The sequence below is a fragment of the Arachis hypogaea genome, chromosome 19 (genome assembly GCF_003086295.3).
Source record: "Arachis hypogaea cultivar Tifrunner chromosome 19, arahy.Tifrunner.gnm2.J5K5, whole genome shotgun sequence".
NCBI lineage: Eukaryota > Viridiplantae > Streptophyta > Magnoliopsida > Fabales > Fabaceae > Arachis > Arachis hypogaea.
The window spans coordinates 19,478,721-19,550,809 of record NC_092054.1 but is presented as its reverse complement, the minus strand read 5'-3'; the positions used below and the strand labels follow the sequence as shown (position 1 = coordinate 19,550,809).

The following is a 72,089-nucleotide window of genomic DNA, read 5'->3' as shown; positions in this document are numbered from 1 at the left end:
AATCACATATATGATCACATAATATATCTCAACCATTCAACAACATCAACAAATCAATGCCTATCTTAGGGCTTCTAGCCTAAGTTTTCACACCACATTACATTTTAGATACAGGAACCCGAGACCATACCTTAGCCGATTTCTCCCGCTCAACCAGAGCACTTCCAAATTACTTTTCCACAAGCTCTCAAGGTCTCAACACCTCCAAGAACATATTTTTGGCACACCAAAGCCCTTTTCCAAGCTTTTCAAAATCTCAATCAAGCTCCAATATTCACATACACACTACCTAAGCCGCAATTATCATATCCAACACAACAACTCAATACCTAAACATCATAGAACCACAAATTACACTAGGGTTGAGAGTTTTATCACACCCAAGGTTCAAGGAGACAATATTAATCTTCTCCTTCAAGAGAGTTGGGTCCTATAACATCAAAGACCCCAAAATCTCAACACTTTTCTCTATAAAATTCGAAATTAAGGGATGAAGAACTGAACCAAAACCATGGCTTACCTCAAGAATAAAGTAGTGGATTTTGTAGAGCTCTTCACGATGAACGCGTGGCCGCAAACGGTGCGGCAATCGGAACTCTAGATCAAAAGTTATGGTGGTTTGAAGATCAACCAAGGGTTAGAACTTGAGAGAGTGTTCTTCCCCCATTTGCTTCCATTTTCAGCGTATATGAGTATCAAGTGAGGAGAGAGAGTGCTGAAAATAAGGGTTTTAGGTTTAGTTATGTTGGGCCAAGGGCCCACTATGGGTCCGGTTGGCCCGGTTTGCCCCGTTCGGTCCAATCTCGGTCCGATTTCTATAAAATTGGTATCGAAATTCTTGTTTTAATCTCTTCTATCATATTAAGCCATAAAAATCACATTTTTGGCTTTCTACAGTAAATTCTCATTTATGGGCTAATTAGCCATTAATTAACCGTCTTTTACACCCCTCACATTCGCAGCCCCGCGATGGCAAAGCGCGCTCACCTCTCCTCTCTTAGGTTTGCGGCAGATAGCGGTGAAGTTCTCTTGTTCTCTGCCGGTGTCCTAGCGTCTATTCGTTTGTTGCCTTGTTCCGGCATGTCCAAGCTTCTACTTTAGCTTCAACGATCAAACACCAGCATGAGTCCTTCAACGAGCAGATCCTCCATCAGCATCAGCGTTAGCAACTCAACATCTTCCTCTAGCATCGACGCGTTTTTTTAGATCCCCTACATCAGCTCCAACATCCTTTAGCTGCTTCAATTTTGTTCAGATCTAGCATTCTTCAACTTTGGTGTCCCTTAACATTTGTTAAATTTTTGTTTGAATTTCTATTGGTCTTTTAAAATATGCTATCAAAGATTTCAAGCATGTATAAAACATGGTTTGATATAAACTTGTGATTGTGAATTATGATCTTTCTTTCGTTGCAATATGCTGTGATTTTGTAAAAGATATTCTAATACTGTTTATATTTGAAGGTGAATATGTTCTCTCATGCTGTGATTTGGTCATTCTGATATTTATATTTGTAATTTAAAAAAAGAAGGCAGGGCGGCCTGCCGATCTGCCAGTCTGCCCTTTGGCAGGATAGGGTAGCAAGTTTAACCCATATAACTTTGGCGAGGCAGGCTAGGCTAGGATGACTCGCTTTGCCACCCTAGTTTTCCCTATTAGAACCAAAAACCAAACCGACAGTTTTTTTATTTTTTTGATTTTCGGTTTATTTGGTTCAATTGGTCGATTTTGTTCGGTTTTGATCGATTTTGAACAACCCTACCCCCAATATTCACCTTTCTCCATCCATCATCATTATCATCACCACTTCCCAACCTATGTCTACCGCCACTACCACCACAATATTCACCCGAGCCACCTTCCTCACTCATTGTCTATCTCGATCTCTCTATCTTTTAATTTCTGTTTTTCCTCTATCACTTGATCTGTCTCTCCAATCTCATCAACAATGGTAGTAGCAATAACAACTCTAATAATCCACGTGATGGCAGCACAAGATGGTGCAGTGGTAGGAACATGGGAGAACAGGAGTAAAAATGATGAGTAGAAATGGTGGCAGAGGCAAGGTAGACCGACAGATCCTCTTTGTGCTTCTCCACTTCGCGACGATGGAAGACGGTGGTGAGTCTCCTTGCTTTGTCATTTCTTTTTCTTGCTCCTTCACGCTCTTTGACTTTTGCCTCTCTCTCTCTCTCTCTCTCTCTCTCCTCTTAATGGCGGTGACAGTAGTGGTTCTCCTCACCGTCATCTCCCTCACACTCTCCATCTTGTCTTCTTGTCATTCTTCTCTCTCCCCCTCTCTCTTTCTCTCTATTTGTTCTCTCTCTCTCTCGCATGTCTTTCAGTCGGTAGCAACAGTGGTTCTCCTCAGATTAGTTACGTCAATGCCCATTTATGATGGGCGGTTCAATATTCTCAAGAAAGAGTACATTTAATAAGAATTTGAAAAAGCTACATCATGAACGTATATAAATAGAGGTTTAAGCCTCTGACAGTAACACACAATCAATAAAAACATCATTCTCTCTCTTTATTCTCTACTAATAGTTTCTCTCTCTCTTTCTTTTGTTACTACTTATAAATATATGAATAATTTTTATTGAGCTAATTATATTAATACTAGAGTCTTCTATTTACACATCTTTATTTTATATTTAGTATATCTTTTATTTATTTTACAACACGTTATCAGCACGAGACTCTGATCAAATTTTAGGAAGACTCAGGTAACAATTTTTCATTATGTCGAAACTATCTCATCTTGAATTTAATGCCCTTGATATATCTAGAAACAACCATTTATCATGGATACTAGATGCTGAGATCCATCTTGATTCAATGGATCTTGGAGATACCATTAAGGCTAAAAATAATGCATCCCAGAAGGATAAAGCCAAAGCCATGATTTTCCTTCGTCGTCATCTTGACGAAGGATTGAAAAATAAATATCTCACATTAAAAGATCCAGTAGATCTATGGAAAGACCTTGAAAAAAGGTACAATCATCAAAAGATGGTGGTACTTCCTCAATCCTGATATGAATGGACGCACTTGCGTCTACAGGATTTTAAATCCATAAATGAATATAATTCAGCAATGTTTCGAATCACCTCACGAATAAAGTTATGTGGGAAAAAGATAACTGATAATGATATGTTAGAGAAAATTTTTTCGACCTTCCATGCCTCGAATGTGCTCCTGTAGCAGCAGTATCGAGAAAAAGGTTTTAAAAAATATTATGAGCTAATTTCTTGCCTTCTAGTTGCTGAACGCAACAATGAGTTGCTCTTAAAGAATCACAAAGCGCGACCAACTGGCGCCGTCCCATTTTCTAAAGTAAATGTGGCAAATCATTACCCCAAAAAAGGTAAATGGCAAGGTTTTGGTAATAAGAAAAATTATGGAAGGAAAAGGAATTATGTTCACAAGAGAGAATCTCACCAGAAGTGGGATAAAGAAATTAAGAAATATTGGGCAAAATAAATCAACAGAGGATAAGTGTTTCCATTGTGGTGGAAAGGGCCATTAGTCGCGTACCTGTCATACCCCAAGGCACCTAGTCGATCTTTATCAAGCATCATTGAAAAAGGATGACAAAGAAAAGGAAACAAATTTTGTTTCAAATGATGCTGAAAATTCCACCACTCATTATGATGTATCTGATTTCTTTGAGGATCCTGAAGAAAATATTGGTCATTTGATTAATGATGGAATAGTTTAATATGTGGGATTGTTAAGTATTCATGTAAATAAATAATGTAAGAAACTTGTTGTTAAGTTTTATTTTCTATGCATTTAAGTTTCAAATATGATGTATATAAGTAATGAAATATTAATGTTTATGTTTAAGAATTTTGAAATCATTAAATGTGTCAAGTTTTAATAATAATAATAATAATAATAATAATAATAATAATAATAATAATAATAATAATAATAATAATAATAATAATAATAATAATAATAATAATAATAATAATAATTAAATTTTAGTATATGACATTATGTACAGTGTTTTTTAGAAAAATAATTTCAATTAAGAATTCAATTTGACTGTGCATGTATTACTACTCATTTTGTTATTATTTATCTTTGAAGAAAATGGCAAGGATATATAATGAAGATGTATGCCTTGCGGATAGTTCAAGTTCGCACACCATTCTCAAAAGTAATATATATTTTACCCATCTTGTGCCAAAAGAAGAATATATGAATACTATTATTGGCTCAGGCAATGTGATAGAAGGCTCCGGAAGAGCTATAATTTTGTTTCCTGGAGGAACAAAATTCATAATAAATAATGCACTATTATCTACCAAGTCCCTAAGGAACTTGTTGAGTTTCAAAGATATTCGCCAAAATGGATATCATATTGAGACTATGAATGAGAAAAATCATGAGTACTTATGTATCACAACTCATGATTCAAATAAGAAGGTTATACTAGAAAAGTTACTCTCACTTTCATCTGGGTTATATTATACCAAAATTAGTGTAATTGAATCACACATCATTGTAAACCAGAAGTTTACAAGCCCAAATGAATTCATAACTTGGCACGACCGATTGGGTCATTCGAGAACAACCATGATGTGGAGAATTATTGAAAACTCCCATGGACATTCACTAAAGAACCATAAGATTCTTACATCTAGTGAATTTTGTTGTGCTGCATGTTCTCAGGGAAAGTTAATTTTAAGGCCATCACCAGTAAAGATTAGATTTGAGTCCCCTAAATTCCTAGAAAGGATTCAAAGTGATATATGTGGACCTATTCATCCACCGTATGGATCTTTTAGATATTTTATGGTCTTAATAGACGCATCTTTGAAATGGTCACATGTATGCTTATTGTCTTCTCGCAACCTGGCATTTGCGAGATTACTGGCTCAAATTATTCGATTAAAAACACATTTTCCAGAAAATCCAATCAAAGCAATTCGTCTTGGTAATGCTGGTAAATTTACTTCCCAAGTATTTTATGCTTATTGTACGGCTAATGGAATAAGTGTTGAACATCCAGTAGCTCATGTTCACACACAAAATGGGTTAGCAGAATCACTTATTAAATGCCTCCAATTAATTGTTAGACCCTGACTTATAAGAGAAAATCTTCCAACTTCGGTTTGGGGGCATGCTATTTTACATGCCACAACACTTATTCGTTTGAGGCCAACGAGTTACCATCAATTCTCTCCTATGCAATTAGCTTTTGGCCAGTAGCCAAATGTTTCTCATTTAAGAATATTCGAGTGTGCGATATATGTTTCCTTTGCACCACCTAATCGCACCAAAATGGGATCCCAAAGAAAATTGGGGATATATGTTGGATATAATTCTCCCTCTATAGTAAGGTATCTTGAGATACAAACTGGGAATGTATTTAAAGTCCGATTTGCGGATTGTCATTTTGATGAATCAAAATTTCTAACATTAGGGGGAGAGAATAAGCTTCCTGAAAAGGAACTTAATTAGAATACATCATCCTTGATGCATTTGGATCCTCAATCAGGGCAATGTGAACTAGAAGTTCAAAAGATTATACATTTGCAAAGAATAGCAAATGAATTACCTGATGCATTTTCTGATACAAAGAGGATAACCAAATCTTATATACCAGCGAAAAATGCCCCAATTCGAATTGATGTCCCAGTCGGACAAATTGCCACTGAAACAAATTCACGCCAGAAGTGTGGCAGGCCTGTCGGTTCCAAAGACAAAAATTCTCGAAAAAGAAAAGAGGTAAATATTATTCCTGTTAAAAAGACATAGTAAAGATACATGCAGTTGTCCAAAATTCTGATATAGTTTTAACGCCAGAAGACGTTCAGGTACCTGAAAATTGTGAAAATGACGAGATCTCGATAAATTATGTCTTTACAGGAGAGAAATAAGACCGAAATAAGACAATTGTCAATGAAATATTTGCATATAATGTGGCATTAAATATCATGTATGAAAGTAAGGATCTTGAGCCAAGATCAGTCGAAGAATGTCGACAAAGAAATGATTGGCCAAAATGGGAAGAAGCCATGAAGGCTGAGCTAGACTCACTTGCAAAACGTGAAGTTTTTGGACCTATAGTCTGTACACCAAAAGATGTAAAACCTGTTGGATACTGATGGATATTTGTGAGAAAACGAAATAAGAAAAATGAAGTTGTACGCTACAAAGCTTGACTTGTAGCACAAGATTTTTCACAAAGGCCTGGTATAGATTATGAAAAAATATATTCCCCTATAGTGGATGCGATAACATTGCGTTATTTGGTCAGTTTATCCGCATATTATAAACTACAACTGCATTTTAATAGATGTGGTAACAACCTATTTATACGGCTTATTAGATCGTAATATCTATATGAAAGTCCTTGAAGGACTAATGATATCTAAACCATCCAATGAATATTCGCAAGGGGTATATTCAGTCAAATTGCAAAGATCTTTATATGGTTTAAAGCAATCTGGACAAATGTGGTATAATCGTCTTACGGAGTATCTAGCCAAAAATGGATTTAAGAATGATGATATCTGTCCATGTATTTTCATAAAGAAATCTGCATTTGGGTTCATTATAATTGCTGTGTACGTTGATGATTTAAATATCATTAGAATTCTTGAAGAGATTCCAAGAATTATAAAAAACTCTAAAAGAAGAGTTTGAGAATAAAGATCTTGGAAAGACTAAACTTTGTCTCAGCCTGCAGATCGAACATACAAAAAATGAGATCTTTATTCATCAAACAATGTACACAGAAAAGATCTTGAAGAGATTTTATATGGATAAGTCACATCCATTAAGTACCCCAATGATCGTAAGGTCTTTGGATGTGGAAAAAGATCAATTCCGTTCTAAGGAAGAAAATGAAGATATCCTTGGTCCTGAAGTACCATATCTTAGTGCCATTGGAGCACTAATGTATCTTGCAAATAATACAAGACTCGATATATCATTTGCTGTGAATTTACTAGCAAGATACAGTTCCTCTCCAACCAAAAGACATTGGAATGGAATCAAACAAATCTTTCGATATCTTCATGGAACGGTTGATATGGGATTGATTTATCCATATGAATCCAAGTCACAATTAGTTGGTCATGCAGATACTAGATACTTGTATGATCCACATAAAGGGAGATCTCAAACAGGATAGCTGTTCACATATGGTGGTACAGCTATATCATGGAGGTCCACAAAACAGACGATTGCAGCAATATCCTCTAATCATGCTGAAATACTAGCGATACATGAAGCTAGTCGAGAGTATTTTTGGCTGAGGAGTTTGATCCAATATATTCTGTCATCATGTAGACTGATTGATCAGAAGATAGCTCCAACTGTCCTATTTGAAGATAATACATCATGTATTGCTCAACTTAAAGGCGGATATATCAAAGGTGATAGAACAAAGTATATTTCTCCCAAATTCTTCTTCACTCATGATCTTCAAAATCAAGGGACAATTGATGTCCAACAGATCCGCTCAAGTGACAATCTGGCAGATTTATTTACAAAGTCACTCCCAAAATCCTCCTTTGTAAGATTGGTACATGAGATTGGGATGCACTGATTTCGAGACATCAAATGATGTCGACAAGAGGGGGAGACTGTACTCTTTTTTCTTGGTCAGTTTTTTTTCCCATTGGATTTTTCTTGACAAGGTTTTTAATGAGGCAGTCTCCATCACCAAGGATTTTATACTCTTTTTCCTTCACTAAAGTTTTTCCTATTGGGTTTTCTTTAGTAAGGTTTTAACGAGGTATAATCCTAAATAGACATTCAAGGGGGAGTGTTGTGATAAGATTAGTTACGTGGATGCCCATTTATGATGGGCGGTTCAGTATTCTAAGGGAGAGTACATTTAATAGGAATTTGAAAAAGCTACATCATGAACGTATATAAATAGAGGCTTAAGACTCTGACAGTAACACACAATCAATAAAAACACCCTTCTCTCTCTTTATTATCTACTAATAGTTTCTCTTTCTCTTTCTTTTGTTACTACGTATAAATATATGAATAATTTTTATTGAACTAATTATGTTAATACTAGAGTCTTCTATTTACACATCTTTATTTTATATTTAGTATATCTTTTATTTATTTTACAACATTTTCAAAACTACTTTTAATAACTTAACTCGTTGAAATGAAAATATATTTTTCTAATAAATAACTAATTATCGAAATAAATATTCTCCACGTACAAGTTATTTTTCGATACAAGTCCATACAAGTCTCTTTAACTTAATTCATCTCACACGCTACTATCTAACCAACTTTTCAATCAACGCATGAATATATAACTACTTTTTTTGAAAGGATTTCGTTTCCGTTTTTAAATTTTCTCAACATTTTTTATCTACGTTCTTTTTTATCTTTGCGTTCTCTGTGTTTCTCTTCGTTTGGTCTCTGCATTCTCTTTTTTTTTGTTTTTCGCAATTTTTTCTGCGTTTTTTAAATCAAGCTCTGAAATCAGTTTTGAACAGTTATCTCGTTGTTGAAGATAATGAACGATTCAAGTTCAGATTATCAATTAAACCAGAGTGAAGTGGATTATTGTTTTGAATCCAATCAAGTGGCTGAGGTGTGGTTCGATTCTAGTTTAATGTTTTCGTTAGTAGTTTATAATTCTGTAGGTAAATAATGTTTTTGTTGTGAAAATTGTTGTTCACCGTTGATGGTTTGAATTGAATGTAATGTAGGAGTTCTGCATTAAAGAAAATATTTTTGTGTATTTGCAGTAAATTTCGGTGTAAAACTAAGATATTTATGTGTATTATTTAAGAATTTTTGGTGTATGTATACTGATAAGTTCTGCAAAATTCAAAACTATTCTTCTCCCTCATTCTCATCTTCTGCTGCTTCTTTTTCTTCTTTTTTATCGTCATCGTCATGATCTTCTTTTTTTTCTTATTCATCTTTTTCTATTTGTTTTTCATTCTCAAGTTTCTTCTTGTTTTACTCTCTTAACAAGAATAAAAAAAATCAAACAAAGAAGAAGAAGAAACACATAATGCTACAAAATTACTTGAAAGAGGATGAACTTACATTCATTCAACTAAAAAAAAGAAAGAAATAAGAAAAAAAAGAAGGAATAAAATGCAGTATTAAAGGAAATATTTTTGTGTATTTGCAGCTAATTTCGGTATTAAACTAAGATATTTATGTGTATTATTTAAGAATTTTCGGTGTTTTTGTACTGATAAGTTCTGCATAATTCAAAACTTTTCCTCTTCCTCCTCCTCATCTTCTGTGGCTTCTCTTCTTCTTTTTTTTTATCATCATCACCATCTTCTTCTTTTTTTCTTCATATTTTTCTTCTTGTTTTACTTTCTTAACAAGAATAAAAACAAAAAAAATTAAACAAAAAAGAAGAAGAAACACATAATACTGCAAAATTACTTGGAAGATGATGAACTTATATTCATTAAACTAAAAGAAAGAAAGAAATAAGGAAAGAAGAAGAAGAAGAAAAATGCAGTATTAAAGGAAACATTTTTGTGTATTTGCAGCCAATTTCGGTGTAAAACTAAGATATTTATGTGTATTGTTTAAGAATTTTTAGTGTTTTTGTACTGATAAGTTTTACATAAGTTAAAACTCTTTATCTTCCTCCTCCTAATCTTCTGCTACTTCTTCTTCTTTTTCATCACCATCACCATCTTCTTCTTCTTCTTTTTTTATTCGACTTTTCCTTCTTATTTTACCTTCTCAAGTTTCTTCTTATTTTACTCTCTTACACTGTTGTAGTGGCGATTGTGCACTTCTACTATGTAGAGTTCCATCAAGCCAACCTCGTGATGCAATAGTTAGGGGACAACAACATTTTCTAGAGCCACCAGTGAACATTTACTGTTTGTTACGTTTAAAGATCAAACTAGATGACAAATGGTGGCCAACAGAACTTTAACTTTGGTACAATGCATGGAGAGCCCACTTTGAGCATTCTCGTCAGGCATATGACATGATAGGTTCTGCATTGATCAAGGTTCGCTTTCCATTTTTGTACTTGAAGTTAGTCATAAAGTTGGATGCCATATGACGAATACAATAGGCATGATGTGTGGTAGTAGAAAGCCTCCCACTCCCCTCTATCTCTATTACCTCGTGGATTGCTCCAACTCTGCCAGAAATTGCAAGAATGCTTTGCTTTGGGGTAGCATGCTGTTGATTCCTTAAAAAGAATGACTAAGATTCGGTTGTCTTGGACTCAACCAACACAAATGCAACTGAAAGGATGTTTGAGTTCTTATTTTGTACAATTGCAATTAGTAAAACCCTTCTATATTTTTTATACAGATATGTGCCATTGATATATAAGATGCTTGTAATGCCTGAATGGATAAATGCAAGGAGGAAATGTCTAGAGCATTTTATCAAATTGTATCAGATCAAAGTCTTGGAAATGACCTTTCGATAATATGAAACAAATTGGAGACCAGGCATTGTACTCGACAAACAATTCTCTATCACATTAAGCAACTTTTGAAATTGGTTATATGACTTTTTCCAATTTCTATAAATTAGAGTAATTACTTTTTGTTTTGCCATCCACACCTGCATATACGATACCTTAAACTTATACATTTTCTCCATGGCTCTTTGTGACACCCTTGTCGGAACCGAAGGATTACCTTATATCATAGAAAAGATAACCTTGCAGATAAGGTTGCTATCGAGTCAGCATGATATTGAGACATCTTTGTTGTGAAACATATATGTTGTGCCTCATGCTTATGAAAGCCCCCTTATCTAAGGTTCTAGTAATATGAAATTCGAATGCTCCATTGACATCATGCTGCATAATTTTTGCAGGTACTTTACCTGATCAGATTTGATTACCTAATACTCTACGCTGCTTTGAATGTTATTGTTCTTGATGGCTAGATACACAAACTCTTTATTATAGAATCTATACCTAACTCGCAACTCCATGCTCTCATTTGTATTGTAGTTTTTAGGTCCCTAGAACCAAAAAGCATCGGGTCAACCTATATAGTATTAAGTTCCAATGAAGAAGAGTGACTGTAATTTTCGGACGACTAAGAAGGAGAGGTAGTGGTGGTAGGATAGACCGTAATTGTGAAATTCCAGAAAGTTGGGTTTCTAGAACGGACTTTGTCTCGTTGTCGCTATCACTATCTGAATCACTTTGGACCCATTTCTTGTCCGTCTCAGAGTCTTGTAAAAACCCAACTCCAACTGACAATCATGAGTTTTAATAATGAGTCTTGTAAAAACCCAACTCCAACTCCCGTTCTCTCTAATATTTATAGGTCAATCTTTCTAATCGGTATTGCTACCAGTTAATGTGTGCAAAATTTGAGCCCATTTATTTCAGGTGGAAACTCAGGTGCAGTCGACTTCACGTAAAGTTGATATCTGAGGGCCGTTAGATGATTTGACTGATTTGACTAAATTTTCATCTAACGGTTCTGAGGTATCAACTTCACGTGAAGTCGACTTCACCTGAGTTTTCACCTTTATTTCTTTCACGTTTTCGTATGCAATGCATGCAAAAATGCAACATTACATTCTGTCTCATTTCTCACAGGCTTGGAATGCAAAAACTGTATATATAATTATAATTAACTTCATTTTCGTAGCCTCTATGAGCAAAAATGAAAATGCACATGGTGCTTCATTTTGGCTGACATAACCACCGCGAACCATGCAAATATAATTTTCTGTAGTTTCTAACTGCGAAACTGTTTCGAAATTTACCATTTCATAATTCTTCTTATTCTTGCTTTAATTGGTAAATAATATAATTATTTCCATATCCTATACGGGATAATACAAAAAATTATATAAACAATTTTATTAAAAAAATTAAATAAAATATATATAATAATTATTATTATAAATATTTTACAAAATTATAATTAAAATCAAATTCTTAGGATTTTTAATATTAAAATATTAAAAATAATTAGTCTTAATCAATTTGAGTTTGTTGAGTGGCCATCTCACTCATCCGCTTAAATAATTATTAGGAGTTAGAATCTTGCCTTGTGTGTGTAGCAATCCATTGGCGAGCAATATACCCTTAATAAATGGAGCATCAATACGTGGTTAGACCTGGGAGGAGTACCTGAATACGGGAGCACCCAACCCGTCCATACCCAGTTGGAGAGAGTAATAACTTGACACGAGTCGGGGTAGATTTTGCTCGGGAGAGAGCATGGTCGGGTTTAAGGTGTACCTGTCCTGGATATATACATATAAACACTTTTTAGGAATTAGGATTTGTCTCACATAGTCACATCACATATTTAGTGATTCACAGCTTCAATCCATACTATATAGTCATGCCAGAGAAACCCAGCCATCCTCACCCAGATTCTTCTTCTTTGCGGCTTCTTCACAAAAAATCTCATAATTTAAGTTAATATTAATGATAAAAAAAATAATTTTAAATAGCCCCAATTTATATTTTACAACATAATTAAAGCACAATTCATAATTTTTTATTTTGTGATTAATAACCAACATTTTTGAAATTTTTCGGTTAAATCTTCTGTATTTTATGCTTAACAAATTTTCTCTATAAAACACAAATTTGTGATGAATTATTACAATCATAATTAATTAAGAAAATCAAGAAAAAATTATAAAAATATCAAATAAAAGATAAAAAGTAGAGTAAAAATTTATTTTGAAACAAAAAATTTGTCAATTGTGCTAAAAATTCTAAAAATTTGTATCTTATCATATAATCAATTTTGTTACTCACTTCAACTTCATTATTCTTTTGTATCCAAAAAAGTATATAATGTCACATTTATTTCAAAAAAAAATAAATTTTTTTAAATACACAGTATAATGTATAATTTAAAAAATATAAGATAAAAAATATCTAGAATTTTATAATAGTATTTAAAATTTTCAATGACGATAATACAAAGAGTTTAAATCTACCAAATGAATTTTAGATCTCAATTCAATAGTTATCCTTTGTACATCTTATTTAAAATTGAATTTTAAAATTTAATTTATATTTTTTTTCTAATATATATTATTTTTGACAAAAAATAGAAAAAAAATTAATAAACCAAAAAACTATTCTATCAAAGAATTATTACAAGAAGATTTATAATTAGAGAAGAAAATAATAAAAGTATTAATAATAATAAAGAATAAGAAATAAAGATCATATTAAAGAATGCTAGAAAAGAAATAATAAAATTCATATTAATAATAATAATAATAATAATAATAATAATAATAATAATAATAATAATAATAATAATAATAATAATAATAATAATGCTAAAGAATGATGTTGCTGTTTTAGGCTTTTAGCCTCCGTCTTTGGCAATTGTTTTTTTTTTTGTTTTTTTTTTAAATTATCAAGTCATAGAAAAAAGAATAATTCAAGAAAACGAAAACTACAAGATCAATAGTAACTATACAAATCAAAATACATATGAGAAAAATTGATAGAATTAATATGAGTATATTTCATCATTAAATAAATAAAGTGAACGCAAAATAAAATTACACATAAAGAGAAAAAAAAAACAAAAAAAAAAGAGTTAAAATATCCAAAGTGATAAAAAATTATTTTTATAATTTTATTCTGTCATGTTTATATATATATATATATATATATATATATATATATATATATATATATATATATATATATATATATATATATATATATAAAAGACTATAAAACAATGAATTTCTAACTAAATTAATTTGTATTTATTATATTCAATTAATTAATATACATAATATTAAATTGTGTGATATTTAAATATCTAATCAAATCAATTAGTTGATATAATTAATCTATCATAATGAATTGTATTTAATAAATTAAAAAAAATAAATTAGGAAATACTCTTAGAAGCATGTCACGTCCGTTTTATCATTAAATGTAAAAATTCTATTTTTATATACGGGCGCGCTACACATCCATGTAACTATGTAACCAAATTGGCCCAAGCCCAAATAGAGTCAGGCACATTAATGACGAGTGAAAACATGCGCCCGAAAACCCTTCGTTACTTCGCGCTCATTATGAAAAAACGTTACTTCTTCCTCAACATGATACCGCTACACGAAACCGTTCATTCTCTTCGAATCTCTCTCAAAATCACTCAAACTTCAGTCACGATCTCTGCAAAAACTACTACTGGAGAAGAATCGCGAGAAGATTTGGCAAGAAACAAACAGAAACGAACGAAAACAGTAACAGAGATTTGCCTTCCTCCTCCTCCTCCTCATTCTCCTCCTTCTTTTTCGCGTTCCTTCTTCTTCACGTGTTTTCTCCTTATGTTCATTCTTTTGTTGTTATTGCTGCTGTTTTTTTTTTTTGTCTTTTAATCTTTCTCTCCTTAGTGAATAGTGAAGAAGCAGTAGAAGGTGAAGAGGAAGAGTTTTGAATCGTGCAGAACAGAAATGAACCAAAATGGCCAACTCTACTGAACCAAACATCATTCATGTGCTGAATAAAATGTCATAAACATTTAATCATCAAGAAAAATATTTCTACATGCATAAGGACTCAATTGAATACACTAATAGAAGTGTCTTTATAAATATATTTTTTGGATGTGTCTCTTTATATATGTGTTTAAAATATAATAACTAATCATTGTTGGCCATAAATTGGCAGATAATATGTTGGTACCATATACTTTTCCATTTTTTAATTATCCTTTTGTGTTATTTTTTCATTATATAAAAACAATTTATATATGATATAACTATTGTGATATTTAAAAAAAAAAAAAACAAACTTTATCAATATATATATTTAAAAAAAAATCATAGAATTTTTTTAGTAATTTTATTTTTGACTTAAGAGTTATATAATAGAATCATATATAAGAATATCACTACAATATTTTTATATTATTATTGTGTGTTTAGTTAAAAAGTTGTTACATATTCTTTAATTGAAATGAGTTTTTTAAGAAGTTTTAAAAAATTAAAAACAAATCATAAATTATTAATTATCTCAAAGATGTCGCTACCTTCACAGAATACAAGATATAATTCTCAAAATAAAATGATAGTCAAAATAAGTTATTATGAAAAATAAGTTAAAAATTTTTCTTTAACCTACGAAGTACGGACACTTCTATAATTTGCTGTGTCCACGTATCGGACACAGCACTCATCGACATTCGTTCGACACGTGTGATTTTTGTGTCCAACCATGTCTTAATAAAAAATAAAAATTTTTTTACCGAACACGCTTGGACGCACCTAAATATCATCACATGTCAACGTATCCAACCTTATTCTTAACATATATTTCTGAATTAGGTTTAGCAATAGTATATATTATTCATTATTAAAACAAAAAACATTTTAAATACTTTATATAATTAAAAAAAGACATTACAAATAATTAAAAACTTAATTTATATTTTAATATCAATAAAATACCAAATTATTATTATAATTTATCTAAAAAATACTTTATATTTTATATATATGTCCTGTTTCCGTGTCTTATAAGAATTTTAAATTTGTATGACCGTATATCCAGTGTTGTATCGTGTTCCGTGTCCGTATCAGTATATGTGCATATATTATAGCTTTCAAAAATATAAGTTTAGAAGAAAAATTAGTATTAAAAAAATATTAAAAATAAATAATGTGATTATTAAAATATAACAATATAAGTTACTATTTCTATAAAAAAATATATAAATTAATTTAAAAAAATATAAAAACTTGAAAATATATATATATATATATATATATATATATGATATTAAATTATTTAAATAAAAATATTAGTGAGAGAAATAATTAAAATTTAAATCCATTACATTACTAAAAATAATTACGTATAAAGTCACAAGTATGCACACATATATATATAAAAGAGTTAATAGTCAATTTCGTCCCTGAAAGTCACTGCGCCATGCCGCCATCCGATGTAGGAGAAAACCGGAACCCAAGCAAAATGGCGCAAAATCCACGAACATGAACCCGTTTAGGACGCTCGCGTCCTTCGCAGTTCGCAAAAGTAAATAATATGCTATGAGTCGATAATTTAAGTCAATTTCTCTCCCGAATTTCTTCGGATACAAGTTTTTCTCCCTCCCTCTTTTAGATTTTAGGGCTTCGTTATCTTCTCGATCCGCAAGCAAAATTCGGTTCTCCCAAGCAGGACGATCATGGGGGTTTCCTTCAAAGTTTCAAAGACTGGCACTAGGTTTCGCTCCAAGCCCCTTCCCGCTCATCCCGAACCTTCCAGCGATGGCACCTCCCAGAATTCAATGTCAATTTCCCGCGAGCCACAGGTGCGCCAATGTCGTTTCACTTCATTCTCCAATTTCACTTTCGATTCGAGATATTTTCTTGGTGGAGCTTACCGTTGAAGCTTGCTGAAGCTTGAACCAGTTTTACTTTATAACTGAAATCTCTCTTCACTTCAATTGTATTCCAAACAATAGAGCGAAAATTTCCGTCACATTTTATTTCATTCTACCAGACATAAAAACCGAAGGTGTCTCTTCCCCCTATTGAAAACGTTTCACTGATTTTTATTTTCTACCTTGCTTTGTATCTTGAGAGAGCTAAATTGGTAGACGTGGAAATCATGTTGGTTCCGTTGATATTTGTGGTAGTATTTCAGGTTTTAAAACATGTGGAAGTTAGAAAAGAAATTGTATTGGTCTAGAAGGCAAATCAAAGTGTTAAAAATAAAGGAAAGTGTTAAAAATAAAGGAACTCTAATACACTGAGCTGTTTGAATGTAATTTCAATTTTGGGGACGGGTTATAAGATGAAAAATGATGTAGGTTTTCTGCATTAGAATTATCATATTGGATGGGTTGGTTGTAATTTTTCTTCAGCAAGAACATGACATCCTCGAGGTTTTTCTTATTTTGCAATTGGCCAGCATGTTATCTGAATTTCATATAGATATTTGTTGAATCTCTTTCTTATTGCAATGTATCATTTTTGTACAGAGTGATCTCTCCGTGGCTGGCAAAAACTGGGGTCAGATGTCCACTTTGTCCATTCCATCTGAACCTCTTTCATTAGCAGGTAAGTCTTGAAATCAAATTGGCCGCCTAACTTGTGTATGAATACTGAATGCTGTGGGGCTTTCATGTTTTCACAGATGCGGAAGCTTCTTTCACATTGAACCTGTTCCCAGATGGTTATTCTATTGGAAAACCCTTCGAGGTTTGTGTAAGCAACAGTCAATATTTTGTTAATGTTGAAGGAATATCCTGAAATAAAGAAAGTATTATAGCATGACTTGTATGTTTCTGAAGTAGTGATTGGTGAATTTTCAGAATGAGATAGCAAACCATGCTAAGTATCAAGATTTCCCCAAGTTGTTACATCCATATGATAGGTCATCTGAAAGCCTTTTCTTGGTAAGTCTTGCAAATCTATGATATTCTAGTTCATTCAGTTTCGGCAGTACTGTTTAAAGAATTGCAATTGAGCATGGCATTGAACAATGTATAATACGCAATGCTATCTGTACATCTGAAAGTTTCATACTAAGCTTTTGATTTACTTAATTCCAAAAGCATTGCATTTTTGGGATTTCAACCTTAGATCAATTTCATTTGACTAGGTTTGTTGGGTTTGGTATGGGAGAAGGGGAGAGTTTTTAGTGGCACTATGCAGTTTTCACCACTATTTGGACTATGCATAATGCCACACCTTCAATGACATTTTTTTTTGACAAGCATGATTTATGGTATGTGATTAGGCACCCAACATCTATTTGGTGTAAATCTCACGATTTCTATAGGGGACTTTTCCTTGCAAATATGTTGAGCTTGGAAAGCTATGCTTTATTGATAAATCCTTTTGTTTTTGTATAGCGCAACCCTTATCTGCAATTTGTATTATTGTTCTCCTCGTATTAATGAAATTTCACTGTTTTATGAAAAAAATAAGAAAAGTTGTTGACTGCTGGGGACTTGGTTTCTTGTTTCTACCTCCTGTGCATTTGGTTTCTGGAATTTTGAAATAAAAATAGAGCCAGAGTCCAGAGACTATGCTACTTGTCTGGGCACTTTTGTTAAGTTAGTAGCCTAAGATTCATTGTCTTATTCATCATTATAGTTTCTTAATTCTGTTAGTTTTGGCTTGTCTACTTGCTTCAACCATTTATACACTTAAACATTTTGTTTCTCATTAATGGTATATTTGCAGGCTATAGAGTCAGGCCACTTACCTGCAGACATTCTGGATGATATACCTGTCAAATATGTTGATGGAGCACTGATATGTGAGGTGTGTTGTTTCATTGTTTGTATACTTTCCTTTGCTGGCAATATTTAAATTCCTATCATTTTCTTATAAAAAATCTTTTAAGGGGACACACGTTTCTTCTGGGCAATAGAACATTTTATGAAGAATTGAGACCTCAAGTTCACAGATTCAAGCCGTGGAATCAGCTGCTGATGCATTTATCAGGATATGCTGCCTGCGTTACACTTTTTGGGTGCGGTCCTTCCCTAGACCCTATGTAACGTGGGTTGCTTGTGCATCGGGCTGTGTTTTTTTATAGAACAGTTTACAGTGATTACGGTTAAAAGATGAGTTGGTTATTAATTCCTTGAGGAGCTCTTTCATAATGATACCACCTCTTGGCATTCCTTCCTTCAATTAAGGACAATTTGTTATGCTCTTTTTGCTTTCTTTCCTTTCTCTTATTTGATCAATTTGAAATTCAGCTTTGTATTGTTTCTGTAACTTCTCAGGTGCGTGATTTTCGAAGATGTGCTTCAGAAAACGGGGCTGGTGTTGTGTCCACTGACATGTCTCCTGTTGTTAATAAAGTATGCCTCAAGATGTCATTAGAGAATATTGTGAAGGACATCCCATCTATCACTGATAAGTCTTGGACATATGGTGATCTAATGGTGAGTATTGTTAACCATTCAATGAACAATTCCCATTAGTTTTTCATTTCGTGTGTGTTGATATTACCTCATCTTTTCCACAATAGGAAGTTGAATCGAAGATACTGAAAGCTGTACAACCAAAACTTCATCTAGATCCTACTCCAAAGCTAGATCGGCTGTGTGAAAGTAGAGCTCCCACAAAGGTATAAATAAGATATGTTCTCCATCGACTAACTTATTATGTACTGATATGCATTATAGTGATGGTGAGCTTGATGTTGCAGCTTAATTTGAATCTGGGCACTTTGCGGAGAAAACGATTAAGGCATATTCCAGAGTTTGCTGTTACTTCTAATAATGAAATCCATGGTAGGAAAGTATGCACGGAAATAATGCCAGAAAGCTCAAATAGCAGGTTGGGTGATTCAGGTATGGTTGCATCTAATGCCATTTTGCAGCAGACCCTTGAAAATCCAGCAACGCAAAATTTTAATCCACAAATTGCTATGGCCTTGAGACCCAAGACTTTCATACCAGATTCCTCTGTCCCAGGATTTTCTATGTTGTCTAATCAATCAAGGTATCAAATGGCATCTGCTGCTATTAATCAATCTGGGGCATCTCCTGCTTCACAGGATGCCATGATTTCATATGCTGATAATACAAACTCAAATGCCTCCATTCATGCAAAACGGGATAGTCAACATGGACAAACATCACCTTTATCCAATCTTGCAAAAAGAATGAGGCATTCTTCCGCAGGTGTTGACACAATGCAACAGCAGCCAGTTAGCACACATTCTGAAGCTCTTCAAGGATCGGATATGAACTGGCAGAATCCATTATTGCCACAACAAGCAATGACCAGAGGTATTCAGTATGTGAGCAGTGGTAATCAGAAATTTTCCCAGAAGGTATTTGAAGGGGTGCTGAATCAAGATCAGGGGGCTGTTCATTTGGCTTCTGGTCAGCATGGTATCAGATTAGTTGCAAAGGAAGAACAGTTTGAAATGGATAAATTAGATGGCACAGAAATGAACCGCAGTATGCAAATGGAGACAAGCAATCTAGATTCCCAACAGTTGCTGCTTCAGCAACGGTTGCCACAGGCATTCATGAGACCGAATTTCCCTCAGACAACCTGGAATGCTATGGGTCAGCATATGGAGAAAGAAGCGAAAAAAGAAGACCAGGTTGTTCAGAAAAGGAAGTCAATACAGAGTCCTCGTTTATCTAGTGGGGCATTACCTCATTCGCCATTATCTTCAAAATCAGGAGAACTTTCGAATGGTTCAGTTGGACCAAGTTTTGGACAATCTGCAATGACAGCTGTAGCTGGTGCATCACAAAAGGAGAAGATATCAATGGCTTCAGTTCCTGCTGCTGTTGGAACACCACCTTTGACTTCTAATGCTAATGATTCTGCACAAAGACAACACCAGGCACAACTGGCTGCCAAACGGAGATCTAATTCCCTTCCCAAGACCCCAGCAATGAATGGAGTTGGTTCTCCGGCTAGTGTTGGTAATGGGGTTCCATTGAATGCAAATAGTCCTGCAGTTGGTACCCCTGCTATGGTTGATCAAGGTCTTCAAAATATGCTTGAAAGGTTCTCAAAAATTGAACTGGTCACAACGAGGTATGAGTGAAATTTTAAAACTGCATCTCCATATTATTTCCATAATTCCTCAGTTGTGATTTTCCATATACCATTTGTTTCTGTACTAGGTATTTTGTGGTGGTTATGAAATTTAATTTTTACCATCTTAATCAAGCACTATTCTCCCACATCCTTAGAAGTTATCATATTACTTCTTTAATCAGATACAGTTTATCTTAGTCTGTGCTACAGTGCCACTACTTTTCAGAGTGAAATTTTCAGATTATTATTTCTTTCGTTTCTCTTATGTATAGCATATGGACTTATGGCAGGCTTCAACTGAACTTAAAGAAGAACAAGTCTGATGATTATCCCATAAGAAAGCAGAATACATATTCACCTCAGCATTTGTCAGCTTTTCTTGCCAATCCAAACAATAATGAAGGATTGATAGAGGAAACAAGTTCTTTGTCAAAGTCGCTCATAGGTGGAAGTATGAATGTCTGCAAAATGAGAGCTTTAAGTTTCTGCTTGCCGGAACGTGTACTCCAAGGTTTGTTTTGTTGAAGTTTTGGAAGTTATATAGTCGTGTGTGGGTGCATATATAAATTTTGTTCTTTTGTCTGAAATTCCACTCTCTTCTTCAGGAAATGTTGTCTCTTTAGTTCCCAGGTTACGAATTAGGATGATAATGGCTGAGAAGCCATCTGATGGTACCGTGGCTATGCATTATGGGGACATTGATGAGGGGGATTTCCTAGCCTCAGAGGAACATCTCCCCACATTACCCAACACTGTAAGTTTAATGTTGTATGTAATATGTGTTATTAGAAACCTAGTAATTTCACTGAAAAAGCAGAGCTATGTAACTAAAAAAGAAGGAAACTGTAAACTGTCAGCTGAATCAGATAGTACAGTAGCAGTAGAAGATAAAAGATATAGCAGAGAAATAAGATGACAATGAAGATAGAAGCAAAGGGGTTGAATGGTATCAGTGTGATATCATTCTTTCCTGGGGTAAATCACCAAAAATACACCCGAATAATTTTGTCGCTGACAAAAATGTGCTCGAATTTTGTTATCGACAAAAATGCCCTCAAATAATTTAAAAACACGACAAAAATACCCAACATTAAAATGTATTTTCAAAAAATGTTTTAGAGATTGAATTTTGATGCGATTTTTTGCAAGTATGAGAAGAAAAATGAGATATTTTTATCCTTAAAATTTGGCGATTTTCACTAAGTGTGTATATATATATATATATATATATATATATATATATATATATTGTGATTTTTTCCATTTTCTTTTGGTTAATTCTAGAAAAATGGAACAATTGACTGCTGAGCTGTAAGAGGCAGGAAACTCTCAAGTACGGTTCTAAGGGAAGGAATTTACTCACCTATTCCGACCGTGGAGAACAGGCCATTTGACAGGGAGATTCCGAAATTGCTGAGGCTTGGTTTGATCAAGCCGTCAAAAAAATCACAATATATATATATATATATATATATATATATATATATATATATATATATATATATACTTAGCGAAAAATCACCAAATTTTAAGGTTAAAAATATTTCATTTTTCTACTCATGCTTGCAAAGAACCGCATCAAAATTCAATCTCTAAAGCATTTTTTGAGAAATACATATTTAATGTTGGGTATTTTTGTCGCGTTTTAAAATTATTAGAGGGCTTTTTTGTCGATAGTAAAATTCGGGTGCATTTTTGTCAGTGCCAAAATTATTCGAGTGCATTTTTGGTAGTTTACCCTTCTTTCCTGAGATGGCGTTATTGAATGTAGAAATTGCAGAAAAAGAAAGAGGTAGGTAGGATTTAAGAGACTACCACGCTATGGGGTCTTGTTCTATATAAATTCCTGAATGAGTCCTCTCTAATTCTTCTACTCTCTTAAATAGACACTCAATTTTCTCTTTTCTAACAGAATTGTCTCTCCACTCTCCTACCAGCTGTCTTATTGTTACACAGCTGGTTCCACTTGATTCTCTCCCTTGTTACTCTTTCTTATGCTTCCTGCTGTAAATAAAAGGCAGTGGAGGTATTTTATCATTTTTGGCATTCAACCTTCTCTTTCTCTTCATTTGGGTACTTGACAAAAGCAAAGAAACCTTGATAATACTGCCGTCTGCCGATCCTCCCTGCTCAAATAGACCCAAAGCATTGACTAAATTCTGGAAGCCTTCCTTCTTTCCCCTTGTCTGCTCGGTACCATTCTGCGTTTGCAACATCATTTAACTGAACGAGCTAGGGTCTCTTCTTGTGCAATTGCTGCTGTTATCAACATCTTGTTTACTGCATAACATCAACATTTTCAACATTTGTATCTTGTCTATTTTTGTGGATTACTTTAGTTATTATGTTTATGATCTTTGTTTAGTATCCTTTGTTAGGGTCGCAATGCCCCCTGCAACCAGAGATAAGTTCTTCTTGACTTGTGTTGCTGGTTTTACGAGAAAGGATGTCAAATCATTGGGGTGTGTTGGGTGATCTTGGGATAGTGTGCTGTCTTTTGACATAAAACTCATGATACTTCTAGGGGGAATTTTCCTTGTAGACATAGGAGAGATTAGAAAACTACAATTCATTGAGAGATTTCTCTTTTGCTTATGCTCTTTCATAGAGTATCTCTATCATTTCATCTTGTAGTTGTTCCTGGGGTTCTTACTACCCCCATGGCCCCACTTGGATTTTTATTTTCCATTTATATTATACACCGTTCTCATCTGTATCATCTTTCCTCTTGCATAATTCCCCCATTTGCTTGGAATTTCAACTTCTGTAATTTGAATGATAGGAGTCCTCTGATCCAATACTTGTTTTGTGCATTCTTGATGATGTTTCTTTGACTCCGAACCCAGACAAAAGGGTCTCTTGAGGCATTTCGTATTTTTACATTTAAATTCGATTTGGGAAAGGAAAGCTCCCCTTAAGGTCAAACCCTTTTTTGGGCTACCGTGCTCAACAGAATTAATATGTTGCAGGTTCAAAGGTCACACAAGGCCATCTCTCCTGATGTGTGTGTAATGTGTGTGGGGCAAATTCAGAATCAAATGCACATCTATTTCTGTCCTATGGCTGTTTATCTTTGGAATACTTTGTTTAATATTTTTGGTGCATGCTGGATCTCTAGATCAGTTATGTTGAATGGGTTTGTTGGGTTTGGGAATAGCAGAGGCAAAATCTTTGTGGCAATGCACAATTTATGCAACAGTCTGCAGTATTTGGTTGGAGTGCAATTCACATACACTCAATGACAGATTTTCTAAGAAACAAGTTTTATGGTATAGGATTAGACAATTAACATCTAATTGATGTAAAGCTCATGATTTTTATTTTAGAGGAATTTTCATCTTAGACATGATGAGAGATTTGAGAATGATGCTTTATAGATGAACTTGTCTTGTTTGGCTGATGTATGAGAACCACTTATCCTCTTATTTTTTACCATCCATGTTAATGAATTATACTTTTACAAAAAAAAAGAAGATATATAGGCCCCTCTCCTTTCTCATCATTGGCTGCAGAACATGTTTTATTCATCATCTAAAGCCTATATTTTGTCTCTAGTTATGGATGAACTTCGTCATGGTCCACAATGTCCCTACCTTTAAGAGTTAATGAACTATCAGCCATTTCTTCTATTCGAATTTGAATTCTCTCCTATTTAATATAATGAATGTATCTCTCAAATTTATCACTCTTAACTTTTCATTAACTTTTGGATCAGCATTGTGCGGATTTGCTTGCAAAACAGTTCTGCTCCCAGGTACTTTTCACTGACTGAGCTGGAACCATATGAAAGAATGTCTGTCATTTTCTGATATTTTAATTTTAATATGCACACTGCAGATGGCACGTGAAGGATATATGAAGGAAGATGACCGAATCCAAATCATGCCAAACCGGGTAAACTTTCAAGCAGGAAGTCAATCTAGTGTACCTCCGAATAACTCTGTAGTTGAAATGCAGCAATATGGAGACCCAACTATTGGTCAATCATCCAATGAATTTGCAAAACCGGCTAGTAACAGTAATGCCTCTTTAAACTTACCTCAGAATCTTGTGGCAAACCCAAGGATGCTACCACCTGGAAACCCTCAGGCCTTACAGATGTCACAAGGACTTCTCTCTGGTGTTTCAATGGCACCAAGACCACAGCAGCTGGAGGCACAAGCACTACAGCAGCAGCAACAGCAGCTACAACAACACACCCTCATTCAACAGCAGAATCCTCAATTCCAGAGGTCTATGATTCTAGGAACAAATCAATTTCCACACTTAAATGCAATTGGCCAGAACTCCAACATATCATTGGGTAATCACATGCTCAGCAAGTCTTCACCTCTACAAATTCAGATGTTACAGCAGCAACAGCAACAGAACCAACAGCCGCAAATGCAAAGAAAAATGGTGGGATTGGGAACAACTGTGGGTTTGGGTAACATGAGAAATAACATAGTTGGGCTTGGACCCATGGGTAATCCTATGGGAATGGGAGTGGGGCGAGGTATAGGAGGAACTGGAATCTCTGCACCAATGACATCCATTTCTAGCATGGGAAATATGGGTCAGAGCCCAATGAATCTTAATCCAGCCTCAAATATTTCGAATGCAATAAGCCAACGGTTAAGGTCTGGAAGTATTACTCCGTCACAGGCTGAAATGTTGGCATCGAAGCTTCGAATGACACATAATGGAAGCATGTTAGGATCTCCTCAGTCTAGCATAGCTGGCATCTCAGGCTCCAGACAAATTCACCCTGGTTCTGCTGGTCTTATGTTGGGTCAATCTCTGAGTAGGAGTATGAATACACTTCCACGAGCTGTTGGACCTATGGGTCCACCTAAGCTGATGGCAGCAGGGATGAATCTTTATATGAATCAGCAGCAGCAGCAACTTCAACCCCAACAGCAGCAGCAACAGCAACAGCAGTTGCAAGCACAACAGCAAACACAGCAACTACAACAGCAACTTCAGCAACAATTACAGCAGCAACAAGAAACAAGTTCGCAATTGCAGGCAGTTGTTTCACCTCCACAGGTAAGCTCACCATCTACGATGGGAGTTCCATCACTGAATCAACAAACTCAGCAGCAAGCAAGCCCACAGCAAATGAGTCAACGAACTCCAATGAGCCCACAGCAGATGAGCTCAGGGGCACTTCATGCTTTGAGTGCTGGTAATCCAGAAGCTTGTCCAGCTAGTCCACAGTTGAGCTCACAGACGCTAGGGTCTGTCAGCAGTATAGCAAACTCACCTATGGACATGCAAGGTGTTAACAAGAGCAATTCTGTCAATAATGCACAATGAAGTTCCCTAAACCTTGGGTTGGGTCTTGATCAAAGCTGCTGCTGCAACTGAGTTATGCGGGAAGTGTATTAAAGCAAGAGAAGGGAGTAAATTATTTGGGCAACGAAATATATTTTGACCGAGTCACAAGATTGAAACAGAGTATATAAACTCATGAAGCTTACGGTGTGCTAATTGGAAGTTACTTCAGAAGGATTGACATATTAACATATTGTCAACTGTAAGTAGGTTCTTATTTTCCACTGCACGTATGAAATTGATAGCCCTTTAAAATACTCTCGTGAACAGAAATTTTCCATATTTAGGCCAATGTTTGTTCAGACGTCTGCCCACGTTTCGGAGTGCATTATCAGCTTACAATTTCTGGTATAGGAATGTGCCTCTTGCACAGTTGCTGGGCTCCCTGTGCATGCATTTTAGTGTTAAGAAAAAATATTTCACCAGTCTTTGGGTTGGTGGATTGCCCGGCCTCATGTAGTTTAAATTTGATGTAAACTAGCCGATTCATGGAAACGTCTTACAGTTTGTGCTTACTGTTGTCGGCTTGATTGTTTGATTATTATTTTTTGGTTAGAATAAAGTTTAATACTATGGTTCATATTGAAGTGATTGTTATGAAATAAATAACTAAGGAAGATATAATAAATATAAAATAAAAAAGTATAAATAAAAAATACTAGTATTAATATTTATTATAATTAATATTTTAATATAATAGAAATAATTCATATATATATATATATATATATATATATATATATATGTTAGTAACGAATGAGAGAAAGAGAGAATTGTTATTGATGGTTTTTATTCTTGTCTCAGAACTTGTCGAGTCCTCTAGTTATACGTGTATACGGCTATTATTTTCAAATTTTATTAAATATATATTTTTTTAAAATTCGAGCCTTATGAAAAATGGGCATTCATTTCAAACTATCTTATCACAATACTTTTCTTTGGATGACTATTTAGGAGTATGTCTCATTAAAATTTTATTAAAAAAAATATAATAGAAAAAAAATTTAGTGAAGGAAAGAAAGTATAATATTCTTTGTGATGGAAACTGCTTTATTAAAAACTTTGTCAACAAAAATCCAATGGAAAAAAATCCCACTAAGGAAAAAAGAGTACAGTCTTTCCCTCTTGTCGACATTATTTAATATCTTGAAATCGGCGCATCCCAATCTGATGTACTAATCTTTTAAAAGAGGATTTTGTGAGTGACTTTGTAAACAAATCTGCCAGATTATCACTTGAGCGGATCTGTTGGATATCAATTGTCCTTTGATTTTAAAGATTATGAGTGAAGAAGAATTTGGGAGAAATATGCTTTGTTCTATCACCTTTGATGTATTCATCCTTAAGTTGAGCAATGCATGTTGTATTATCTTCAAATAGGACAGTTGGAGTTATCTTATGATCAATCAGTCCACATGATGATAGAATATATTGGATCAAACTCTTGAGCCAAAAACACTCGCGACTTCATGTATCGCTAGTATTTTAGCATGATTAGAGGAGGTTGCTGCTATTGTCTGTTTCGTGGACATCTATGATATAGCTGTACCACCATATGTGAACAGGTATCCTGTTTGAGATCTTCCTTTGTGTGTGGATCAGAAAAGTATCCTGCATATGTATAGCCAACTAGTTGTGACTTCGGTTGATATGAGATCTTTCTATGAAAATATCAAAAAATTTGTTTGATTCCATTCCAATGTCTTCTGGTTGGAGATGAACTATACCTTGCTAGTAAATTCACTGCAAATGATATGTCAGGTCGTGTGTTATTAGCAAGATACATTAGATTTCTAATGGCACTAAGATATGGTATTTCAGGACTAAGGATATCTTCATTTTCTTCTTTAGGACGGAATTGATCCTTTTCCACATCCAAAGACTTTACGATCATTAGGGTACTTAATGGATGTGACTTATCCATATAAAATCGCTTCAAGATCTTTTCTGTGTATGTTGATGAATAAAAATCTCATTTTTTGTATGTTCGATTTGCAGGTCGAGACAAAATTTAGTCTTTCTAAAATCTTTCATCTCAAACTCTTCAGGAGTTCCAATGATATTTAAATCATCATCGTACACAACAATTATAATAAATCCAGATGTATATTTCTTTATGAAAACACATGGGTAGATATCATCATTCTTGAATCCGGTTTTGGTCAGATACTCAGTAAGACGATTATACCACATTCGCCCAGATTGCTTTAAACCATATAAAGATCTTTGCAATTTAACTGAGTATAACCCCTACGAATATTCATTGGATGGTTTAAACATCTTTAGTCCTTCAGGGACTTTCATATAGATATCATGATCTAATGATCCGTATAAATAGGCTGTTACCACATCCATTAAATGCATGTGTAGTTAATGATATGCGGATAAACTGACCAAATAACGCAATGTTATTGCATCTACTATAAGGGAATATGTTTCTTCATAATCTATACCGTGCCTTTGTGAAAAATCTTGTGCCACAAGTCGAGTTTTGTAGCGTACAACTTCATTTTTCTCATTTCATTTTTTTACAAATACCCATCTGTATCCAACGTGTTTTACATCTTTTGGTGTATGGATTACAGGTTCAAAGACTTCGCGTTTTGCAAGTGATTCTAACTCAGCCTTCATGGCTTCTTCCCATTTTAGCCAACCGTTCATTTGTCGACATTCTTCGACTGTTCTTTGCTCAAGATCCTTACTTTCATGCATGATATTTAATGCCACATTATATGCAAATATTTCATTGACAATTTTCTTATTTTGGTCCCATTTTTCTCTTGTAAAGACATAATTTATTGAGATCTTTTCATTTTCACAATTTTCAGGTACCTGAACGTCTTCTGGCGTTAAAATTACATCAGAATTTTGGACAACTGCAGGTGTCTTTACCATGCCTTTTTCAACAGGAATAGTATTTACCTCTTTTCCTTTTCGAGAATTTTTGTCTTTGGAACCAACAAGTCTACCACGCTTCTGGCGTGAATTTGTTTCAGTGGCCACTTGTCCAATTGGGACATCAATTCGAATTGGGGTATTTTTCGCTGGTATATAAGATTTGGTTATCCTCTTTGTATCAAAAAATGCATTAGGCAATACATTTGCTATTCTGTGCAAATGTATAATCTTTTGAACTTTTAGTTCACATTGCCCTAATCGAGGATTTAAATGCATCAAGGATGATGCATTCCAATTAAGTTCCTTTTTAGAAAGCTTATTCTCTCCCCCTAATGTTGAAAATTTTGATTCATCAAAATGACAATCTGTAAATCTGGTTTTAAATACATCTCTAGTTTGTATATCAGTATACCTCACTATAGAGGGAGAATCATATTCAACATATATCCCCAATTTTCTTTGGGGTCTCATTTTAGTGCGAGAAGGTGGTGCAATGGGAACATATATCGCACATCCGAATATTCTTAAATGAAAAATATTTGGTTGCAGGCCAAAAGCTAATTGCATAGGAGAGAACTGATGGTAACTTGTTGGCCTCAAATGAATAAGTGCTGCGGCATGTAAAATAGCATGCTCCAAGTCGAGGTTGGGAGATTTGTTCCCATAAGTAAGGGTCTAGCAATTAATTGGAGGTGTTTAATAAGTGATTCTACTAACCAATTTTGTGTGTGAATATGAGCTACTGGATGTTCAACGCTTATTCCGTTAGCCATACAATAAGTCTCAAAAGCTTGGAAAGTAAATTCACCAGCATTATCAAGACGAATTGTTTTGATTGGATTTTCTGGAAAATGTGCTTTTAATTGAATAATTTGAGCAAGCAATCTCGCAAACGGCAGGTTGCGAGAAGACAATAAGCACACATGTGACCATCTCGAAGATGCGTCTATTAGGATCATAAAATATCTAAAAGATCCACATGGTGGATGAATAGGTCCACATATATCGCCTTGAATCCTTTCTAGGAATTCAGGGGATTCAAATCCAATCTTTACTAGTGATGGCCTTAAAATTAACTTTCCTTGAGAACATGCATCATAACAAAATTCACTAGATTTAAGAATCTTCTGGTTCTTTAGTGATTGTCCATGGGAGTTTTCAATAATTCTCCACATCATGGTTGTTCGCGGATGACCCAATCGATCATGCCAAGTTATGAATTTATTTGAGATAGTAAACTTCTGGTTTACAGTGGCATGTGATTCAATTGCACTAATTCTAGTATAATACAACTCACATGAAAGTGAGGGTATCTTTTCTAATATAACCTTTTTAATTTAATCATGAGTTGTGATACATATGTACTCATGATTTCCCTCATTTATTGTGTCAATATAATATCCATTTCAACGAATATCTTTGAAGCTCAATAAGTTCCTTAGAGACTTAGTAGGCAATAGTGTATTATTTATTATGAATTTTGTTCCTCCAGGAAACAAAATTATAACTCTTACGGAGCCTTCTATCACATTGCCTGAGCCAATAATAGTATTAACATATTCTTCTTTTGGCACAAGATGAATAAAATATATATTACTTTTGAGAATAGTATGCGAACTTGCACTATTCGCAAGGCAAACATCTTCACTATATGTCTTTATCATTTTCTTCAAAGACAAATAATAAAATGAGTAGAAGTATATGCGCATAAAATTATTTTCTTGATTATTTTTCTAAGAAATACTATCCATAGTATCATATACTAAAAATTTTATGATTATTATTTTAGAACTTGACATATTTAGTAATTTTGAAATTCATAAATATTTTATTATACATCATACTTGAAATTCAGATGCATAGAAAATAAAACTTAACAATAAGTTTCTTACATTATTTATTTACATAAATACTTAACAATCCCACATATTAAACTATTCCATCATTGATCAAATGACCAATATTTTCTTTAGGATCCTCAAAGAAATCAGATACATGATAATGAGTGGTGAAATTTTCAGCATCATTTGAAACGAATTTCGTCTCCTTTCCTTTGTCGTCCTTTTTCAAAGATGCTTGATAAAGATCGACTAGGTGCCTTGAGGTACGACAGGTACTCGACCAATGACCCTTTCCACCACAACGGAAATATTTATCCTCTGTTGATTTATTTTGCCCAATGTTTCTTTTTTAATCCCACTTATGGTGAGATCTTTTCTTGTGAACATAATTTTTCTTCCTTTCATAATTTTTTTTTGTTACCAAAATCTTGCCATTTACTTCTTTTGGGGTTATGATTTGCCGCATTTGCTTTAGGAAATGGGGCGGCGCCAACTGAGCACGCTTTATGATTTTTTAAGAGCAACTCATTGTTACGTTCAGCAACAAGAAGGCAAGAAATTAGTTCAGAATATTTTTTAAATCATTTTTCTCGATACTACTGCTATAGGAGCACATTCGAGGCATGGAAGGTCGAGAAAGTTTTTTCTAATATGTCATTATCAGTTATCTTTTTCCCACATAATTTCATTCGTGAGGTGATTTGAAACATTGCTGAATTATTTTCATTTATGGATTTAAAATCCTGTAGACGCAAGTGCGTCCATTCATATCGGGCTTTAGGAAGTTCACCGTCTTTTGATGATTATACCTTTCTTTAAGATCTTTCCACAGATCTGCAGGATCTTTTAATGTGAGATATTTATTTTTCAATCCTTTGTCAAAATGACGACGAAAGAAGATCATGGCTTTGGCTTTACCCTTCTGGGATGCATTATTTTCAGCCATAATGGTATCTCGAAGATCCATTGAATCAAAATGGATTTCAACATCTAGTATCCATGATAAATAGTTGTTTTTAGATATATTAAGAGCATTAAATTCAAGATGAGAGAGCTTCGACATAATGAAAATTTGTTACTTGAGTCTTCCTAAAATTTGATCAGAGTCTTGTGCTGATAACGTGTTGTGAAATAAATAACTAAGGAAGATATAATAAATATAAAATAAGAAAGTGTAAATAAGAAACACTAGTATTAATATTCACTACAATTAATATTTCAATATAGTAGAAACAATTCATATATATGTTAGTAATGTATGAGAGAGAGGGAAAAAGTTTTGTATATAGGCAATAGAGAGAGTTGTTATTGATGGTTTCTATTCTTGTCTCAGAACTTGTCCTCTATTTATACACGTACATGGCCATTACTTTCAAACTTCGTTAAATATAATTTCTCTTGAAAACTTGAGCCTTATGAAAAATGGGCATCCACCTCAGGCTATCTTATCACAACAGTGATAAAGATTGTTACCTACAGAATTTCCATATGAACCATTTACTGCACACAACTACTGAAGGAAAGAAGTTTTCGTATTTGCAGAATTATCCAAAAATACATTTATTTACAAAATTTTTCCAACTAAATTGAAAAAGTCCAAAAATTCAAAAGTAAATTCATAAATCGCCTTCACCACAAGTCCGCAACTCCCTTTTCTCTCCCTCGATCCTCCTCTCTGGCACTCTTCCCTCTTCACCCTTCCGATTTTTTTTTTTTACATAAGAATGTGTCATGTTAGGTCCAAAAATTTGTTAGAATTCAGTATAATGACTGTTTAATCTATTATGTATTAAATAATTTATTGTTATTTTTTTGTATGTATTATGACAAATTATTTATAATTTAATTTAAATTAATTTTATTTATAAAATTATTAAAAAAGACATTAATAATCTAAATAGATCAATATATATTATGAAAAATCTTAATAGGTATCATATTGTATATTTGTCAACAGATGAGGAACATAGTATGAGTATTTTTTCTTTAATTTGTGATTATCATGATAATTAGAGTATTTATTATACTTTGATTTTGGACACTTAATACTTTAAAGTGCTAATTAAATGAATATCGGGTATGATTTAAATATTTATAAAAATAATAATTAGCTAATAAAGAATTTGTCAAATCTTGGTAACGAGTTTGAACTTTACGATTATAATGACTAAAATAAAATTTTGGCCAAAGAAATTGAATAAATGAAAAAATAAATTTTTTAGGTTATTGATTAGTTCATTATAATAAATATACGAAGTTAGAGTTTAATAGTTATACCATACTCTGTAGATTAAGGTGAAGAGATGGAAGAAATTTGTTCTTCTTTGAAATTGATTAATAAAAATATATTACTTTATATTATCGAATATTTGAGAAATGTTGCTAGACATTAACATTAATTAGTAAATTTAGTATATTTAGTTAACCATTCGTTTAATATTAAAACTATGAGATCACAAGCTAAGAAGTGCTATAATATTTGTTAAAAAATTGTTTATTTGTTATTTTGATTTAATCAAATAAATAATTATATTAATCCAACATTGGAATATTATTATATTTTTGCTAAAGAATTATATTGGACTTATATGATCTAAATAATATTTCATTGATTTTATTAAAATTTCACGTGAATATTATCCATACATCTTGTTTAATTTACTTACGATATAAGTATCTACATTCTACAATCTACATATCTATTTTGACATTGGCATCAAATTTTATACAAAAAATCTCTACAACCAAGTGTTTTAAGTAATCAAGTCTAACCAAATTATTTTAATCTATGTTTCATTCACTCACCAAAGAAGGAATCATAACTAGCTGATTTTTAACGTTTTCTTTGTGATTTCATTTCGAATTTTTTGCTCTTCTTCTCTATGTTCTCAGCTTCGTGATTTCATTCGGGATTTTTTGTTGTTCTTCTCTGCGTTCTCAGATTTTTTGTTCTTCTTCTCTATGTTCTTATATTTTTTGCTTTTCTTCTCTGCATTCTCATTTTCGATCATTGTTTCACTCTGTTTCTGAAATCAAACATTGAGAGCAAACAATGTATGATGCAAGTTTGAGATCATTGAACGAGGGCGAGTTGGATGATGCAAGTTCGAATATGTGAACCAGGGCGAGTTGGATGTTTTTTTCAATCGAATGTAGTTGACAAGGTTTGTTTGAGAGAATAAATCAGTGTTGATGATTAAGGATTTGAATTTGATTGAAATCTATGAGTTTTGAATTTGATTGTGAAAACATGTTTATGTTACGTTTAATTAGAGTTTCAGTGTTTTCCAGAGATAAAGAATGACGTTACTGATTTGGTGTTTTCTACATTAAATTTCTGTGCTAAATAGAATTAGTGATTGGTTTTATGTGATTTTCATTTGTCAATGAGTTAATGAAATTATTTTATTTTAAATATGAATAATCTCGCTGTTGTAATGGTGTTGTATTGACCAGTTTTCTATGTTATTAGAGTTTGATGTTGATGAGCAGTTTGTGCTAAAGGTTGGGATGACTTTCAATACATTTGAAGAAGCTGAAAGATTTTACAAAGATTATGCCAAAATTGCAAGTTTTGCTACCAAAATAAGAAACATAAATAGGAAGGGAAATGAAATCAAAATAAATTAATTACATGCAATAGAGAAAGAAAATGAAAATCCAACATATCTCCTACTGAGAAAACAAATCTATTAGCTGGATTAAATTGTCTTGCAAGAATTTATATACATACATTGAAGGAGAGTGGTGTTTGGGTTATTTCCAAGGTTATTTTAATAATACACATGTTTGCTGTCTAAATCAAGCGAAGATGCTTAAACAACATAGGCAGTGACGATCGGATTTCTGCTAGTAAAGAATTTTACAGATAAAGTCTCGTTGCCAGTATAGTTTCTAAACCAGCAAAGAATCCTTTTGTACAAAAGTTTGGTTGTCACAAGTAACAAAACCCAATAGAATTTATAACTGAAGTATTTAAACCTCGGGTCGTCTCTCAAGGAATTGCAGGGCAGTATGATTTATTATTGGTTACGGGGTCCCATACTAGGCAAGTAAAGCCTTCGAGCAAGTTAAAGCAGGTTTTCAGACTCCATGGGTGTTGATTATCAGAATGAATCCCAGGATCCCAAACCTTGCTTTTGTACCCGTCTTTGCTTTTATCCATATTTTCCCAGCCGGGCGGTATCGAAAGTGAACTTTCACTAAGATGACCAAACATCTTCCGAGACCCATTCAATCGAACTCGATATCAATCCTTGCACCTCAAATTGAAGCGTGGAACCTCATTGAATCTTGCATACCAACTCTGAGTACGAACCATTTCCCTCTTACTCTTAAAGCCGAAAAGAGCTCTAAGCTGGCCATCTGTTTCAAGCAAACCATATTCAAGTGGAAAAGTAAAGATAAAGGCTAAGGATTTTACCCACTTGAAGTTTGTATTGGGCGGTAATGGCCTTGGGAGAGGTGTTTCCAGTGGTTTTGCAAGCTCCACTCCATTGTATTCTTCTGTGAAGCGTTCCACTTCTTTGCAAACTTCTTTAACTGCAACCATGTCTTGATCAAAGTCTTCGGTTTCTTCCTCATCGCTCAAGTCATAAGTTGGAGGTTGAGAAAAGTCTACCTCCACATCATCTTCGTATTCACTTGGGGAAGAGTCTTCAATCTCAAAGAATTCACTTGCGGATGCAAGTTCATTACTAGGAGAGCTTGATTCATTATTTTCAGTACCATGGAAACTTGCTTCTTGAGCTGTTCCGTCCAGTTTTTCATAAGATACATGCTTTGGGGGTTGTGCACTATCCTCCTTAGCATCAATTGCAAATTTCTGGGCGGATTTCTCCACAATTCTTGATTCCTATAGAGGTTCAGCGTCTCCTAAATCTTCAACGAATTCTTCTTCCTTAATAATTTCAGCTTCCTCTACTTGTTCCAGTACAAAGTCGTGCTCTTTACTGTTCACCGGAGCTTCTAGTGTCTCCTTTGTACTGGGGGCTAATCAATTTATCGGTTGCTCTAATTGATGAAGGGTTGCATGAAATTGGTTCACTGTGTCCTTGAGATGATCCTGTGATTCTTGGTTTGACAGACATGGATATGGTGCATATGGAAGTGGTGGTCCTCGGGAGTGATTGGATTGGAATTGGGGTGGGTAGAGGTTAGGGGCATATGGAGGTGAATGGTTGTGGTTGGCTTGTGAGTATGGTGGTTCAAAGCTATGTTGAGGAGGTGGTTTATAGGCGTATGATGGGGCTTGTTGGTAGCTACAAGGGAATCTACCATATCTATCATCTTGGTATGCACCTCGGAATGGCTCTTGACTATAGTAATTTGGTGGGGGTTGGTTGTCACGAAAAGATCCACCATAACTATTGTCTTGGCATGCATTGTGGAATGGTCGTTGTTCATGGCACCTTGGAAGGTGTTGTTGCTGAAAGGGTTGATCAGATCCTCGTGGCTCCTTCCATCTTTGATTGTTTTGACCTTGATGCATGTTCCTGTTATATCTTCCATTCCTTACAACAACATTAGAACCAAACTCAAAGCGACGGGGGTGAGAACTCATAGTAACTAATAAAAATTAAAAACAAAAATAAAAATAAATAAACAAGCAAAAAATAAAATATTTACAATAACCAATAATAAGGCACACGTTTGCAATTTCCCGGCAACGGCGCCATTTTGACGATCGGATTTCTGCTAGTAAAGAATTTTACAGATAAAGTCTCGTTGCAAGTATAGTTTCTAAACCAGCAAAGAATCCTTTCGTACAAAAGTTTGGTTGTCACAAGTAACAAAACCCAATAGAATTTATAAACGAAGTATTTAAACCTCGGGTCGTCTCTCAAGAAATTGCAGGGCAGTATGATTTATTATTGGTTACGGAAAAAAGTGTACTTTTGTTTGGATTTTTTGAAATAAGGAACAAGTAATTTAAATGACGAGAAAAATAAATTAATAATTATAAAAATCTCTTGGCAAGGTACGAGAACTAAAAATTCTATCCTAGTTATCCTTATCAGGTGTGATGAGAATTGTTATTGCTCCCACTTAGTTAACCCTTACTAAATAAAGAAAAGTCAAGTGGACTAATTAACTTGATTCCTCAAGTCCTAGTCAACTCCTATTGAATGACTAGCTTTAGAGGGATCCAAATCAATCAGCAATTTCCAATTTTCAATCAACTGCTGAGTTTGATAACTCAAGTGTCACCAATTACTCAACCAGAGCCAAAAGGGAGAAAAATCTAAATTATTTATATCATAAATAAAAGAAAGCAATCATAATCTGAAATACCTCGAATTGTATTGAATCAAATTAAACATAAGAATTCATAAGCTAACTTGGCAAGGTAAACAACTAAAGTAATTAATAAGCAAAAGCATTAGAGTCAATAAAAGTAGAAGAGAACATAAAATTAAAGTGTGGAACATTGAACCTGGAATGAAGAAATAACCATAAGCTAAGAGAAATCCTAATTCTAAAACCTATGAGAGAGGAGAGAACCTCTCTCTCTAAAAACTACATCTAAAACCTAAAATTGTGTATTCTGAATGTTGTATGAATTGTGTCTATTGATTCCCCCATTCTCTAGCTTCTATTATGTGTTTCTGGGCTTGGAACTAGGCCGAAAAAGGGTCTAGAAATTGCTGGGAGCGACTTTTGCAATTTTCTGCACGTGGCGTCCGTCACGCATGCGCGTGGGTCACGCATCCGCGTCATTTGGAGTTTTCCTTACCACGCGTACGCGTCAGTCACGCGTTCGCGTCGTTTATGCTCTGCGCCTAGGCACGCGTCCGCGTCGTCCATGCGTGCGCGTCGCTGCCAATTTCTTCAAAACTCCATTTTGTGCGTTCCTTCCATTTTTGCATATTTTCTTTCTGTCCTCTAAGCCATTCCTGCCCTATGAAGCCTGAAATTACTTAACACACAGATCACGGCATCGAATGATAATAAAGGATAATTAAAATAAATATTTTTAAGGCATAGGAAACATGTTTTCACATATAATCATAGAATAAGGAAGGAATTATAAAACCATGCAAATCTTATGAATAAGTGGGTGAAGAATTGATAAAAACACTTAATTGAGCACAAGATGAATCATAAAATAGGGTTTATCAGGAAGCTAAGTATGTTTGACCGTTGCATAATTGAGAATAACGATGAAGCTGGTATTAGAGTAAGACATATCAATCATTTGTTGCAACAACAAGAGGTCATCGTGAACTAATGTTTATTAAAAAAGATGTTAGAAATTACATTACAAGGGAAGTTCATAATATATCTGAATAAGATGATGCCAAAAAATTTGGGACATACTTATTTGGAATGAAAAAAAAAGATTCAATTTTTTTATGAGCTTGAACTTGAGGTTGGTGAATAAATTAAAAATATTTTTTGGATTGATGCACGAAACCGGGCTACTTTTGAGTATTTTAGTGATGTTTCGTTTGATACCACTTATAATACAAATAGGTTCTTTGATGTGCTTTGTGAAACATTTTCGGTGTCAATTATAAACAATTATTGCGTTTTTAGAAATATATATTTGATATTTGTTGTTGTGTTGTTGAGTTAATGTATAATTTATTTTTTGGTCTTTTGTTGGTGTGAATCACCATGGTTATTTGAATGTTGGTTTCGTTGTATGGGAGAAAAGGCTCCAGAAGACATTCTTACTGATCAATGTGCATTAATGCAAATGGCTATTGAGATTTTTGACGATCAAATTTCTGTCGGTAAAGAATTTTTATAAAAATAATCACGTTGTAGGTATAGTTTCTAAACCAACAGAGAATCCTTTCGTACAAAAATTTGGTTGTCACAAATAACAAAACTCAATAAAATTTATAACCGAAGTATTTAAACCTCGGGTCGTCTTCTCAAGGAATTGCAGGGAAGTATGATTTATTATTGGTTATGAAAAATTGTATACTTTTAGGTTTTTGAAATAAGGAACAAGTAATTTAAATGACAAGAAAATAAATTAATAATTAAGAAAACTCTTGGCAAGGTATGAGAACTGGAAATCCCATCCTAGTTATCCTTATCAAGTGTGATGAGAATTGTTATTGCTCCCACTTAGTTAACCCTTACTAAATAAAGGAAAGTCAAGTGGACTAATTAATTTGATTCCTCAAGTCCTAGTCAACTCCTGTGGAAAGACTAGCTTTAGAGGGATCCAAATCAATCAGCAAATTCTAATTTTCAATCAACCGCTGAGTCTGATAACTCAAGTGTCACCAATTACTCAACCAAAGTAAAGGGGGAAAAATCTAAATTATTTATATCATAAATAAAAGAAAGCAATCATAATCTGAAATACCTCGAATTGTATTGAATCAAATTAAACATAAGAATTCATAAGCCAACTTGGCAAGGTAAACAACTAAAGTAATTAACAAGCAAAATCATTAGAGTCAATAAAAGTAGAAGAGAACATAAAATTAAAGTGTGGAACATTGAACCTAGAATGAAGAAATAACCATAAGCTAAGAGAAATCCTAATTCTAAAACCTAAGAGAGAGGAGAGAACCTCTCTCTCTAAAAGCTACATCTAAAACCTAAAATTGTATATTCTGAATATTGTATGAATTGTGTCTATTGATTCCCCCATTCTCTAACTTCTATTCTGTGTTTCTGGGCTTGGAATTGGACCAAAAAAGGGTCCAGAATTCGCTGGGAGCGACTTCTGCAAATTTTTGCACGTGGCGTCCGTCACGCGTGCGCGTAATTTGGAGTTTTCCTTGCCACGTGTTCGCGTCGTTTATGCTCTTCGCCTAGGCATGCGTCCGCATCGCCCATGCGTGCGCGTCGCTTGCATTTTGCGCTAGGCACGCGTCCGCGTCGTCCATGCGTGCGCGTCGCTGCCAATTTCTTCAAAACTCCATTTTGTGCGTTCCTTCCATTTTTGCGTGTTTCCTTTCTGTCCTCTAAGCCATTCCTGCCCTATGAAGCCTGAAATTACTTAACACACAGATCACGACATCGAATGGTAATAAAGGATAATTAAAATAAATATTTTAAGGCATAGGAAACATGTTTTCACATATATCATAGAATAATGAAGGAATTATAAAACCATGCAAATCTTATGAATAAGTGGGTAAAGAATTGATAAAAACACTTAATTGAGCACAAGATGAATCATAAAATAGGGGTTTATCAATTTGTATGCCAACTACAATTCATAAGTGGTGTATTTGGCATATTTTAAAGAAGATTTTACAGAAATTAAATGGTTACAAGAGACATGAAGAAATTCAACAAGAGATGGGTCATATTATTTGAAACTCTCTTACAAAAGATGCATTTGATAGAAATTAGAATGATTTTGTTATGAAGTATGGTGTTGTAGACAATAAGTAGCTGCCAGGTAACAATGGCTTTATTAGATATTTCGGTGTTTTGAATTGTAATAACATTAATAAATTATATACATTTTCGGTGTTGTGCTTTTTGATTTACTGTTTTGATGTTTTTTTCAAAACTTTTTGAAGATCGGCATTTATGGATACTAATATATCTAGATCACTATTTTTGGGCTGGGATGAGAAGCACAGAAAGGAGTTAGAGCATGCATACTTTTTTTAACAAGTTTATTATGCGCAATAGTTTATTGATTTAATTTGTGAAACAATATGATAATTGCCTAGGAAGCAAAGAGCAAAAAGAGAGAGAATCTGATGCTGCAGATTTTCATACTACCAAACCTTGTACAACAAAGTCACCAATAGAAACCCAATTTCAACACATGTATACTCATGTGAAGTTCAAGAAAGGTCAAGCACAATTTAGAAGAAAGATGAATTATATCACAAGATCAACAGAATCCGCTCTAGGTTTCACGGAATATGAAGTTTTAGAACATGTTTCAAACTTCAAATTCAACAAGTTTGTGGTTACATACGACGCAATATCATGTGAAGTAAAATGCCAATGCTTATTATTCGAGTCAATAGGCATTTTGTGCCATCATTGTTTGAGTGCATTAAGTTTTAAGCACGTAGATAAAGTGGCACCAAGATACATATTGGAACATTCGAGTAAGAATGTAAAGAGGAGGCACACACATATCAAGAGCAGTCATGATGAGCCTTTATTGGAGCCAAGAAGTAGGAGATTTAATTATTTGGTGTTTTGGTCACACAATATATGTGAATTTGCATTAGAATCAGTGGAGTTGACTACAATTTTGTAGTGTGCTTATGATAATGTAATGATTGAGATGCAAGAACATACAACCAAAAAGTAAAGGAAAATGCTTTTTTATCACATGAAGATGTTTCCTTGGATCAGATTAATGACCTTCAAAGTCCATCACATGTGAGAACTAGAGGACGTCCCAAAAATAGATTAGGATCAAATACTAAAAAACAAATTGCAAATGCATCAAAGAAAAAGAAAAAGAAAGCCGTTAATGAGGTAAAATTGATGTGCTTTGATTGAAATTGAGGTTTCGCATGTAAATACTTGTGCTAATATATGCTTTAACTTTTGCAGTTGAACCTTTTAGATGGTGGATTATTAATGCAGCCAAATTCAAGCCTTTATCACGGACAAATTATGAATTATCAATTCAGAGATTCAATGCAATAAGATAGAATTTTTGGTTTTAATTTGAATGACATTTAGTGTTTTTTGTTTAATATAATAAAATTGATGTTTGCTTTCTGAGTTGTGTTATGTTAATGAATATTGAAATACTGAATTTTGTTTTCTACAATTGTTTTGTGGTAAATATTTTCGGGTTTAATATCAGCAATTTTCGGTAAATACTTTCTGCAATGGTGTTGAGGTAAAGAGTTTTATGTGTTGATATTAACTAATTTTGGTGTTACACAATATTAAACAATTTACTATCTATCATTTTTCATCAAAATACATCCAAAAAGTGTAGAATTTTCTAATATCCATGGACCTACTATTTTTCAACATATTTACAAAGAAACAGTATCCATAAAATTCAAAAAGAGAAGTATAATATTCATCCTATTTACTTTCTATATTCCCTTATGAAAATTCACAGAAAGGGCTTGTAATTGCAGCAGATGGCTTCGAGAGTGTTACGACTTCAGATTCTTCAATGGTTTTATGCTTCAATTTATTTGTTTCATCAAAGAGAACCCGCAAAGCATATTCCTATCTAAAATTATCAACTTCATCCTACAATTGAAAGAAACTTATTAATCCAAAATTTCCAATTTAGAATTAGAAAATCAACTATGTTTAAATATATATACTTTTTTCCCAATTTTTTCATGTGTATTTCCCTTTTTTTATTTTTGCAGGATCAATGACCTCCAGCCATTTTATGACATATAATCCGCATTCGTAGCTAATAAGTAAAGATTAAATAACTTAGTAAAATATGTTGAATAGCACCATAAGAGATAAAAGATAGTGAAATATATTAAACAACATGATTTAGAGATTAAACATGCGTAGTCTATTCGCTGGCTAGCGATTGAGATGTATGGTGCTTCAATTCCTTCTTCATTGTCCACCAAAGGTGATGCTCCAACAAACACCCTTATTTGTGTTATGATCAAGCTCTGAAAAGCACAGAAAGCAAAATATAAGAAACTCTAAGACTAAAGGCTTGACTATAGAGAATTGATAAAGTAAAAAACTTACAACAAATTTATTAAGGTTTAATCTTTCTTTAACGGGACATGATTTATGAATTAGGTCAAGGACATGAAATATTTTCTTTTAAACATCAGCAATCCATAGCTACCAGTAGCCAATGTAACAAACTGTGACAAATAGCTGCAGATGGGGCACATAAAATAATATTTCATTCAACATGACATCGAAATTCTTTTAGAAGTTTTAGAAAAGAAAACTTACAAACGGATGGGATGCTAGCTTTTTCTTGTCCAGAAAAGCTAGGTACTTGGTGCACGAAATCACAATCACACTTTTGCAATTCCGCACAACTAACCAGCAAGTGCACTGGGTCGTCCAAGTAATACCTTACGTGAGTAAGGGTCGATCCCACGGAGATTGTCGACTTGAAGCAAGCTATGGTTATCTTGTAACTCTTAGTCAGGATATCAATAATAATTCTCAGTTTTAATTGGAATGAGTAAAAGAACGTGGATTAAATAATACTTGTTATGCAGTAATGGAGAATAGGTTGGGGTTTTGGAGATGCTCGGTTTTCTGAATCTCTGCTTTCCTACTGTCTTCTTCTTCACGCACGTGAGGCTCCTTCCATGGCAAGTTGTATGTTGGTGGATCACCGTTGTCAATGGCTATCATCCGTCCTCTCAGTGAAAAAGATCCAGCTACGGGTTTCGTAGGGCTAATCATTTGTCGGTTCTCACTAGTGTTGGAATAAGATCCATTGATCCTTTTGCACATTGTCACTGTGCCCAACAATTGTGAGTTTGAAGCTCGTCACAGTCATCCCTTCCCAGATCCTACTCGGAATACCACAAACAAGGTTTAGACTTTTCGGATCTCAAGAATACTGCCAATTGATTCTAGCTTCTACCACGAAGACTCTGGTTTCACGGATTTGAATGCTCTGTTGTCAGGAGATGCATCAAACGCGTGAACCAGGAACCCAAGAGATACACACTCAAGCTATTGCAGATAGAACGGAGGTGGTTGTCAAGCACACGTTCATAGGTGAGAATGGTGATGAGTGTCACGGATAATCACATTCATCATGTTGAAGTGCGAGTGAATATCTTAGAATAGAAACAAGCGTGATTGAATAGAAAACAGAAGTAATTGCATTAATCCATTGAGACACAGCAGAGCTCCTCACCCCCAACCATGGATTTTAGAGACTCATGCCATAGAAGATACAAAATTCAGATGTAAATTGTCATGAGTTTCAAAATGAATCTCTAAAAGTAGTTTTTATACTAAACTAGCAACCTAGATTTACAGAAAATGAGTAACTAAGTACAGATAGTGCAGAAATCCACTTCCAAGGCCCACTTGGTATGTGTTTGGGCTGAGTATTGAAGCTTTCACGTGCATAGGCTGCTCCTGGCGTTTAACTCCAGCTTTTATGCCAGTTCTGGCGTTTAACGCCAGAATAGGGTAGAGACTTGGCGTTAAACGCTAGTTTGCGTGATCTCAACTCGGGTAAAGTATGGACTATTATATATTGCTGGAAAGCCCATGATGTCTACTTTCCAACGCAATTTAGAGCGCACAAATTGGGCTTCTGTAGCTTCATAAAATCCATTTCGAGTGCAGGGAGGTCAGAATCCAACAGTATCTGCAGTCTTTTTTTAGCCTTGAATAAGAGTTTTGCTCAGGTCCCTCAATTTCAGCCAGAAAATACTTAAAATCACAGAAAAACACACAAACTCATAGTAAAGTCCAGAAAAGTGATTTTTGTATAAAAACTAATAAAAATATACTAAAAAGTAGCTAGATCCTACTAAAAACTATATGAAAATACCCAAAAAAAGCGTATAAAATATCCGCTCATCAGTACTCTGAAAATTGATTGATGCTAAAGGCCTTTTTGGTTTTTTTATCAATGTATTGAAAATTATGCTTATCAACATTCTATTCTGAAAAATGTGAATAGCACCGAAATCAGTGCTAGATAACAGAAAAATAATATCCAAAAAGCACCTATGAAATGGTAGTAAACCTTACCACAATATCTGGTGGAGGCAGTATATGAGCTCCTGAAATCTTTTATATTTCTCTCTGTTTAGAATGGGACACATTACGGAGACTACCTATGAAAATAAATGACACAAATTTTTTAAATGCATGGCACAATAACTCATAAGAAAAACCATTAATGTTATAGCACAAGAACGTACCACATTTTCTACATGTCCTCTTGGTTTTAGAGAAAAAGTGCATTCTATATTCCTTGTAAAGATATTCGTGATTTAGCATATATATGATTTCGTACTCATTGCTCTCTCCACTTTTGTTATTTTTGTATTTTTTGCCCAATGATAGCATTTCTCCTTGAGCTCCTCTGTTATTTTGTCTCTTTCACTGGAGTCTTGAATTTGTCAAGAAAGTTCAGAGTTGGCTGCACATTCTCCAAATTTTGTTCTAGATCATTCTTCTTAGCATAGTCCAATGCTACTTCAACCCCAACATCCATTACTTTAAGCAAATTTTCCATCTTTTCATTTAGTGATGGGTTGGGTTCTATAATAGTAGCTTCAGTGCTTGAAGTACTCATAACAAGGTCAAATGATGGTCCATACATGTCACTATCTTGAGAATTGCAGGATAACACAGAAAATTATTTAAAATAACTCAATACTATGAAGAAATACAGTACATAATAACTAATGAAATAGCATAAAAATTATAAAAAATATATATATTTAACTAGAACTTACACATAAAGAGATTCTTGGGCTTGTTGTTCAGGTTGTGGAGGATTAGAGGTGGATGTGTGTGCTTGTTGTTTATGGGCTGCTTGTTCAGGTGGTGGAGGATTGGAGGTGGATGTGTCTGCTTGTTGTTGAGATGATGTAGGATGAATTGCTTGAATTGGCACTCTAATGAAGGCAAATAAAAGGTTCATATTATTAAAATAGTGCTGAATAACACCAAATTCAGCACAAAATAACTGATGGAATATCACCGAAATTTTAAAAAATTTTACTTAACTAAATAAAAATATTAGATTCATTAAAATAGAAAACTCTCATATTCAGGAGTTGAGTTAGTGATGGAATGGATTCCATAATAGTAGCTTCAGTGCTTGGAGGAGTTATGTTAATGTCAAATGATGGTCCATAGATGTCACGATCAAGAGAGCTGCAAGATGACATAGAAAATTGTTTAGAGTAACTCAATACAGAATAACTAATGAAATAACACAGAAATTATAAAAAAATATATTTAACTAGAACTTACGCATAAAGAGATTTTTGGACTTATTTTTCAGGTTGTGGAGGATTAGAGGTGGATGTGTGTGCTTGTTGTTGAGATGGTGTAGGATGAATTGGCACTCTAATGAAGGCAAACAAAAACTGCATGTTATTAAAAAAATTATATTTAACTAAGTGAAAAATATCAGATTCATTAAAATGGAAAACTCACATATCCATACATAGTTCGAACCGGAAATTAACCCGGTCAGACTACTGGGTCACTGGTTTAACTGGTAGATCACAGATTGAACTGATAAAATCGGTCATAACTAAATAATTATATAAAATTTAATTTTTCTATAATATTTTTTTATATTAAATTAATTTATTTTCTAATTCATTAATTAAATAATATCTATTACATTATTCAAATATATGTTGAAAAATATTAATATTAATAGATGTTATATAATTATCAATAACAAAAAATGTTATGATTAAGAAAAATTTTTTGCTTATCTTTTTTAATTTATAGATATTTAACAAAGTTTAATGTTTATTTAATAATTATATATAATTAAAAAATAATTAATTTAAGAAAGAGTAAATATAAAATAAAAAATTAAATTAATATGAACACTACTCATTAGAATAAAAAGACAAAAGAATAAAAGATATCTTAAATTAACATGACTAAAAGAGTTAATACATAAAGTTATTAATTAGGATATGTCTAATAGTTTGTAATATATTTATAAAAAGGCACAATATAATACAAAGACTAAACTTGGTCTAGTAGTTGAAGGCTCCTTTACGTTTTGAAGGTGCCATGTTTGAATTTAGCGGCCAGCATTTCATCCAAATTTTTGAAATTTGTGTGATGCGCATGCTGACGTCAGCGAGCCAATCGGTCCGGTTCGATTCTCAGTTTAGGTCAGGTTTGACCGAATTTTTTGAGTTTGACCAGTTCGTTTGCTTATCCGGTTAGAATGTTAACCCGGACCGGTATATGTTCCAGTTCATTGATTTTTCGGTCGAACCGACCGGTCTGAGTTTGATAACTATGTATCCATTTGCATTTGTTGTTAAACACCAGTCTCACTCCCAAGATCAACAGTTGGGTTACTGATTTAAAACACAAGAATTTATTTTGTGACACATATGAATATGGTCTTAATAAAATAGAAATTGTGCAGTATCAACTCAAAGATAGGATACATTACTTACTTGTCCCACTCTGGTGCATCTTCCAATTTTGGTTCTCCCTAGATTTCTTTTTCAGCAGGAGGAGCATTTTCTTCCTCCATTGGTGCTTTTTTAACTTGGACATCTTCCTGCGCTTTCTCCTTCGGCACTTCCAAGCTGAATAGCACCGAAATTATATCAAGATAACATAGAAATTATTGAATAGGAATAAAAAAAATTATGTTATATATGAGAACTTACAAGGCTGCAAGCAGTAAACTCTTTTTTTTATGCCTTTTTTTCTTAAAAAAAAATCTTATAGGGGATTCTTGTATTTTTTTATCTAAAAAAAAAAGACATGAAATTATAGTTATGAACCAAGCTATTCATATTAAAAGCACATATGCTACACAATGGTAACATAGTATTATAGTAAATTTATATTTTAAAAATAAAAAAATAGTAAGAAAAATTACATGGGTCACTTAGTGCATTTAAAGACCCTTGAATGCTTGACTGTGTTTGAAACACAAGATCATTCTCACTCGACAAATTGACAGTCAGTATTCTAAGAAAAAAGAACAGTTGTTAAGAAATTATATAAAAAAATAAAAAGAAAACAATATAAGATCTTGATTTTACTATTCTGAATAAGCACGCTGAGCTTCTGTTGAGTCTTCTTCACTTTTTTGTTGTTTAGGTTGAACAATCTTTCTTTTTTTGTATTTTGTTTTCTGTAGAACATCTTTTTTTTTGCCTTCACTTCTACAGGTTTGTCATTCTTTTTTGTTCTTCTTTTTGGTTGTTTTCGTTTTTTTAATTTTCTCATTCCTTTCTTCTCTTCTGAAATAGAAAAAATTTTGATCAATAAACATAATATATTTTTAAATAAATATATAGCTTCTGTATCTTACTCATAGTCAGAATCAGTCCTTGTTTCTGAATATTTTCACTCTTCTTCTTTTTACCCTATTTTTCTTGCTTGAGCTCTGCTCTTTCTATAATTCTCTAAAATAGAAATTTAATTAATTAGCATATTTAGTTCTATAAGATAGAACTTTGGATATTAATTTGAATGACATCTGGTGTTATTTTGTAGAGAAATAATGATACTAAAATTTGAAAGAAATGAGTTCTCTTGTTTTACCATTTCTTCCTTTCCCTCACATTTAATCCTCTTAACAAATATCTCCTTTGTCCAGTGGGAAACCTACAGTAGTCCAGGCGTCGTATTGGCTATGGTATCAACAAATTTGGACTTATGAAAGTATATAATCATGAGTGCAAAAAGACACCCATCGATTGAGTATTTTCTTTAATTTTTGTGACTCTTTATTCTTTTAATTAATAAGTTCAGCGCATGAGTAGCCCAATTCTATCCTCGTATGTTCCCAGTATCAAGGATTGCTAGCATGTGAACTAGGGAGACTTTGCTTATGGTTGTTGGCAATAAGAAGCATTTTTAGATGAAGAGAATAAATGTTCTCTTGAATTTCAGCCTATTTTCCTCTCCATCCACGCTCATTTTCGACAAAGGTTTTGTCAAAGAAGACAATGAAGAGCCTTTGATGCTTTCAATAACTTTCTTTTGCTCCACAATGATGTCTTTATTTATAATCTTTTCTAAAAAAATATCCCTTATAATAACACCGAAATAGGTAAACAAAAACAACGTTATCAAAGAATAAAAACACCAAAAGTTAATCATGAGAATAGATTATAAAAGCAAATTTTAGCTGTTGCATTTAAGCCCAAGGCATCCTTTATCTTTACAGGGGTTATGGTGATTTTCCCATACCGTGTGATGAGGGTGTTTTCATACAAATCGAAGGAATTAGCCAGTTTCTTCAAAAGCTTGTGTCACATTTAAGAATAGGATATGGCTCAGAGCACTAAATCCCATTTCATCCACAATAACTTTTTTCTCTTTACTCTTTTTTCTAAAAACATTAGCTATATTTCTTGTAGAGCACTGCAAATCATGAGTTTTCTGCAAAGTAATTGAAAACTGTTATGAAATTTATTTATGCAACAAAAACAAAGTTGTTTTGTTTAAAATATGCTTACATAATATTTTGGTGATGTTCTTCTTAGTAACTTTTTTCTTTGTCATTTTACATGTAAGGAATAAAAAAGATGAATCACACTAAATCTAACTCCTAATAAAATCCAAAAATTGCAAATGATCACACCAGAAAACTCATCAACCACTACAAGAAACATCGTTAAAATCGACGGTGAAATCGACGGCTAAGCCGTCGATAATATTAAAATTCGACAGCAAAATGGACGGCGAAGGTGGTCGCTATTAAGCTTGTCGATTTTTCAAAATTCTAATAAAATCGACGGCTTACCTAGCCGTCGATAATAATTTAATAAAATCGACAGCGTTTTTGTCTATAATATGAGTTTAGGAATTTTAACTTCTTATTAAAATCGACAACATTTTCGTCTATAATATGCTTAATAAAATCGACGACGTTGCCGTCGATATTTGATTTAATAAAATCGACACAATTGCCGTCGATTTAATCATTTAGATACCAACAAATTCTGTGTCTATATTTTATTTTTTTTGTCTATCTTAAACTTTAAAAGCGACAACTCTGCTATCGATTTTAATAGTTATATGTTTTAATTATTTTTTTCTATTTAAAAATAATAAATAATTAATGCAAATAAACTTTTAAATATAGAAATAAAATAGTAAACAATTAATACAAATAAACTTTTAAATATTAGATAATAAATTTAGAAACTTATCAAAATAATAAATAATCATCTAATATAAAGATTCAAGAAAAAATAAATAACTAAACTTAGACCTATATTCGTTTAAATTGCAATCCACTAATAATACAAAATATTCAAAATAGAACAAAACATTTAGCTGTGATGACTTTAAATCTGTGATGACTTTATAATTGGATATTATATTTTTAGAGACAATTCGAAAAGCTAAATTAAATTAGTCAAAAGTTCTTGCCTTGGCGGCACTGACGAGGTTCTTGCCTTGCATGAGCTCGGCTGCCTTAGAAACCTTCTAGAAGGCGCTCCCACTATCACTACCGATAATGATCACTGCCCTTGTCTTGGTTGCAACAATTTCAGGTTCTCTATTTGCTCTTTGTGCAGTGGAAGCCGCAAACTTAGCACTATTCACGCTCATGAGGATTATCACTTCTTCTTTGTTAGGTGTCCAGAGTGCAACGAGAATGGTCTTGTCAAATGCACCATTTGCACCTCCTAATAGATTTTTAATTATTAGTATCTGACTCAAAATTAAGTAGTACTAGTTCTGCATCATGTTGCTTAATTAATTAGCTTAATTTGTATGCCTTGCATGTTTGGTCTTTTTCAATCTCATGTATCATCATAATAATGATGTGCTAATAAACTTCATTGAATGTAAAAAATCATAAGCTAGCTAGAGCTGATGTTGTGCCTAATGTGGAGGTTAAGCTAATTAAGTTTATTAGTGAGGAATGAAAGATTGATAATCAAAGCACTACATACTATTTGATGTATCATATCATATCATTAGTAGTGCAGAGAAAATATTGATGTATCATATCATATCAAAGCACTACATACTTTATAGACAATGTTTTTGATGAATCATGTAAGAACATATTGCAAACAACTTAAGCACCAATATTGCAGTCAATATTGCCTTTCATTGCCTTTTTTTTCATAACAATATTCTAGTGCTAATCAACAACTAAGCATGAAAGCACCCTAAACACTGCCAAATAACATTCAACTACAAAAATATATTGATGGAGAAGTACAAAGAATCATGATGCAGTAGCAACCAAGAAAGAGTGAGTACCATTCACGGTAACATTTCAGGCACATAGCATGGATGCAGTTAGGCAACACAATCTTACTATTCACTTCCATGCATATTCCACATTATTCTTCTCTTTCAATGTCTATATCAGAATGTTGTTGATGATCCTCATCGTCTTTTTTTCGATACCTCTCCATACAAACAGCTTCTATTTCTTATCCTCTGAATCTGTAACCCCTCTCTGAAGTTGTAATAAAGACAGATAAATTACCGCTGATCAGTGCAAAAACTCAACAAATCAGCCAAATTAACTGACACAAAGATGCAAAACAACTTATCATACAATAAAATAGAGGAACAAATACCATAGAATCTCTAATGCTAGCTTTCCTTTCATGAGTAGACATGGTAGTTGTTCCATCCACATATACCTGCACCATGAGAAACATTTTTCAGCCTATCCCAATTTCTCAGCTCAATATGAAAAATCCCAATAACTAATCAATGTCTGTACCTTGTAAATTAGGATTCTTAACAAGCCAAGTGCTCTAGAGAATCCGATGACGAAGGAACTACCATCTCGTCCGTGCTTCCTTCTCGTCTCAACTACTCCCCTGAGCACAGGCACTGCATCATGTTCTTCAAACTCCTCCTCTTCTTCCTCCTCCTCTGCCTATTTCCATTTCCCATGCTTTCTCAACTCACCCAATAACTTCCCATAAGCCACAACCGTTGAACCACTGTCACATATCAAATTCAAATGAAATAACAAAATCATCACCGAAAACAACAAAAAACTGTTTCCATTTCCTATTCAATTAAACATTTAAGTACCAATATTTGAAAGATACAAATCAACATGATACTTATTACCTCTCAAGATCATATCCTCCAACACCTAGAACAAAGTCCACATCCACAAATACACTTCCTTTAACCGAGTTGCCAACAAGATTTTTTATTATTTGTCTGAATCTCCCAGGATCTCCCATAACAATGTCTGGAACTTTATCAGAAACAAACACTGCCAACTATAATTCCTAAAACAATTTAAAAGTCAAAATTGGAAGAATAGCAACCATGTGGAAAATGAAATAAGATCATTAGTTAAAGAAAAGGAATTAGAATTATCAAATTCTGAAGCTTGCATGAATCAAAATAACCTTAGAATAATCTGAAATAATAGAATGCCATGTGAGAGATGACCTGAAAGAACTTGGAGAAGCACAAGGGAGATGGCTGAGGAGGTTGCTTTGCTGTTCCATTAAAAGCATTGGCTGCCATTGTCAAAATCTCTCAAGTTCAAATCCTGAACCAATTTCCAAATGGTCAACACTTACTATGAGCCTTTGCACACATTAATTAGTTGAAAACATCAAAACTTCATGAACCAAATCAAATTGAAACCAAGCGAATGGACCAGGAGAAAGTGACGGACACTTAAGTAACAATCATTGGAAGAGATAAAGAGAGAGGGAAAGAGAGAATGGACCTGACGTAAGCAGAGAAAGAGAGAGATCAATCGACAACCCCAAATCACAAGCCTGGCACAAAATCTATGATCAGAACACCGTTTTATAGTAACAAGAGCATATCCAGAAATTGAGCTTTCTCCTACAACCAAACACTAAACCACAAACTAGTGTAATCACATTGTAAAACTAATTTGTCAAACTAATTGAGTTGAAGTAATGTGATGAATTGATTATGCTAACTAGGTTTTAGTAATATTGATGTGATTGTTATTAACAAACGCAAATTTAGAATTTCATTATGAAAATAGTAGATACAAAAATTGCAAAAATAAATCTAATAATCAGAGACACGGAGAGGAACGTACAAGAAGTTGCGACGGCGATGGGATCTGGCGACGGGCTCATAGCGATGGGACCGACAAAGACGTTGCAACGACAAGTCTGTGGAAGAAGAAGAACTTACATGCAGATTCACAAATCACAATGTGATAGAGTAACAGAGAGAGAGAGAGAGAGAGAGAGAGAGAGAGAGAGAGAGGAACTTACGAGGATGGCACGGTGTCGGGCTCAGCGGCGGAGGCGAAGAAGAAGAAGAAGAAGAAGAGCTCTGCTCTTCGGCGGAGGACGGCGGGTTTTCTCAGGCATCGGAGAAGAAGAAGATCTGCTGATCTGCTCTCTGCCTCTCTCCGGTAACTCCGTCTCTTGTCTCTACTCTCAGGCGTTGGAAAGGAAGAAACAGCCTCACTATGAACTCTCATTCTCTGAAAGTTTGGGAAATTGACTGAAATGAGCGAGGCGGGTAGTAAACGCGGGTATAGTATTTTGTTGATAAAAATCGACGGTACAATTGTCGATTTTAGTTAAAATAAAAATTGACATCTTGACCGTCTATTTTATATAATGGGTTAATATTTGGGGAATTGATTGAAATGAGGGAGGTGGGTAGTAAATGTGGGTATAATATTTTGTTGATAAAAATCGACGGTAACTGTGTCGATTTTAGTTAAAACAAAAATCGACGGTAACTTTGTCGATTTTAGTTAAAGCAAAAATCGACGATCGCTTTGTCGATTTTAGTTAAAAAATTGACACTTTAACTGTCTATTTTATATTTGGGGAATTAACTGCAACGGAGGAGTCGGGAAGCAAACGTGGGAGTAATATTTTGTTGATAAAAGTCGACGGTATTTTTTGTTGATTTTAATTAAAATAAAAATCTACACCACTTATCCAATATTAAGAGAAGATCTCTATCGTTTAAATTTACCGACGAGGAAAATCGTCGATATTATAATTATTAAAATAGACAACTAGTCCGTCGATTTAAAAAAAAATTATCTATCACTATCTCGTCGGCCATATGACGGTAATGGTAAAGGTTACTAAAATAATAAACGACATTGTCGTCGATTTTAATATTTTATTTTTAATAATTTTTTTCATTTTATCGACGACAAGCCGTTGATAAATATCGACGAAAATCTTGCCGTCGATTTTTGGCGTCGATAATTACATTATTTCTTGTAGTGAACATGGCTTAAATCACATAAGAAACAATACAACTATATAGAGATTCTAAATCCAAACTTATGACATGAATCGCACTAAATGTAACTCATAGTAGAAATTTGTAAATGATCGCACCAGAAAATCAACATGACTTAAATCATATAAGAAATAATACAACTACATAGAGACTCCAAATCTAAGCCTATGACAAGAATCACACTAAATTTAAATCAAAATGACATCGGAAATTAGAAATGATGACATGAGAAGACTCATTAACATGGCTTAAATCACATAAGAAACAATACAACTACATAGAGACTCTAAATCCAAGCTTATGACAAATATCACACTAAATCTAAATCCAAATGACACTAAAAATTGGAAATGATGACACGAGAAGACTCATCAACATGGTTTAAATCACAGAAGAAACAATACAAATTCTAAATCCAAGCCTATGATATAAATCACACTGAATGTAACTCATAATAAAATCCGAAAATTGCAAATGATTACACTAGAAAAATCATCAATATGGCTTAAATCATATAAGAAACAATGCAACTATATAGAGACTCCAAATCCAAGCCTATGAAAAGAATCACACTAAATTTAAATCAAAATGACACCGAAAATTAGAAATGATGACCTGAGAAGACTCATCAACATGGCTTAAATAATATAAGAAACAGTACAACTACAAAGAGACTCTAAATCCAAGCCTATGACAAGCATAGACAAGAATCACACTAAATCTAAATACCGAAACTTGAAATAATGATACCAGAAGACTCATCAACATGGCTTAAATCACATAAGAAACACTACACCTATATAGAAGCAGAAATGCATGATTCAAAATCAAGTTACTTTCAATAATGCTTCATCTTTTTGTTTTTTGGAAATGCATAGAGAGTTTCGCTGAGAGTTTTTTTGTTCGGTGTTGTTGATGATTTGAAATCTAGCACAGAGAGGTTTGTTGAGAGATTTTTCGTTTGGTGTTATTGTTGGTGATTCAACCTAGCAGAGAGAGGTTGGTTGAGAGATTTTTGAGAGTCGTTTCAAGTTCAATGTTAAAATGAGGTTTCGAAACGGTCTTTCATGTCAAAGAGCTTGCATTAAAACGTTATGTGTGTGGAGAGTGAGAGCATATTCGCACGCACTAGATAATAAAACTAGTTTTTGTTGTATTTTAACCAACTTAATTAAACTTAGCTGTAAAAAAAAACTTATATGTATAGTATTGCTGAATTTTATATAGTATAAGATTTACTATTCCATATCTATTACTATATATATACTAATCACTGAAAAACATTCATCTACAATCTGCATATCTATTTTGATATTGGCATCAAAGTTTATATAGTATGAGATTTACTATTCCATATCTATTACTATATACTAATCACTGGAAAAACGTTCAACTAATATGTCACTATAATTGCAAATAATCTTGAGATTGTATAATAAATTATTTCGTCACTCATGTTCTCAACTCGAGAATAAATGATCTAATATAAGTATTTTATCGAGTTATACTAATAAACATACATAAATTATGAATAATAAAATATTTAAGTGTCATATATAAACGGGATTGTCTATACATATAGCTTTAGGATATATAACTATTTAAGCCTTTGTTTGTTAGCGTTGCTGATGTTGCATTATTTTTTTTAGGATTAAAAGTCAAATTAGTCTCTAAAAGATGATTTGTTCTTTAAATTTGTTATTAAAAGATTTCATCAATTGAATTAGTTCTTCAAAAATTATAAATTAATTATTTTTGTCCTTAAGTTACTCAATTAATAGTTTTCGTTAATAATTGATGATACAGAACATTAACTCACATCATATATGACACTTAGCATATCCAATTAGACGCTGAACAAATATATTTATGAAAATCTATAAATTTAGTGTCGTTAGGTTATATTAGAATTAGGGTTTTTATAACACTACAAGAAATACCATTAAAATCGATCACCAAATTGATGGCTTTGCTGACGATAATATTAAAAATAGATGGCAAAATCAACGGCATAAGCTGTCGCTTTTAAATATGTCGATTTTTCAAAATTCTAACAAAATCGATGGCTTACCGGATACCGTCGATAATTTTTCAATAAAATTGACACCATTTTCGTCTATAATATGAGATTAAGATTTTTATCTATTTAGTAAAATCGATAACGCGCTTGTCAATATTTGATACATTAAATTTGACAAAGTAGCCGTCGATTTAATTATTAAAATACCGACAAGCATGTCATCAATTTTTATTTTCTTTTATCTATTTTGAATTTAAAAAGCAACAAGGATGCCGTCAATTTTAATAGCCATATATTTTTTATTTGAAAAATAGTAGACAATTAATGCAAATAAATTTTTAAATATAGAAATAAAATTTATACTAAATATTAGATAACGAGGCAAATAAATTTTTAAATATAAAAATAAAATTTATATTAAATAATAGATAATGAGTTTATAATCTTATCAAAATAATAAATAATTCTCTAAAATAAATTTAAGACAACATAAATAACTAAACTCAGACTTATATTCTTCTAAATTACAATCCAATAATAATACAAAATATTCAAAGTAAAGTAAATAACACTACTTGTACTCGTCTAAATAGTCCTCATCTAAGTCATCGAGATCATCAGAATCATCCTCCATTTGAGAACCCTGTGGCAGCCCTTGTGGCTGCAGGTTAGGTGGGAGTTTTCTACCTAGAGCTGTGCTTTTCTGGGAGCTTGAAAAAGTAAAAGGAGGAGGTGGGGGACACGTGTTCCAGAACTGCTAGGACCCATGACCCTCACATACTCAGTCACGTTGCTGAGTTGATGACTAAACTGATCCATTTGTGAGTTACTGGTATTGAGGTCCTCATGCAAGGATTCAATAGTCTATTGTCATTCTCTTTTCTCCCTTTGGTAGCGGTCTTCAAGCTTTCTATGTTTAGCAGCATGTTGTTCAATTTCTTTATTGAGTATTATAATTCGTTCTCTAAGATCCAAAATATCGGTGTTGGTGGTTGTGGTTGGCCTATCAACCCGGGGTCGCACCATGGAAGAGTTTCTTACCTCACCCATGTCATATACCCTACCTCTTCATTTTTCACCCACTGTTTCAATCCATATGCTTTATTTCCTCAGAGATAAGCAGTGGATCAATTACACCAGCCTCTATAGTAGCTTACCGCTCTTGTTCGATCAGCCTGAAACATGCACTCTTGAAATATCTCCTACAATGAGGAGAAATAGCAGTGTTAGGAGGCTCATTGGCTTGTTGAACGCATGATCTTGACGCACCCGTTCGGCCTTGACCATGACCACAACCACAATCTCTGTCTCTACCAACCATATCCTGTACACATTGAAATAAGCAAATTATTATCTATAACATAACCGATACAAGAAATTACAAAATATGAATTAAAGTAAATTAATATATTTGCAAACCAAGAATTTACAACTAAAACCTCAATCCGAGAGTTCCGAACTTCCATCATCATCAATGTAAGCATCATCATCATCATAGATCTCAATGCCATCGTCCTCCTCATTGTTTACATTAGGAACCTGGAGGTCAGCCACTTGAATTTGTATCATATCAACATCTCCTGACATAGATGCTAATGATGGTAGAAACTCGATTTCTGAAATGATCTTAGCATGTGGAGGCTCATCATTCTAATACACCTTAGTTTAAGACTCATTTTTTGCTTCCTCCATTATTTTTCGTGGTTTACATGTAATCACAACCTTCTAATTAGACTTATAACTTTGTGGGCATGTAATACACTTGTCTAGTTTTTGGCTCAAGAATGAATGGATCATAACTCCCATACCTTCTAAATGTAATAACTTACATGGTTCGCTTGCAAAACAAGGATGCTTGGCATCAAAATGCTTCCATGCTTCACCATAGGAAGGATGTGTCATCACACCATCGTTTCTGCACTTTTGGTGATGGCACAATATATGAGGGGCAGAGCTCAGTGAGGCATATAGCCTTTGTCGCCTTGGAATCAATGACAAATAATGCATTATTTTATGTGGCACCTCTTTATTTTTATCCTTCCTAGACTTAAATCTCTGCTCCCTACAAAATTTATATTGCCTAAGATGTGAGTACTAAACACTTGGTATGATGGTATCCTTTTGTTCTTGGAGATACTTGGTTCATAAGTTCCCTTCATCATCAAAGGTTGAATGTATGTACAACATGTGTTGGTTTGAATGAGGTTAAAAGCAAAGGATATTATGCAAAATCATAAACTCACCCAGGTTTATGAACTTTAAATAAATAAATAAATCAAATTAGATATAAGAAATAAATTAATAACGATGACAAGCATACACAAACCTAGAATCACTCTTATTTCTTTTTGTATGGATTAAGTAGCAAAAAGCAGCAGAAAGTAAATTTGAATTACCTTAGAAGCATTCTCAACCATTTCAATCTGAAGCTGAATCAATTAAAAAACAACAAATTTTCTTAACACTTATATTTGCAACACAGGCAAATGTAAACATTCAAACAAGGTCACACAGAACGTACACAATAAATCATAACAATGTCGATATAATTATAACAAATCATCGAAGAAATGAACATCATTAATGAAGAATGAAATTGCAGAAAGAGAAAGAGAGAGAGTAACTGATTTTTATTGAGTACCTTTAATTAGGACAGCAACAACAACGACGTAGAGTGACGGAGCAACGGCGACAGGACATTAGTGGACCAACGGTAGTGCAAAAGCAACAATGCAGCGGCGGCACGAGTGTCTGATGAGCAATGGCGTCACGACAGCAGTGGAGCAATGGCATGCGAGCGTGATGGAACGACGGCGTGCGAGCGTGTTGAAGCGACAGTAGCGCGAGCGTGTCGGAGTGACGGTAGCGGGAGCATGACAGAGTGATGGCGGTGCGGCGATAGCAGAGAAGGAGGGTTGGGGTGCGAGAAGTGGTGAAATGAAGGAATTTGGGTGAAATGGTGAATTTGGATAAAACTAGGAAGTGCAAGAAGTGTGAGCTGGGATCATTTTTTGTTGATAAAAATCGATGTTGTCGATTTTATTTAGGAAAAACAAAAGAACACTTTAACCGTCTATTTTATACATTAAATCTACACCATCCATCTGATTGTCAAAAGCGATTTAGATCGTCCAAATTTATCGACGGCATCACGATGTCAATATTTTAAATACTAAAATCAACGGTATATCCGTCAATTTTAAAGAAAAAAAAACTCTCATCCGTGTGTTTGTCGACAATCTGATGATAGTAAAAACATCACCAAAATAATAGACAGGTTGGTTGTCGATTTTAATATTTTATTTATAATTATATTTTTTTTTAAATTATATCGACAATAAGTCGTCGAAAAATACATTGTTTCTTGTAGTGTAATTGTAAAACTAAACTAAATTGATAGATTTTCATGAATATATTTATTCAGCATCCAATTGGATATGCTAGGTATCATGTATGCTATCAGTTAACATTTTATATCACCAGCATTAACGAAAACTATTAATTGAGTGACGAAATGATAAAAATAATTAATTTGTAATCTTTTAAAGACTAATTTGATTCATAAAATTTTTCAAGGACCAATGTGGAGAATGTCCCATCTTTTAGGGACTAATACTATTAGAAAGTCGCCGAATATCGTCAGATTTACTGAAAAAATCTGCCAGTAATCTATTTATCGTCGGATTTAGTGGCAGACTAAATCAGATGGTAAAAACCTCGCTAGTAACTGTTTACTGGCAAATTTTTCGTCCGCTGTTAATTAATTACCAGTGGATATAAACTTTTAATTGTCAAAACTTTTGAGCTTGTAACCGACAGTAATATATTATTTATTAGTAATTAAATTAATAACCACCGACAAATTTAATCGACAATAAACTTCAATTTTATTTTTTTTAATTTTGAATAGTAACATTTTTTTAGATGATAATATTTTTTTTTGCAATCTTAACATCCGAACAATGACACCAAATCACATTTGTACTATGATATAAATAATAATAAAATCACCAAAGGCCATGCCTCTAACGAAATTTTGCAATAGTAACATTTCCTTTTATTTTTGCATATTGTTCTATAACATCATCAGTGAGATCATCAAAGTTTGGAATGTAACCGTGTAAGCCTTTAGAAATTAAAGGCCAAAACTTGGGTAATCAATCCATAGCATAAGCAGCATATCCAGAAGCAGCAATTCTTTTGGTAAGACCAAAACAGAAATTTGAACCCTAATTACACCGTAAATTAGGGTTTACCGTTTATCCAACTAATGATTATAAATTACACTTATCTAACCTAACTTAATATAATTTCTAATTAAACTAATTAAATTAATATAACATATCCTAATCACAATTTTTTTAATCAAAATTTAATAAAATACTTAATAAAATTCTAACAAATAAAAAAATTAAAAATAAAAACTATAAAAAAATTATCTCTAATGGTAGCTGCAAGATGGTGGAAGCGTGATAGTGACTGGAGGCGGCAGTGAAACCTATGGTGGTGGAGCTAAAGTTTAGTAAATCCCAGGTGTAATATAACAAACAACCAAAAGAAAAAATGAATAACAACCTTACATTTGGCATGGTGGACTTTAGCGGTGGTGATGACTTCCGACAGCAAGGGACACCAACAGCGGCGGCGAAGGCTTTTCACGGAGACTCCAACAGCAGTGATGGCAATGTGCTGATCTGTGACAACGACGATGGGCCGACAACAGTTTTGGGTGGTGGCACAAGAACCTTTTTCAATGGAAGAGAGGGAGAGAGACGAGAGAAATATAATAGAGAGAGAGAGAGAGAAGAAGAGAAGAGAAAGTGAGTTTGCAATAGTGATAGGGAGGAGCTTCACGTTTGAAAATTATCCCAAATTTACTGTCAAATTTACTGGCGAAAAAATTCAATGATCAGGTGTTCGTCACTATTTAAACGCTGCGTTTCACTCATTTGTATTACCGCCAAAAATTTCTAACGCTATACCTGGCACTAATAAAATTTATTTTCGAGCCCCTATTTGTCATCGGATTTAGTTATGGATCTGATGGTAATTTATTCTAGGAAGGAATTTTTATTCGTAACCATTAGAAAATTCGCCGTTGAACTGATTGGTAACGGCCGACGCTAAATCCGACGTTATATATTAAATGCATTTTTTGTGATGTAATTTGACCATCAACTCTATTTTTGTATTTTGGTTTATAAACAGGGTAGATACTATGATATCGTTTTCATTTACCCATTTGTCTTTTAAGTAAGTTATAATTATATACAAAGAAATTGTAAGAAATCCACCTGGATTTTTTAAAATATCTTTATATTTTCCATTATTTCTCTGTAAAGAAACAAAAAACTAATAATTCATTTAAGACATGTTTAACCCTCACAAAAATATGTTAACTTTTTAAAGGAAATTTGTAGTTAATTATGGGTTGTAGTTTGTACATAAGAACTCGCTCTTCACATTGGGGGTTATACAACTCAATGATTTATTGTTAATTATGCCAAAATGCCATAATTGTTATTAAAAAAGAAAAAAATGTAACCTCCTAAAGCGAGATTTTTTTGATGTTTTCGAGAATATTTTTGAGAATATTGTTGAAAAATATGACAACTAGAATACACTATGAATATTTTTTTCATCGGTTTCGAGAACATATCGAAGTATAAAAATTATAAAACGTATATGACGTCAAAGGTATACTTTACAACCTAAGATTAATTATAGCCTTACAAAGTGTTTAGTCGGTTTTTAGCAAATCGATGGTGGTTCGATTCTAATGGTCTGTGAGCGAAACCAACTCTTCTTTTATAGGTACCAGTTTTCTAACAGTGCATCAAAGATCCTTGAATTAGACGAGATTTGAAGAAAAGACCAAAAACATAAAGACTTTGAAAATAAACTTGACTGAATTTGAAATGGTTTGTATTAAATTAAAATAAAGCAATAAAATGCCTTCGATTAAATCGAAGGACTTCGAATTAAAAAATAACAATGCGAAAATATAAATTTGGACGAGAAAGATAAACATTGCTTGAAAGATAAACTTTTAAGGAAAGTAAAAGTTTGCAGAAAATGTAAAGGAAAAATGAAAACAAGTGGAAGGAACCCTACAGAAATTTGACTTGAAGCAGACTCAGAAAGTCTCTGGGATGTGAGTGTGCGTGAGTAATTTCTGAAATGAAGTTCCAACCCCTATTTCTTCGAGCCTTCTCTTATTTATAGCCATTTCCTAACCAATCTATTTGAAGTGTAACTTCCATGTGCGTGAAAAACGTGAGTAACTGTTCCCGCTCTTTTGTTTGATCTTGCAAAGGCTAGAAAACAACCTTGGAATCCCAAGATCTTCGATTCACTTCTTCGAATAGCTCCTTGATTTGTTAAACTAACCAGATTCTTACTCGATGACCTTAAACACAAGATCCCTTTGATACCAACTCCCTTACAAAAACTCACTCACTACTCTTCGAGTAACCCTTTTTCCTCGAAATTAATTATTTTTTACCAACAAATTGCCCCCTAAGATTAATGTGTTTGTTCTCAAAATCATTTTTTGGAAGAGACAACACTTAATACTGATTTTATCATTAACGGGACGTACCTTAATTAGTCATAAATGATATTTACTTTCCCCCATTAACTTTTCATCTGTTTGACACGTTTCCCACAATTTACAGTCTCTTTCTTCCACCACTTCGCATTCTTCAGGAAGTTGCCTCTCTTTTTGAATTCTCTTCTGCAACAACGGTTAAAAACTACTCTTCTCTAAATTAGACTTTCTTACCATCATCTTACTTCCCAAATTCTTACTTTCTGAAGCTCCAATGTCTCTTTTTCCTCTGAACTCTTTGTTCTGCAACTGCAGTCTTTTTACCAACTTCTCATTTCCCTCATCAATGGCTTCTTCTTCGACTCACGTTGCTGCTCAAAACAAGGGCAAAGGCCATATGGCTCAAAATTAGGCTCTCCCAGCCTTGCAAATACTAAACCAAATCAATGATGAGATCATTGAAGATCCTCAACCTTGACTTGATGACACAAGGATTCTCATCCCTTTTACCATCAACAATGAAACTCACTGCTTTGTATGCCCTATTCAAACCCTAGATCGTGCCAACAAACGTCTTCATTTCTTCCTTAATGCACAAGGGGAAGATTTACTTATCAACCAAAATATTCTCATAACCCCTTTCATTAATCCCCAGAAACCCTTTAGGAACAACAGTAAAATCACCCCACGAGGAGCTGACTTATGGACCTGCACAGGCGCCTCGAATTGGAGAAGAGTGCCACCTAGAGGGCCCTTGGTATCCAGGACCTACTTCGACTTTCTCACTTTACACATTTAACTCATCCTTGGATTATTGGGGTTGTAGTCAACTTCTGGAACAGGACTACCAACAATTTCTACCTTCCTTGTGGAATGATTGGCTTTTTTCTACTCAACATGGCCGCTATTACTGGCCTCCCAGTTAGTTTTCCTGAACTGACCACTGATGTGCAACCAAATCCAGATTATAGGGTAGTTCATAGAACTTCCTATAGCGATTTTATTACTCAGAACATAGGTCAGGAAAATGAACCCGTGACTGATGAAGAGTATGTTGTATTTCTCTACTATTGGCTGAATGCCATTGTCTTCTGCTCCGAAGTGTTCAAATGCAGAAGCTCTTTCTCCCTTTGGCAGCTCTTTTAGATGAGGGTCATAACTTTAATTTGGCCAAATTAATTCTAGGACATTTATTCGAAGAGCTTGGCCACCTAGTCAACTGCCTTCAAAACAACTCTCCGATTAATGTAGGAGGTCCCCTCTGGCTTCTCCAACTTTGGTTGAATGCAAATTTTGAGAAATTTATGCGAAAGGATGGGTACGGTTCATCTGACAAACAACATATCGAATAATTCCGTCTAGCCCCTTTTCAACCAAATTTCCAGATACCCAGACAACTGAGGACCATTTCTGGGCTATTTTTTTCTCTCTTTCATTCTTGAAAGGACTTCAACAATAATGATCTCAATTTCACCCCATTTCTACGTCGAAACTGTGGTCCTTCATGGTTTGAACACATTCTCTTTCCAAATGATGACCAAGAGAATGAGATTGCCAATAAAAATTGGGTGAACTTCCTTTCTGTTCAAATAATTCTTACTGGATTGCCTCAATACAAGAAGGAACAATTCAAAGCAACTCTCTGTGCTTCTCGTTATATTGCCAGGCAACTTGGTTTCTCCCAAACCATTCTAGCTCCTCTTCCTCAAAACAGTCGACCCCTTTGTCACTTCGAATTAGGTTCGAAGGAACAACTTGAATTATGTCTCTCTGCCAACCAACAACAAAAAGAAAACTATGCTCATCTTATTTATGAGCGTAGTTCATACATAACTAAATCTTACTTCGACTGGTGGACTACATATTTTTCCAAATATAGTTGCACCCTCGAAGAGATAAAAAATTCTGCCATCAAGACCACTCCGACTACTGAAAGTTCACCAAAAAGAACTTCGAAGCGAAGAATTGAGGCTGTAGCACCACCAAAGCAGCTGCAAAAGAAAACTCGAAAAGCTCATACAAGAACTTCTAAAAGGGTAATCTTCCAATCAAACTTTTCTAAACCTCTTTTGATCATATTCGTTCAGACACATCTTGATTTCGAATTTTCCTTCATTACTAGGTTCATTCATCAAGCGAGAACTCTTCTGAAGAAAGTGAACAGCCAACACAAAATATATTTTCTGCTTCTTCCAATTCGGATGATGATTCAAAAATCGAACCGATCCCCCAGCTGATTCGAAAAAGATCCATTCCGGTAATTTTATGTCAAGTTCGAATATGTCAAATTAATTGGAAAGCTTTAACTTGCTAAATGTCTTATTCCAGATTGAGACAACTGCCCAAACCATACCTTCTTCGTTTGCTCCTGAACAACCACCACAACAAAACCAACCAAGATCAGAGCAACAAGAATCCCATTCATCAGCTCAGACTGTCATATCTGCTGAACATATATAGGTTATTTTGCCAACACCAACTGAAACCCAAGTGGTGGACTTGACACAAGAGCAACTCTCATCACCACAAAACCAACATATCAATAATCCTCCATCTCCAACTCACACTGCAACTCTCAATGAATCTCCTGTTACTCGTATTTTTTATTTACCCACTCAAGATCCAAAGACTGTTCCTTCTCCATAAAAATCTCCAGGTCCAAACAAAAACATTGAGCCTTCTACTTCGCAAGGTCCAGAATCATCATTTGAGGTCCCTGACATACCTTCACAACATTCTGATGCTGACCTTGCTAAACTGGTTCTCGTCTTAACTCGAATGGTTCAAGAAGACGAAGTACTGATTTCAACTTCACCTCCTACCGGCCTTTCTACATCTAGCCTTCCTTCAGAACTCAATCAACACACCCGCGAACAATTAAACACCCTTCTTATGCTCTTATCACATCTGCCTACTGAATGGACCGGCCAATCACACATGAATTCCCTCTTTCCTGATATTTTAAGCTCTTCCATTGAATTTCAGGTTCCTCCTCAATTCTCTGCTATAGTCAAGAAGTTTGTAAGGGTTTCTAATGATTGCATCATTTTTCAAGACAAGCTATAAGAAGCTAAGGAAAAAGTGGTCATAATCAAGACTGAGACAGAAGAAGTCAACAAAGTTCTTCGACCGATGAAGGCATCCTACAAAATATTTGATTTGAGGATTACTCAAGCCTGCACTACTCAAGCCCATTATAACAAACAAGAGGCAGAGCTTAAAACAGAACTGGCCCAAATTAATAGAAAAATTGTCCAAAATTTGAAAGAGGAAAGCTGACTTAGCTATACCCTTGGCTTTAGTTCAAAACAAGCAACAAAAACTTTTCAAAGAGCTTTGCACCGTAGAAGCCAAACAAGAAGAATGTCAGAAGCAGCTTGACAAAGATCAAAATGAAGAGTATGAGCATATTGAAGCACTGTCTACCTTGGACAGTGAAAGGGTCCAACTTTACTCTGACTTAGCAAAGCTTTTAGCACCTTCTAATCCTCCTACTTAGAGTATTTTTATGTACAATGACTCTTTTTGTGCTTTTATTTATCCATCTATCTTATTATTGGTCTTGATTTGGCATACATCGATATTGCTTCAAGTATTTTTCATTTATCAAATTGATCACATTCCCAGAATCAATATCTTTAATTCGATACGCATTTACCGAGTACAATTCAATTACTTGAAAAGGCCTTTCCCAAGTATGAGACCATTTACCAAGGAACCTTGACTTCTTTTCTATTGGCAATACAAATTTTAAGACAAATTCTCCTATACTGAAACATTTCTATTTTATGCGATGATTATAATTTCGAGCAACACTCTCTTTTTGTCGAATCATATTTTTGAGTGCCAAAATGCGTTCTGAGTCTAAATCGTTCATCTCATCATACATTGCATTCCAATAATCATTAACTTGCAAGTCATCTTGCCTCAAAATTCTCAATGTATTGAGATTAATCTCTAAAGGTAAAACTGCATCATGACTATACACCAATTTATAAGAAGTGTCTGATGACCCTCTTGGTGAATTTCGATAGGTCCATAATACTTGACTCAAAGTCTCATGCCAAGTTTGAGGTCTATTACCAATTTGTTTCTTGATCAGATTAATCAATATTTTATTTGCTGCCTCGACTTGCCCATTGGCTTGCGCATAATATGGGGGTAGAAGTAACCATATTAATGTTTCTCGAAGGTGCAAAATTCTTAATTCGCTGACCAATAAACATAGTCCCTTGATTAGTACTCAAAGTTTAGGGAATTCCAAATTGATGGATTATATGTTCCTCGATAAAGTCTATCACTTCATTTTGCCCAGCTTCTATTAAGGGAACAGCTTCAACCCACTTCGTGAAATAATCAATTGCTACCAAAATAAATTTATGGTTTCTCGATGAAGGAGGGTATATCAACCCAATTAGATCTAAAGCCCATCCATGAAAAGGCCATGGTTTAATAATCGAATGTAATTCAGATGCTGGTATCTGTTGTATCCTTCCATGACATTGGCATTCTTGGCATGCTTTTGCATAATCGATGCAATCTGTAATTATAGAAGGCCAATAGACATGATTTCGACATAACACCCATTTCATTTTCATACCAGCCTGATGGGCTCCACATATACCTTTGTGAACTTCCCCTAAAGCTATATCCTGATCGACTTGACTTAAACATCTCGAAAGGCTTCCATCAATTCCTTTCTTATATAACTCGTCAGCCATCAACACAAAGTTCATCGCTTTCGACTTTATTTTCCTATCAACTCAAACATTAGGATCTTTTAAATAAATGGCAATGTGTTTCCTCCAATCATCATCTTCCCATTCATCCAAACACAAAGCCTCTCTTTCATCGATAGGCACTAAAATTTGACAAACTTTTGCCAGTTTCCTCAATGTTTCTAGGAATACCTTATATTTGGAAGTAATTTGGGCCAACTCATTAGTGATTTCATTTTGAATTCTCGAAATATGAATTAAAGAAACTTTTCAGAAATAAGTTAACAATTCCCATGCCGTCGCTAAATACTTTTGCAACTTCTCATTGTTACATTTAAACTCCTTTGATAACTGTTTCAAAACCAACCGAGAATCCCCAAAGATTTGAATTTCAAAAGCCCCTTTTCCAATCAAGATTTTGAGGCCTAATATTAAAGCCTCATATTCGGCCACATTATTTGAACAAGGGTACTTCAACTCAAACAGAAATTCCGATGGAACTCCCTTTGGTAAAATAATTAAAATTCCTACACCAGCACCATCCTTATGTTTTGAACCATCAAAATGCAATTTACAATAATCAACATGAACATCAATTGTGTTTGCCCCCTAGTCATTCAGACTATTCGAATGATCTACTAGAAAATCTGCAATGACCCGACCTTTCACAGCTTTTGCTGGAACATACTGTAAATCGAATTCTGTTAAAGCCAATATCCATTTTCCTACTCAACCTCTCAACATATATTTAATTAGGTCCGTTTGTGTAATAATTTTCATAAGTTTTGCAACCATATAACATTTTAACTTTGTGTAAGCATAATATAAAGACAAGCACAATTTTTCGATAGGTGAATACCTAGTCTCGATATCAGTTAATACCCGAATAAGGTAATAAACGGCTCGTTCATGACCATTCTCATCATCCTGAGCCAACATACACCCAATTGTGTTCAAGGATGCCGCATAATTTTAGAGGCTCATAAGGGCGAACATTTGCCATTACTGGAGCTCTGGACAAATAAGCTTTAAGTGATTCAAAAGCCTCTTGATGTTCTTCTGTCCATTCAAACTGAGATTCATTTTTAAGTTTCACCAAAGGTACAAATATTCGAGTTTGACCTGAAAGGTTCGATATAAATCTTCTAAGATAGTTAATCTTTCAAAGAAAAGATTGTACTTCTTTCTTTGACTTAGGAAGGGATAATGCTAAGATTACATCAGCTTTATTCTTATCGATAGCGATCCCCTTTTTGTGAATGACAAATCCTAAAAAATTCCCGGCTGATACACCAAATGCACATTTTAAAGGATTTATTTTAATCCTTTTTTTTTCGCATAGTGATAAATGCTTTTTTCAAATGATCGATATGTTGAGTCACAGAATTTGACTTAATCATAACATCATCGATATATACTTCCATAAATTTTCTAATATACTCATGAAAAATAGTATTCATGGCACGTTGATACGTTGTACCAGCATTTTTCAAACCGAATGGCATAACAACCCATTCATATGTGCCTAGTGCTCTGGGACATCAAAAAGCAGTTTTGGACACATCATCTTCTGTAATGAAGATTTGATTATATCCCGAATATCTATCCATAAAACTTAAAATCTCATTTTCTGCAGCAGAATCAATTAACATATCTGCTATGGGTATAAAATATTCATCCTTACGAGTGGCATTATTCAGATCTCGAAAATCAATACACACTCTTAACTTCCCATTCTTCTTCATTACAGGGACACTGCTTGAAACCCATTCCATATAACGTGCGGTTTGAATAAATTTTTCCTTAATCAAGCATTCAATCTCTTCTTTAATCTTTTGATTAATTTCAGGAGCAAATCATCGAGGCGTTTGCTTTATGGGTCGAGCATTCGGTTTTAAAGCTAGTCGATGTTCCACAAGAGAACGATCAAGACCACGCATCTCATGATAATACCAAGTAAAACAATCTTTAAACTCGTACAAAAGATGACATAATTCAGTTCAAAATGGGTCTGGAAGATCCTTACAAATGTAAGTAATTCGAACATCATCGTCAGATCCTAGATTAATTTCTTCTAAGGGATCTTGCGACTCAAAACCTCTCACATTTTCATCATCTTTTACCAAATATTTTTCAAAACCCAATGGTTCTAAATCATAGATACAATCAAAAGATAAATCAACAGACTCATTAGGATTGAAACAAACTTGATCATTTACTAGATTAACAACAGTTTTATTTTCAATTCAATGTACTTTTGCTATATCAGCAGCAGTTTGGTTGACAATATTACTAGAATTATAGGAAAAAAAAGGAATTTAAACCATGACTAAATTCGACCGAAGGGATCGAACCTATATTATAAGAAGATGAAACTACTTTTCTAAATGACTCGACCTCATCAGAAGAATCATTTTTATTCTCTACTGAAAAGAAATTACTGATAAACCCCATTTTTAGGGTTTATCTTGTGCCTAATTTAGTGGATTTTATCAACTTTTTTCACACTTATTCATACAATTTGCATATTTTACATTCTCCTTCCTAATTTCGTGCTATGATTGAAAACATGCTTCTTTGGCCTTAAATTTGCTAATTTTAATCTTCTCTTATTACCATTCGATGCCATGATACGTTTGTTAAGTATTTTCAGGATTTATAGGACAGGAATGGCTTAGAGGATGAAAAAGAAGCATGCAAAAGTGGAAGGAACACAAGAAAATTAAAGTGTTGAGAATCTGGTAGCGATGCGCACGCGTGGACGACGCATACGCGTGACTGAGCCAATGTCCAAATGATGCACATGGGTGGATGACGCCTATGCATGGCCAGTGAAATGTCCAGCGACACGTACGCATGGCTGACGCGTACGCGTAACAGAGCGTCACGTGCTGCATTAAACAGAAAACGTTGGGGGCGATTTCTGGACTGCTTTGGACCCAGTTTCAGGCCCAAAAATACTGATTAGAGACTGTAGAGTGGAGCTGGAAGGGGAAATCAATTCACTTCACATTCATACACACAATTTTAGGTTTTAGATGTAGGTTTCTAGAGAGAGGGGCTCTCTCCTCTCTCTAGGTTTTAGGGTTTTTAGTCTTAGTTCTTCTCAAATTCAGATTTCTACCTTCCTTTAATTTAGTTTTCTCTTACTTTTATTTGTTCTAGCACTTTAGTTATCTACTTCACTTATAGATTCCTTTATTTTGCTAATTTAGTTTATGAGTTCATGTGTTACTCTCAATTCTCATTAATGCAATTTATGTTTCATGTTTCTTATTGTTCAATTGTTTTGTTATGGTTATTTCTTTGCTTTTAATTTGTACCTTCTAAGTGTTTGATAAAATGCTTGGCTGGATTTTAATTTAGATTTTTATGTTCTTGACTTGAATTGATTATTTAGAGACTCTTGAATTATCAAAAGTCCTTTGTTAAATGGTAATTGGAGATTTCCGGTTAGCTTGAACTTCACCAAAGCTAGTCTCTCACTGTGAGTTGACTAGGACTTGTGAACTCAAGTTAATTGTATGCACTTGACCTTCCTCCATTGGTTAGAGGTTGTGAAGGCAATTCACATTTACCATCACAATTGATAATGATAATAAGGATAGGACTTCTAATTCTCAATCCTTGCTAAGAGCTTTCTTAGTTATTAGTTTATTTTTATCGCAATCTATATTTTCTTGTTCCTTATTTCAAAAATCCCAAAAATATACTTTTCCATAACCAATAATGGATACACTTCCCTGCAATTCCTTGAGAGACAACCCGAGGTTTAAAAACTTCGGTTATTTTATTGGGTTTGTATTTATGACAAACAATTTAAACATTGACCGAGGATAATTTGTTGGTTTATAACTATACTTGCAACGTGACATTTTTGTGAAAATCGTTACTGACAATTTTCCTCCGTCAATTACTTAGATATTTATTTAAAGTTACCAGATAATTCGAGACATCTTGTTCACTTGCCATCGAAGAACGTCCTCGAATCACCACTTGTGTTGAGCAATCCCACCCAGTCGGAGGAATACTAAGTTGTGGATAACGAAGCTTCACACTCAAACCCTCTGAAGTCAGATAGCACCATTCACAATTGTAAGAATTAAGTATCCTGTCAACATTCAAAGGTTTCAGTTTAGGACTATACACTCTAAAATCGACGTGAAACTGCTTGACATACAGATTCGAATCAGCCTTAACCACTTTATGTTTTCCATCATCTGTCCAAAGGAGGATGCTTTGATGCACGGTGGATAGCACAGCCCCAATTCCATGGATCCAATCATGTTCTAGTAAGGTATTATAACTAGCCTTTGAAGACACCACAACGAAGACAGTGTTTCGATCAGAGGACCCAACTTTCACTCCCAAAGTAACCAAACCTTTAGCAGGAGTCGAAGCACCACTAAAGTCTGTTACCGAAATATTAGTAGGGATTAAATCATCTGGATGCTTTCTGACCTTCATCAACATCCTTTCTGGTAGGAGGCTAATAGCTGCTCCTCCATCAATCAGAACTTTGTTTATTTTTATCCCACTCATGGTTGCGGTAACGTGTAGTGGGCGCAAATAAGATTTTTTTCTCTTAGAGGGCCTTCGAAAATAACCCAATTCATCCTCATATCGAATGAATGAAAAGGCTTCCTCCTCATCAACATCATAATCCTCTATTGGATTACCTTCATATTCTCTCAGATACTCAGTTGGGATAATTGAAATGGTACCAACCATATCATCTTCTCCTTCTTCAAAGTACTCTTCATCCAAACCAGCAACCTTATCCTTATCACCATCTGAAGTAGTAACCACTCCTTTTCTTTTATCCAACTTCACAGGGGAAGAAACTCCCTTTGGATACATCTCTACATCAGTCGGGAAGACTATTCGAGAATGCACTGAAGGTGTTGCCCCCTTGACTTTGTCAACTGGAGGCTCTTTGGGAAGCTGTCGTCCTCTTCGTCCTCTGCCCCTAGGATACCCTCTAGGTCGGCCATGGAAGTAAGGATATCGACCTCGAGGAGGACCTCTATTCCCCCAATGTGGGTTACGCTTATAATAAACGTCCGTGTTCTGAAACTTTTGACAGTTTCTAATCCATTGTACACCTATGGCTTGAGAACGGTTTACAGGCGCAATAGTGCCTTTCTGAGGAACTCCAGAACTTTGCCCTTCCATTCGTCGAATAGGCTATTTCTGACGGGCCTATTCTTCTCTGTGAGCCAATTTTTTCTTCTTCCTTTTCTTTTCGATAATAAGCGCAGGCTCAGCATAAAAAACTGCATTGCATCGAGGACACAGAGATACATCTCGATCCTTTAATTTCTGTTGCACCAAGAAATCCAACAACCCATCTCCTGCCCCAGGGTACATAGATCGGACATCTGATTCAAAGTTTCCTAGGGCCATATCGAAGTCATAAGATATTC

General features: G+C 34.0%; 2 protein-coding genes across 5 annotated transcripts; one reads left to right on the top strand and one right to left on the bottom strand.

Moving 5' to 3' along the window:
* The first annotated feature begins 15,874 nt into the window (after positions 1-15,874).
* Positions 15,875-26,399, top strand: LOC112776476 (protein PHYTOCHROME-DEPENDENT LATE-FLOWERING). Of its 2 annotated transcripts, XM_025820665.3 has the most exons (13): positions 15,875-16,277; positions 16,950-17,028; positions 17,105-17,169; positions 17,283-17,366; positions 18,160-18,240; positions 18,711-18,872; positions 18,959-19,057; positions 19,139-19,434; positions 19,555-20,493; positions 20,787-21,007; positions 21,102-21,250; positions 24,212-24,250; positions 24,334-26,399. In XM_025820665.3, the coding sequence occupies exons 1-13, from the start codon at positions 16,152-16,154 to the stop codon at positions 25,792-25,794; spliced, it is 3,801 nt and encodes a 1,266-aa protein (XP_025676450.1). In that variant the 5' UTR covers positions 15,875-16,151; the 3' UTR covers positions 25,795-26,399. The 2 variants fall into 2 exon arrangements, with proteins under 2 accessions (XP_025676450.1, XP_025676449.1); XM_025820664.3 differs by having other exon boundaries at positions 19,139-20,493.
* Positions 26,400-49,389: 22,990 nt separating this feature from the next.
* On the bottom strand, positions 49,390-52,605 carry LOC112779366 (uncharacterized). 3 transcript variants are annotated; one of them, XR_011877285.1, is made up of 9 exons: positions 52,376-52,605; positions 52,195-52,270; positions 51,847-51,898; positions 51,561-51,663; positions 51,228-51,394; positions 50,869-51,094; positions 50,720-50,785; positions 50,394-50,595; positions 49,390-49,807 (listed from the first exon to the last, which is right to left on the bottom strand). XR_011877285.1 is itself a non-coding variant. In XM_072227195.1 (9 exons), exons 4-6 carry the CDS (start codon positions 51,636-51,638, stop codon positions 51,028-51,030), a joined length of 303 nt encoding a protein of 100 aa, XP_072083296.1. In that variant the 5' UTR covers positions 51,639-51,663; positions 51,847-51,898; positions 52,195-52,270; positions 52,376-52,605; the 3' UTR covers positions 49,390-49,807; positions 50,394-50,627; positions 50,720-50,785; positions 50,869-51,027. The 3 variants fall into 3 exon arrangements, 2 of the variants coding, with proteins under 2 accessions (XP_072083296.1, XP_072083295.1); XM_072227195.1 differs by having other exon boundaries at positions 50,394-50,627; positions 51,228-51,385; XM_072227194.1 differs by having other exon boundaries at positions 51,228-51,385.
* Positions 52,606-72,089: the final 19,484 nt, after the last annotated feature.

Excerpts from the sequence above, each read along its gene's own strand:
- LOC112776476 (XM_025820664.3), top strand. The coding sequence starts at position 16,152 with ATGGGGGTTTCCTTCAAAGTTTCAAAGACTGGCACTAGGTTTCGCTCC. Across the intron at positions 16,278-16,949 it reads CAATTTCCCGCGAGCCACAG|AGTGATCTCTCCGTGGCTGG; the intron begins GTGCGCCAATGT and ends ATTTTTGTACAG. Across the intron at positions 24,251-24,333 it reads CAAAACAGTTCTGCTCCCAG|ATGGCACGTGAAGGATATAT; the intron begins GTACTTTTCACT and ends TGCACACTGCAG.
- LOC112779366 (XM_072227195.1), bottom strand. The coding sequence starts at position 51,638 with ATGGCAGCCAATGCTTTTAATGGAACAGCAAAGCAACCTCCTCAGCCA. Across the intron at positions 51,386-51,560 it reads GCTTCTCCAAGTTCTTTCAG|TTGGCAGTGTTTGTTTCTGA; the intron begins GTCATCTCTCAC and ends TAGGAATTATAG. Across the intron at positions 51,095-51,227 it reads GGAGGATATGATCTTGAGAG|TGGTTCAACGGTTGTGGCTT; the intron begins GTAATAAGTATC and ends GATATGTGACAG.